Source organism: Salmo salar, chromosome ssa06 (assembly GCF_905237065.1).
Source record: "Salmo salar chromosome ssa06, Ssal_v3.1, whole genome shotgun sequence".
Taxonomy (NCBI): Eukaryota; Metazoa; Chordata; class Actinopteri; order Salmoniformes; family Salmonidae; genus Salmo; species Salmo salar.
Genome location: NC_059447.1, coordinates 40,206,123 through 40,278,211, shown reverse-complemented (window position 1 = coordinate 40,278,211; position 72,089 = coordinate 40,206,123). Strand labels below are relative to the sequence as shown.

General features: G+C 43.9%; 3 protein-coding genes across 5 annotated transcripts; 1 reads left to right on the top strand and 2 right to left on the bottom strand.

The window, feature by feature from the left end:
* Positions 1-2,562: 2,562 nt before the first annotated feature.
* Positions 2,563-9,140, bottom strand: LOC106607312 (receptor activity-modifying protein 1). 2 transcript variants are annotated; one of them, XM_014204151.2, is made up of 6 exons: positions 8,842-9,140; positions 7,925-7,987; positions 7,551-7,601; positions 5,409-5,447; positions 4,950-5,121; positions 2,563-4,687 (listed from the first exon to the last, which is right to left on the bottom strand). In XM_014204151.2, the coding sequence occupies exons 1-6, from the start codon at positions 8,903-8,905 to the stop codon at positions 4,438-4,440; spliced, it is 639 nt and encodes a 212-aa protein (XP_014059626.1). In that variant the 5' UTR covers positions 8,906-9,140; the 3' UTR covers positions 2,563-4,437. The 2 variants fall into 2 exon arrangements, with proteins under 2 accessions (XP_014059626.1, XP_014059627.1); XM_014204152.2 differs by lacking the exons at positions 7,551-7,601; positions 7,925-7,987; positions 8,842-9,140 and adding an exon at positions 5,738-6,818.
* A 4,585-nt stretch (positions 9,141-13,725) lies between these two features.
* LOC106607313 (histone-lysine N-methyltransferase EZH1) lies at positions 13,726-31,144 on the top strand. Of its 2 annotated transcripts, none has more exons than XM_014204153.2 (20): positions 13,726-14,019; positions 15,076-15,265; positions 15,357-15,482; positions 16,772-16,894; positions 18,917-19,034; positions 19,295-19,504; positions 20,250-20,352; positions 21,078-21,241; positions 22,348-22,439; positions 22,589-22,751; positions 25,136-25,317; positions 26,398-26,489; positions 26,701-26,729; positions 26,854-26,979; positions 28,282-28,460; positions 28,688-28,783; positions 28,950-29,031; positions 29,145-29,225; positions 29,323-29,407; positions 29,566-31,144. In XM_014204153.2, exons 2-20 carry the CDS (start codon positions 15,080-15,082, stop codon positions 29,624-29,626), a joined length of 2,298 nt encoding a protein of 765 aa, XP_014059628.1. In that variant the 5' UTR covers positions 13,726-14,019; positions 15,076-15,079; the 3' UTR covers positions 29,627-31,144. The 2 variants fall into 2 exon arrangements, with proteins under 2 accessions (XP_014059628.1, XP_014059629.1); XM_014204154.2 differs by having other exon boundaries at positions 29,323-29,454.
* Positions 31,145-35,739: 4,595 nt separating this feature from the next.
* Positions 35,740-63,187, bottom strand: LOC106607314 (contactin-associated protein 1). Its single transcript, XM_014204155.2, has 24 exons — positions 62,466-63,187; positions 55,900-56,001; positions 55,437-55,630; positions 54,769-54,922; positions 54,257-54,460; positions 53,465-53,649; positions 52,991-53,140; positions 52,561-52,822; positions 52,201-52,350; positions 51,408-51,582; positions 45,080-45,186; positions 44,766-44,888; positions 43,949-44,152; positions 43,646-43,802; positions 43,418-43,545; positions 43,148-43,321; positions 42,555-42,773; positions 42,095-42,334; positions 41,668-41,907; positions 40,571-40,698; positions 40,251-40,344; positions 39,601-39,831; positions 39,422-39,466; positions 35,740-38,448 (listed from the first exon to the last, which is right to left on the bottom strand). Exons 1-24 carry the CDS (start codon positions 62,524-62,526, stop codon positions 38,246-38,248), a joined length of 3,930 nt encoding a protein of 1,309 aa, XP_014059630.1. The 5' UTR covers positions 62,527-63,187; the 3' UTR covers positions 35,740-38,245.
* Positions 63,188-72,089: the final 8,902 nt, after the last annotated feature.

Sequence of the window (72,089 nt, the reverse complement as noted above, 5' to 3'; positions counted from 1 at the left end):
AGCCGGTAAAAATTGTATTTGGGTGCCTGGGCTGCTGGAAGTGCAACGATAGCGGCCATCCAGAAGATCTCACCTATGCTTGAGGCAGAATCCACATTAGGGGCTCTGATGGGGCCAGTTTGGGCAGCTGGGGTGTCTCGTGTTGCAGCAGGAATTGCAGGAAGAAGGTTTGGAGTAGGAGCAGCAGGAGCAACTGGGACAGCAGTATGGGCAGCACTTATTACTTTTCTGTCTGTTGGAGGACAGGTGAGAACGTAGAGGATGTTACTAAAGTTGGTCTGCCGCTGAGATTCCACTCATGACGGCCTATTATGTCAGAGTTAACAGAGTACTTTGTGAAAGAGAAATGTGAGAAATTGCTTACATTATTGGTATCGAATTAGTTTGGGATTCAGATTAATCATGTATGTTTAATGACATAATAGTTAACTATACTAACCAGGAATTTAGATATACCTGGAATATGTATCAAAATGTATCTAATATTTTGTAATAATCTTGAATCGAATGAATGAGGGACTGAACACAGACACAAAGTGTCTTTGCGTTTCAAAGGGTTTCAGTCTTTGATGTTAAATGACATATGTAACTTTGTTTATTTTTTTAAAATGTAAGAAATTTGCACATTTAAACTAAATCAGATTAATTTAACTGTCAATAAGTCTCAATCATTTTGAATGTCTGGATGGAATAGCTTTTAAATGTTATTTGAGAGACTAACCTCTAGAGGGCAATGTTTTGCAAGAAGAAAGAAATCACTTTTTTCAAGTCGTCTAGCCAAGCAAGCCTCTTAAATGACTCCTTACTTACTTTGCTTAATTAAGGTAGTCCATCGCATTTGATGATGACATCCACGACTGCTTGTGGGTTTGCTGATGACTGCATAATCTGATGTGGTATGCCCTGTTTGCCACAGTCAGGGCACACAATGGCCTGTTCAGTCCTTTTTTCCGCAGCCAACTGCACACCTTGATGGCAGAGCCCACGCCATGTGGAATGATCCGTGGCAACAGTCTCGAGGAAGGCAGAGTTTACCCCACACTTCTTTTGTGAGTGTCTTCAAGGGATCCTTTAGAGTGCTTTTTCTGCCCAGTGCGACGGCCCAGTTGTAGCTGTCTGTACTGCATCATTCCAGGAAAACGGTCCTCTAGCGTGGCTGAGTTATCTAAGCTGCTGGTGGGTGATGGACGCCTCAATGATCCTGCTTTTGTTTCTTTGCAGGATCTCAAAACGCGTTGGAGGCATTTTATGTGAAAGGATTCCAGTTGTTTTAAGTGTCGACTGAAGACTGTCCGTGTTTCACATCCATAAAGGACTGTAGATACACACGCTGCCTGGTAGACTGAAACATTGGTGTCTAGGTGCAGGTTGCTCTTGATAAAAACTGCTTCCAAGGTATTTAAAGTGTGGTACAATGGCAAGTGAGGAGTCTGAGAAGAATGTGGGTGGTGCAGGTGGAGGATCACATGACCTGACATAGGACCTCTGTTTTTGGGATGTTAACAGATGGCGCCATTCTGCTGTATTCTCTCACAGCTGCTGTGAGGGTGGCTTGTAGAGCTTCTAGGCTATGAGCGCAATTGTTCTCCAATCATCCGCCTACTGAAGCTCATGTCTCTTTAATGACCCCTACAACCGCTGACACAAACACACACCTCACCAATGGCTTGGTGTTGAAGCAAAAACCTTAGCAAAGGTAAAAGGAGGAGAGGTGGGAAGCCAGCCGCTGATGTAGATCTCTGCATGTATTATGAGATCTCCGCATATTGGGTCCTTGCAGAAACATGGGCAGCTCTAACTGGCTGGTCCTGCATGGTAAGGTGTGCTATGACCATACACATATAGTTCACAGAATGCCCTCTGACCATGGGACACACAGTATGCCCTCTGACCATGGGAATGTCCATTCTAGAAATTCCAATTCTATGATTCTGACCCACTGGGACCTGAAGAGTGACACTGGAAGTGGGTGAGGTCACTAGGAGGGCGGGGGTGAGGATGACCTGACTTCTGGAGAGGAAGTGGGTCATCAAACACACTTTCCCACCCCACCCAGCCAGACAGACACAGAGATCCATCCAACAGTCTTGTCTACGCCAGATAAGGGTGGAGATAACACAGCTGCTGCCGCTTCTTCCTTCGAGAGGAGACCTCACACAGAAACACACAAGCAATGTTCTGTGAGTAAAACAGCTTCAATGGACTCTTGCAGGACTGCAATAAAGAATGGTGGAAATGCCACCCATGCAGTCACAAGACAGGGCAAATACTTTTTTATTTATAATTTTTGTATCTACAAGAGTTCCCTATAGGGTGAAGAGGCAAAGGGTCTATTTGGAATTCACAATAACACCCATCTCTGCACTGGGTCTGAATGAGTAAAAACCTGATGAATCATCCATGGCATTATCAGCTGTGCATTCCACTAAGGCAGGGGGTTTAAACCAATTAGATCCAGTTAGGATACTTCACTTTGGACCTTCTGCGAACTTCACAAAAACACAATACATATTTCTGCAATCCCTTTCCGTAGCGTACAAAACAAAGTCAAGCGACTAGGCATTTGGCTTTAGCATATTTAATTGCAAAATAGAATTATATACAGTACATTGCGTAAGGAAAGAGGCTATGCTTTGACTAAGACCCACACCCCTCTTACAGACAGTACAAAGTCCAGTAAGTGTCATGACCAGAGTAAGAGCAGAAATACAATACATAAGCATACATATTTCTTTGTTTCTGAAACTGAATGCAATTCAGTGCTTTCAGTGTCATTCACGACAGCATAATAAAAGGGGAAAGATAGACATTTGGTTTTTCCTTCTGTCTTCAGTCAGTGCTCATTGTTACACTGAGCCGGGGGGAAGACCAAATGTCTGTAGTCTTGATCTAATGCTTGATTCATCTCTCAGGCAAGCGTCAACTGGCTCATCATGGGCGACAGTGGGGACCGTCATCGTCAAGAAGGAGAGAGAGAGAGAGAGAGAGAGAGAGAGAGAGAGAGAGAGAGAGAGAGAGAGAGAGAGAGAGAGAAAGAGAGAGAGGTTGAGGCGCTGGGCCCTTAATGCTGGGAAATAGACAATTCCTGGAAACAGATTTCATGGACTACATGTTGGGCGTAGGCTACTCACACATTGTGTCTAGTCCCTGACCCTAACCTTCCTCACAGACTAATGCTTGGCCAAACCCCTTCATCATGGGCCCCATACTGCAAACATTCTAAACCCTACACTCGGGGGCAAAGAGGGCTCTCCAGAAGCATCATACAATTCCAATATACACAAAACCCATTTAAGGACAGGAAAGCTACCAGGTGAGAGGGTACATCACATTTTGTTCTGTAGTTACATACAGAAACAAACATAATGGAGATCCTATACGGATAACTACACTCTTAGAAAAAAGGGTTCCAAAACGGTTCTTCGGCTGTCCCCATAGGAGAGCCCTTTTTGGGTTCCATGTAGAGACCTCTGTGGAAAGGGTTCTACTTTGAACCCAAAGGGGTTCTATTAAAAGGTTTCTACCTGGAACCAAAAAGGGTTCTTCAATGGGTTCTACGAGGACAGCCGAAGAACCCTTTTAGGTTCTAGTTAGCACCTTTTTTTCTGAGTGTACAGTAAATGGTGAGTTGGAATTCCTCAAACAGAATGCCTTTGTCATTGGTTATCAACTCAATTGGAATGTCCAGCAATACAAGACTCACGTTTTCCCAGCCAGAGGGTAGGAATTCCACTAACAAAAATCGCTTTTCCGCCATCTTAACAAGCTTGACAGCTTCTGTCATCCTCCCCTAACCACAATAATTCCACAAATGCTGAAGAATATCCTGACTTTTGCCATTCTTTAATCACATATATATATATATAAGTGTATATATATACACACAATTAAAATATTGTAAAACATGCAACCATAGTCGCTGTCAGGGTTCACATCTGGGACAGGATGGAGTTGCTCATGGAATGGATTGTCAAGAATGACATAAGTCCATAAACCCTACTATCTTACATACTTTCCTAAGGTGTGTAGGGAGCCGAAACGTTTACATGGCTGTCGCCACTTTTGGTTAGAGGAGCATCGAGGAATGTGGAGAAGATGAGTTTTCAAGAAGCAACCCAGAGGATGTAGACCTGACACGCTACACAACACAGACGGACCCTTTCTTGAACCCCTGTATCCTTGGACGATGCCGATGTGGTACTACTCATTCTGTACCAGTGCATCCAAAAAGGTCATGTGTCAGGTGTTTGGGCTGTGAGATTGTTTTGATAGGACTCCACAGAGCTAAACCAATCATCAGTGGGTGGAAGACAATAAGCAGTTCTCTGTAAAATAGTTGAGTCAATGGCCCTAGTGTTGAATCCTCGGGGGATGGAGAGAGTGAGTCTGAACATGGAGGTGAGGCAGGGTGGATGAGGACTGATCCAGGACGTCCTATCAGGAGCTGCCATCTCCGTTCTTGGTCTTGAGCACCACCAGGACCACCATGATGGGGATGAGGCAGATGGGGGTCATCACCAAGGCAAACACGATGCTGGGCGGGGGATCGCTCAGCGCCTCGTTGGGACAGTCCCGGAAGAACCTGGAGTGGATGTTTACAAACTCATTCTCCACCATCCTGTTGGGCCAGGGGATCAGCAGACACTCTGCTATCGCCTCCGTGCACATGGTGAAGGTGTTATACTTCCTACAGGGAGGGATAGGAGGGTTACTATTAGTACAAGAGAGGGCAACGTTTTGTGCTCTGAAAGAGATTATTAAGAGTTTCATGGTATGGACGTGCCATTAATGAGTGCGTTAACTCTGATTTCACTAGACTATGTGTTGGGTTTCTCAAAACTACTGTTTGAACTAAGCATGTGATAATGCAAGACCAATGGCATGCTAAATTGGATCAGAAATAAGTTCAACAGAATAATAAGTGGATTAAAATAAGCATTTAGGCCTACCTCTTCACATTGTTCCAGTTGCACCAGTCTGTGTTGTTTACTGACTCCATGGAACCTACAAAAGGCCTGTAGCAGATTTCCTCAAATAAGGCAGCGTAGCACTCGATCCTTGTGGGAATATACGTACAAATGTCACAGTAGTGTTCACAGTCAACATACTTATTCCCACAACCTGTACAGTAAGAGAAAGAGAGAGAGAGAGAGAGAGAGAGAGAGAGAGAGAGAGAAATACTGTAACGTTAGAAAATCAGTTCTTTAAAATTATTCAATCATCTAAAATGAATCCATAAAATGAAGGATTAGAAGAATGTCTAGAAGATTCATGGTTACACATTATTACTAACAAGTCCCAGTCTAATCTTATGTTGATTTAACAGCAAGCAGAAACAGCAGCGTCACCTCTGATTCAACACTATTAACTAGCCTACAGGTAGAGTCATAAAAGTAATAATGGCCCACCTAATCCACTGGAGAATCCGCTCTCTTCGCGGCTAACATCTAAGAAGAGAAAAGGACAATACATTTGTATACATTTGACTGACCAATGGTTGTAATCACAACAGAAATGTCTGAACAGCTGTGTCATTCAACATCTTTTTAAAGAATGAACAAATCTTCTGAAAATGTTTTTTTTTAATGATCAATGTAACATTTAAGATCCCAATCAAAACGAAGCATGCAATAAATGTTATCTTTACTGCCGCACATCGTGCCAGCAACTCAATCTGACTGTCCAGCAACGCGAGACGTGCGTTCGCTGCCGCCCGGGGCTGAGCCCACACACTCACCAGAAAGAACAGAGAGGAGCACCGCAAAGAAAACAAGCGCTCCCTTCATGTCAGAGAAAGTGAACATAGGAGAGTTTCCCTCACTGACTGACGACCATCTAGACTGAGCCTGAACTTCTAACACCGAGCCCTGCAAGGCATAACAGGAAACTAGACATCGGTGGAAGCAGCTAGACGCGGCATTACCCTCGGTTACCAGATGTCAGATCGGTGTTACCCGCGGTTAGGTTACCAGATGTTCCTCGAGGATCTGTCTGCCCTGCGCCTTGGCAGCAAGCTCTTCCCCTCTCCAGTGCATTTCTTTAGGATTGTCTTGCCTTTTAAAGGGGTGGGCTCAAAAGATTGTCCTCTCTCTCTCTCTCTCTCTCTCTCAAATTATAGGGAGCACACCCAAGTTGGGCTGGACTCACATCTGAAAACCTTTTACTCTTTAACTCTCACAAACTTTTTAGTCTCCATTTTTCACAGTCAAAGGCCTGGCTGACTTGCAGCTTGTGATTTATTTGCCTTGAGGGCTGCCTCTGCCAAATCGGAAACATAAGTAAACATTTAGGACTAGGGCGTTTAGGGTGGAAGTAATCATGACTCCGCACGGTGTGCTATGCAGACAGCTGTGGATTCATATCTGGGTTAATGTGATCATATCTGGAAGATGTTATTAGAGTCAGCCAGCTGTTTGCAAAGACCAACTCTCTATCTACCCCACAGCCACAGGCAAGTAATGCAAATCTCCAACTCACTAGGACTTTCAGCGTTCACACAATAGGATAAGCCTGGGAATATGGGTGGACTCCTCCTGGATCTTTATGTAGTACCTTGAGCCATGTGGAGCTGCATGACTGTTACCTCAGCAGACTACTGTCTCCGTTTCATACTGCTTTTCAAAGACAATGCATTAGACCACTTCTTCATCCTCACTAAAACGATTATTCATATCTCAAGCTCCTTACCTAAAAGGTTTTCAAAGTTTTTCAAAATAACAAGTCTTTGTCGATTACTGGGATGAAATAAAAACATTTAAAGTGTCTTTAAAAAGATTTAGAAGATGTATTCTCAGGACAATCTATGCTACACAATGGGGTTGGGCCCCTGAACACATCTGTTTGCTGAGCAACGGTTTTGATTTAGTAATGACATCAGGAAATTTGTCTTTTCAGCAGAGGAGGAGCTCAGAGTTGGAGGGGAGCGGAGAGAGAGAAAAAGGATATCGTAGGGTGAGGAACAGTGAAGGGGAGCTAGCTGCTCCAAAGTTCCAGTTGTTTCACAACTCTAGAGTTCATGTGTTGAACACAGCCGTCACATGGGGCGAATGGTGAACAAATACAGGAAGTGCAGCCCAGTTGGGGGGGGGGGTTGCCTGTAATGAGGTTTCAGTTAACCTTTGGCCCCAGACAATTATGGGCCTTGTGTCAGCTGCTGCTGACCCACCACTGGTGGGGACCTCCCCACAGGTTTGTCTTGGCTTCACGTTATGCTAGAAGCCTAGGACTCTTGGCAGAGAGCTGCATCTCGGTTGTCTTTTTATTTTTTTAAGAGGTTGGCGAGTTTTGTTCTGAACCCATGTGTTTACAGTGCTTGTCCAACAGAGTCCCCAATGGATTCAAATATAATTTCACATCAAAGTGTTGCGCGATAGCGATGACGAAGGACAAACCTCAACGGTAATGTTTGTTTAGAACATTAATGGGGTGTTTCACCTTTACAAACATTTCAAACACAATCCATCTATGATCATTATGTTTTGTAATACCAATATTGTGAAATAGGTATTAAAATGTTGCCTAAAAAGTTTTAAATGAATCTGGTAACTTACCATGGTTTTGGTCGTTTGCATTTTTTGTTGAGTCATGCCGTGAAGTGAAGCCTAATTGATGAGAATAACATACTGTTTAATCAAAGTATTGATATAAATGTAGTTATCATTACATTTACATCTTATCCAGAGCGACTTGCAGTAGTGAGTGCATACATTTTCGTACAGGTCCCCTGTTGGAATCAAACCCACAACCCTGTCGTTGTAAGCGCCATGCTCTACAAACTGAGCCACACGGGACCCCAATGGGACCCCAATCAAAGTGAAGACAGTCTAACAAAAAAACATTTGTTGTTGTTCCTTTGGTCTAGTTGACATTGATGAGTTGTGTTAGTTCATGTAGAGACCATGAGAAGAGGACAACAGTCAGTTACCTGGTGTGGTAGCTTGTGGCGCCTCGTAATGTCCTATCACACCATTTGCTGTAGAGCTCAGTGCTACAGGGACAGACACGAAACAGGGCCAAAGTCACCGGAGAGTTCTTTACAGAAAAGTCTGCATTCACATTCTCACACGTGCACAGTCAGAGAAATAGACAAAGACAAACACAAGCAAGTAGAAATACAGAAATGAGTTGACAGATGTGTATTTTTGTACATATAGAAGACTGATGAACAAATAGGACAGACAGAAAGAGAGGAGTGTGGGAAAGAGAAACAAATGAAGAGAGAGAGCTGGTCAGTGGCAGGGAGTGTATCCTCCCTTTGTTCTCTGAATAAAGTCTGAAACAGTTCAGCCATTTCCTCAAACACAAACTATTTCATGTAGTCTTTGGATAACTTGATTTGTTTTTTGTTTTTTGAAGGAGAGTGATCTAGTCTGGGAAATTGAGTCTAAAGTTGAGGTGTTCCTTATTAAACGGTTATTGTGACATTGTGTTCTGTGAAGACTGTGATTATCTCAACTACATTATCTTATGTATTTGTTGGTAGAAACAGATCCTCTAGATTAGAACAACAATCTGCTTAAAATCTTCAAGAAAGACACCAGATCCATAACATCATCATACCTATATTTAACCTCTGTTTCTTCACCATTGGAGCAAGAAAATGTTTTTAACAAATCAAAATCACTAAGTTTAGGCTACTTAAAAAAATAATCTAATATTAGATCTGCCAAGCTCTTACTACAATCCCTTACTTCACTGTGCGCTTCTAAGCATTCCACTTTCTGTACGAGGTGAAATCTAGGGCAATATTGTACATACTTTTTCTCTCAGTAATTCAACATACTTCTCCATACCCCTGGCCCTTTTTATATACATATAGTACTCTGTAAATCATCTACTTACCCCAGAGAAGAAGAGGTAGAAAGCAGCAAGAAGAAAACACGGGAGACGGATTAGGGGCTTTCATTTCTGCCTGACACTGCTCTGTTCCTCTTCCCTGGTGGACCCAGATTACATATCTCAACCTTTCTGCAGGAAAGCTCTATAAAACAACAGGAAGCTCTCGTTTCCTAGGATGGGCGGCTTGGGCGGGTTCCCACAATAGGGCAGACAGCCCCAGATAAGGAGAGAGCTACTGTAGCCCACTACCACTTACAATACAATTCATCTCTCTCCTACTCTCTCTCTCTCCTCACTCGACTGCTCTCTCTCTTTCTTGTGCTCCCTCTCTCCCTCACACTCTTTTTACTAGTTTCTCTCTCTGTCTCTCTCTCTCTCTTCTATTCTTTCTCACACTCTATCAGACATTCAGTTTGGAAGGAACAGACATCTATCTGTACAGTGGTCACTAAAGGTCTTCGTTTTGAAAATTGACTGCTGACAAGCTGATGACTCTGTACCTTTCTCACTTGCTCAAATCCTGTGAGTAAACTGATTTGCAGACCAATATGTGTTCCAATACACTGTAAAACCATTTTTTCTCTAAATGTGTTGATTCAACTTAAAATACTCACAGCAACCAGCTGCAATGCGATTTCCAATTTGCTCAACATTTGGGCATGTTATCGACGACGTTGAAATGTCAGTTGGCGCATAACTAGAGTATGTGACTTTCTTTATGTTTACATATTAGCTAAACCAACATAAATTCTCAGTTGAATTGTATGTTCGCTCAACTTTACATTTTAGGTTGAGGGGACATACAATTCAACTTGAGAATTCATTTTGGTTCAGCTACAATAATATGTCCAAATGTTGAGCAAACTAGAAATCACATTGCAGCTGAACTATTTATGCTGAACCAGTGTAGCGAATTCAGGCATAGCACCAACCAGGACACAAACCCTGGTCCAACGACTGTCAACCCAATACCTTAGAAGTTACGCCAAGAGATCCGAAGTTGGGGGAACTATAATATAGATGATTGTTCAACTATGGAAATGTTTTGTTATAGACAGATGGCAGTTATATTTCTTATTATGGTTGAGTAACGTATGTTAATGACATAGAGTCCCCTTTGACTCCTTTCCAGTTTCAGTCATGTTTCAATTAATGGACCAGACAGTGGATTATTTTAAATCACCGCAAACCAGATAAACAGGTAAAACAATCTCAGTAATGGTTTGAGAAAACAGACTAACTTGTTTTGCTATATGTGGTTTAATGCATCATATTTCAGCCTCTGAAGTAAATGGTTTAGTTGTAAACTGGTCCCTCAAATTCAACTGACATTGACCTAAAATCATTGGGTTAGAGTAGTATCATGCCAGCTCAACAATTTACCAATTCCAAGTCCAGTCAGAATGGATATGTACGCTCCGGGGACATTTTTCTGAGTTGCATTCTTTACACAGGTATCTTTCTCTGAAACACAAAAATACAGCATTCTAGACTTCAGCTGTCAAAAAGGTGTGGGTGTCTATTCATATTGACTGGATATACACTGAGTGTACGAAACATTAGGAACACCTACTCTTTCTATGACAGACTGATCAGGTGAATCCAGGTGAAAGCTATGATCTCTTATTGATGTCACTTGTTAAATCCACTTCAATCAGTGTAGATGAACGGGGTATGAGCGGGGTATGGTAGTAGATGCCAGGTGCACCGGTTTGAGTGGGTCAAGAACTGCAACGCTGCTGGGTTTTTCACGCTCAACAGTTTCCTGTGTGCATCAAGAATGGTCCACCAGAAGAAGAACATCCAGCCAACTTGAGACAACTGTAGGAAGCATTGGAGTCAACGTGGGCCAGCATCCTTGTGGAACACTTTCAACAACTTACAGAGTCCATGTCTCAATAAATTGAGGCTGTAGGGCAAAAGGGGGTGCAACTCATTATTAGGAAGGTGTTCCTAATGTTTTAGCTTGCTTTAAGTGGAAGACTATTTTTAAGGTGTATCCTCAGTGTTGATTCACAGTAATTGAGATCACAAAGGCTGAAATGAATAGCTTCAACATGCTCTTTGACAGCACAAACTGTCAATAAAACAATGTGTTGCTATTTTGTTATGTCTCAAGGCTAGAGCTCCTCGTGAGAAACAGACGGAGCTGAATCAAGTTTGTAAGGAACTTAGGGAAACGTTTATTAACTTAACACTAACAGTGAAGTGTACATCAGTCAAATACGATTTGGGTTTTCTGTCACTGTCAGCACAAGGAGTGTCGGGGAGGTCCCAGCTGGTGACGAAGGGAAATATGTTTTTGTGTTTCTGTATTTATTGTGTGAGGTAATGGCTGATGACAAATCTCTCCCCCCAGCAGTAGTTCCGTGGAATGTCTCACCCCCTGCAAGGCTGTCTTTGGCATATCCACTGTGCCAATGTAGTACATTGAGACACTGCTGGGCCCTCCAGTACACACAAAGAATGACGCATTCATGATGCATTCATCCACGTCACTGATGTACTGTCTGCCTCAGCTGGGACTGAGCTTGCTAGGACTCTGGGACAAAATTACTTCCACATTTCAACACAGAACAATGATTTGTTTTTTCTTTATACAACTGATTGAATAAACCTCCAACGTTTAAGGACTTGAGTACATTAGCTCATCTGAAGCTGCGCAGAGCCATCAAGGGATAATGCAACACATGTCATCTGTACGATTGGTGCCATCGTAGAATTTTCCCCATAAACTCAGCTGCACTTCTTCTCTCTCTAGCGCATCAGCTTCTACCAAACGATTCCATTGGGAGGCTCAAATAAATGTTCAATGGGCTACAAGACACAAGCATATTTTGAGCAATGACGAAAAAAACGCTTAGCTCAGCACCTCAGTGAGAGAGTTATTTGAGATGATTAATAACTGTAATGTATTTCACCAGCTGCACGGATAGGCCTCTGAACTGATCCATCTCCGCTCTCACGTCTGACGATATCAAACCCCCTTTTCAGGTGCCAAGAGTTACACACGCCGTTTACATAGAGCACAATTAAAACCTTTCCGCTGATAAGGGTTCCCTCTCAGGCATATCTTCCTGCTTTCTCATGTTTGCTATTGTTTAACAGTCTAGTATAAACTCGCCACGGCCCAGATCAAGCACCAATGTGGATGTGCCAGGAAAGAGAGAGAGCGGGCAAAGAAAAACGCACCGTAGAAGAGCACTGTAGGTGACACACTGAAACAGCCTTACTGTCTGCAGTGTCAGAATTACAGATCAGGGGCTGTATGTATCAAGCATCTCAGAGTAGGAGTGTTGATCTAGGATCTAAAAGGGAAGTTAGCAAGTCAGCGCTCCTACTCTGAGATGCGTAATGGCCCCAGGAATACACAGCCAGTAACTATGAGTGAGAATCAGAACTAATTGTACACAAAAATGATTCCATTGTAGGTGGACCGGCCATACTGTGCTAAATGTGAATCAATGATCAATAAATTATCAATAAGGCCCGATGATACACAGTAAAGACTGAGCATATGGTTTATGTCAAAAGACAGCAACTAGACACGTTTTGAAGATTATTTCATTACTTAATCACAATTTTATTCTGGTTGGGCCTGGTGTTCTGAAGTGGATTATGTTGTCCTTTTCCATCCTGTTGCTTATCATTCGGCCCACCCCTGCTCTATCATTTACACTATCACCCAATGGCCCGATCATAAACCAGCCGTAGACTTGTCATTCTACACCCTGGAAGAAATATAGGCCTAATATAGTGATATTGGTACAACTGTAATATAATGGAGAACTTTAATAAAAGTAGCCCTACAGTGCCATCTTCTGTATGAAAAAAAAGACAGCAGGGTTCACTTTCACCAGCAGTTCTGTTCGTTTTCACTCCTACCTGCACAGAGCTTCATTTATAAACCATTTACATTGCCATCATGATGTAATATGTCTCTATTAACTATTTCTAAGGTATTTATGAACACGCTATAATAGATGATGCTTTGCATAGAGTATTTTCTTTCTATCTTCCAGACAGTTATTCGCCATTTAATTTAAACAGACATAGTGTATCATAAAAAGCAGTACGTCTCTAATGCTAGGCCAGGCTACTGTTTAATGAGCGCTGACTGTTGAACACAGCTAACGTGGGCCTGGCTGGTCCGCTGGGTTGTCTGCGTTACTGGACCAGGCGAGTTCTCCTTCCTCCGAGAACCACGTGACTATGAGTAGCGTGCCACAGCCCCAGCTCGCGCTGCGCACCCGCCCCTTGAGAGGAGGAAAACAACATGCGCTAGACTAGAGGCTGGAGGCTTCCTCTTCCATGATCAGCATGATCTTCATCTACCGTGAATGACGGAGGAACAATACTCATTGATAATATATGTTTATTATTACCCCTGTAGAAATCTGAATGACATTTATACATGAATGATGGAGAAATACAACAGGGTACCTTACCAATAGACAGTATGAGAGCAAAGGTTGTTGGTGATGAACTAATGATACTATAACCTTCCCAAATACCATCACCTGACCCTCATATTAAAATGCATTACATCCATAGAGGATATAGGAAATCCATATAGGCATTTGTTATATTTTCCTTGTTTTAATGATATCTCATTATATGAACAAATAATAAACATATTAAACATCATTATTATGACTACCTATCAACTGTAGCATTTTGATCAATTAGTATTATCCACTAGTTATTAGTAGCCTATAGTAGCTTAGTCGCCTATGTAATAGTTGACTAATAGTAGTAGTATTCTGTTAGTAGTAATAACGTTAGTAATAGCCTTATACTAGGCGTATAGCCCTTGTGAGTAGAATCATTCATAAGCTACATGTGGGCTATCCAAATGTCCATATACTTTCAAGTCGCACGCTTTTTTACCCCAGTCCAGCTACCAAGCACGGTGTGATCACTATAAAGACGTCACTCGTTTAACTGAGCCAGTTAAGTGCGCAGCTTTTAACTGTACAACTTCAATTTCAGCATGCTTGCGGACGACATAGGAATCTTCGGATCCCATCGGCGTGTGAACACAAATACACGGACCCTATTATTTACTTCGCGTCCGTAGCGAAGAAATCCGTATTTTATGGTGGATTTCATACGGGGAGTTCAACGCTTTAGTGGCGAGCACAAGTCGCTACAAATAAGAGGACACGAGGATCCTTAAAGGTATTTCTAACTGCGACACTGTATCAAAACTGGACATGTGTGCGCGCATCCCAGAGAAGCGCATTAGAAATATCACATTATAATGTTATTGGTTGGGCGTGAAAGCTGTCCATTGCGTAAAACGAACACAATTGAAACGGATAGGCGATGCACCAGCGTATGTGACTTCTGTTATCGACTGTTGGTGTAGGATTCTCAGGGTGTAGGATTCGAAGGAAGGCTAATGCCTGGTACGGTTAATACGACTCATTTGCCCTGAAAACGAAAAGCCTTTACGCAGCGCGACATTTATTTTGTGGGATTGGTTATAGAATTCTGCGGAAGATGTTATGAAATCCTGGAAAAGTGTACTACGCACTTAGCTGCTCTGTTTTCATATTGGCTTTCAGAAGAGAAACGCCCACTTTTACTAATGTATGTGCAGGCGAGAACGTGTTTTTCAGACTGCCATTTCGTCTGGGTATATGACAAGTTTGACGTGCTTGCGGTTTCACTTTATTATAGGCCCGTTATTTTATGATTCCGTTGTTCTAGTCCCACACGATACGATTACGAATGGCACATTATAGCGCTGACCAGGATGCACTGGAAGGTGTTTTTTTAAAAGCCTTTTTAATGCAGTCCTTGGTGCTTTTGCTAACAGAAGGGGGCGGTGGTTCGCTCACGCACACGCATGCAGAAGTTTGAGTCATGCGTTTCGTTTGGCTGCGAGTGTGTGTGTGGTGGGGGGTGGGGTGGGGTGGGGGGGGGGTGGGGGGGCTGAATCACTTCTCTTACGGGAAGCTCTTGGAAAATTACTTTTCCAATTGCCATTGATGTTATCACATCCCAGATCCAAGTAAAACGTGTTTTTGGAGTTAGGCACAACCAATTCACACACCACATTCACACGAACAGTGATATCCTCCTTTAATACTACTTCTAACAACACAAAAATGGACCCTTAGGAATTGGTGAAATAGAAAAGTGTTCTTTAGCATGATTGACCAGGGCACTTCCATGTGTTTCGTCTTTGTGTCAGTGCCAGTAACGCCAGTCATTTCTATCATTGTGCAGGACCATGGAGGAGGCCCCAGAGGTCCCTGTCTCAGACCCAGTCCCGGACCCGGCCCTAATCCTGACCCCAACACCTTGTCCTGCCTCCAACATACCCTCCCGAAGCCTGTTGGAGTGGAGGAAGAGGGTGAAGTCTGAGTACATGCGCCTCCGTCAGCTGAAACGCTTTAAAAACGCAGAGGAGGTCAAGGTAAGGATAATGAGAGAGAGAGAGAGAGAGGGAGAGAGAGATTGTGTGTATAGGTATTACAAACTCTTCTTACATTTCCTGTCTTTTCCAGGCCTTGTTCATGTCCAACCGGCAGAAGATAGAGGAACGTACCAACCTTCTGAACGAGGAGTGGTCCAAGCTGAGGATCCAGTCAGTTCCCCTGTCTACCCCAGGTGGAGCGCTACCCGGCAAAAAGGTGAGAGAGACAAAAGGATCGAGAGACATACAGTAGGAGGCGACGCATCACATTTTCTGGCCTATCCAGACAAAGCAAAGATTTCCTGTGCCAGTGAACCTCGTAGCTGCGCTTGCAATAGCTCTTACGAAACGGGAGAGTCTAGCAGATGCAACAATAGCAGTTTCATCTCCCATTGATGTTCTCAGATGGATTTATAGCTCTCAACAGGAAAAAATCCAAAATAATTTTGTAGAATTGAAACAAGACCACTTTCTCTTGGTCACAGATGGACAAAATCACTTCGTGCTTAAAAATGAGGTTGTAACGAGTCTGCACCAAATACTTAAATATGTGTAATTTTGTCTTTGAAACATTTAATTGAAATACTTTAGAATTCCTTTCATTCCTATGGAGGACTGCTCCGACTGTGGAATGCCAATATGGCCGACCGGTTGCTTCAAAGCCTCTCAATGGCCAATACATAGCATCAGCAATCCAGGGTTTGTAGACATTGTTGGTCTGCACACATTTGAATGGTGTCTCTGGATTGCCCAGAGAACGTTTGTGTGATCACGTTTATTTTACAGTTATAAGAAAGGTGAAATCTTACAGTAAGTCGTTTATAATTTGATTGTTACTATATTTAGAAAGCATTTCAGTCACTTCAAGCCCTGTTGTGCCACTTTTGTTGAACAGGAAAAAAATAATATCAGATTTTTCATAACATTTGTACTATGTACTTGAGTTTGTGTCCTCAAAGGGAGTACACCTCAGCAATTTATAAGAAAGATACGTTCTAGACCTTTCCAAAATGTTGCAGCACTAGTTATTCTCTATGGCCATCTCATGAAGAATATTTACTTTTGTGTATGTGTATTTAAGGGGAAGTCTACATTTTGGCCATGAACTATCCCATTCTGGCTCCTGCCTCCTCATTAACCAGGCCAGGGTCTGCTCTCCCATCAGGCTGACGGGACTGTGATCTTTCATCCCTTTTCAGGGAGATGCTAAGCTGCCAAAAAGGGTTCATGAGGCTGCCTTACTGAGATCAATAACTCAACTCTCTCAGAACCTATGATGAAAACAGCCTGGAGGCAGACAGAGCAGCATCTTGTATTCCTGAAACTCTCACTATGTTCTTCTCTAGTGTCTTGGTATTTGTTTCCTAGTTCATTTCAGAGTAGTGTGAGTGGGTATAGCATTGTCTTTATTCATTTGGGTAATAGTAGCCTACCTGTTGGTTATAATCCAGTGCTGGTCTATCCTCCTTTGTCATACTCACCCATCTGTCTCTGGTCCAATCACAGTTGTGCATGGTGGAGTTTGGCTTCCCAGCGTTTAAAGCTCAGGCGGTTGCCATGCGGCCCCTGACAACCGTGGCAGGAATCCCCTTCATGTACTCCTGGTCCCCTTTGCAGCAGAACTTCATGGTATGGGGCTTTCCCGACAACACACACACACAGAGAAACACACACACACACACACATTCAGTATACACTACCGGTCAAAAGTTTGAGAATACCGACTCATTCATGGGTTTTTCTTTATTTTTACTATTTTCTACATTGTAGAATAATAGTGAAGGCATCAAAACTATGAAATAACACATATGGAATCGTATAGTAACAAAAAAAGTGTTAAAAGAATCAAAATATATTTTAGATTTGAGAATCTTCAAATACCCACCCATTTGCCTTGATGACAGCTTTGCACACTCTTGGCATTCTCTCAAACACCTTCATGAGGTAGTCACCTGGAATGCATTTCAATTAACAGCTGTGCCTTGTTAAAAGTATATTTTTTTAGTTTCTTTCCTTAATGTGTTTGAGCCAATCAGTTGTTTTGTGACAAGGTAGGGGGGTATACAGAAGATAGCCCTATTTGGTAAAAGACCAAGTCCATATTATGGCAAGAACAGCTCAAATAAGCAAAGAGAAACGACAGTCCATCATTACTTTAAGACATGAAGGTCACTCAATATGGAACATTTTCAAGAACTTTGAAAGATCCTTCAAGTGCAGTTGCAAAAACCATCAAGCGCTATGATGAAAATGGCTCTCATGAGGACCGCCACAGGAAAGGAAGACCCAGAGTTACCTCTGCTGCAGAGGATAAGTTTGAGTTACCAGTCTCAGAAATTGCAGCCTAAATAAATGTTTCACAGAGTTCGAGTAACAGACACATCTCAACACCAACTGTTCAGAGGAGACTGTGTGAATCAGGCCTTCATGGTCAAATTGCTGCAAAGAAACCACTACTAAAGGACACCAATAATAAGAAGAGACTTGCTTGGGCCATGAAACACGAGCAAAGGACATTAGACCGGTGGAAATTTGTCCTTTGGTCTTGAGTCCAAATTGGAGATTTTTGGTTCCAACCGCCTTGTCTTTGTGAGACGCGGTGTGGGTGAACGGATGATTTTCACATGTGTATTTCCCACGGTAAAGCATCGAGGAGGAGGTGTTTTGGTGTAGGGGTGCTTTGCTGGTGACACTGTCTGTGATTTATTTAGAATTCAAGGCACACTCAACCAGCATGGCTACCACAGCATTCTGCAGCGTTACGCTGTCCCATCTGGTTTGGGCTTAGTTGGACTATCATTTGTTTTTCAACAGGACAATGACCCAACACACCTCCAGGCTGTGTAAGGGCTATTTTACCAAGAAGGAGAGTGATGGAGTGCTGCATCAGATGACCTGGCCTCCACAATCACCCAACCTCAACCAAATTGAAATGGTTTTGGATGAGTCAGCCTGCAGAGTAAAAGAAAAGCAGCCAACAAGTGCTCAGCATATGTGGGAACTCCTTCAAGGCTGTTGGAAAAGCATTCCAGGTGAAGCTGGTTGAGAGAATGCCAAGAGTGTGCATAGCTGTCATCAAGGCAACGGGGGGCTATTTGAAGAATCTCAAATACAAAAAATATATTTGTTTAACACTTTTTTGGATACTATATGACTCCATATGTGTTATTTCATAGTTTTGATGCCTTCACTATTATACTACAATGTAGAAAATAGTCAAAATATAGAAAAACCTGTGAATGTGTAGGTGTTTTAATACTTTTGAACGGTAGTGTACATACACATCAGGAAAAACACACGTCCTTATTCCACTTGTGTAATAACAATAAATGCTCAACCCCATCTCTATGCAATAACAAAGTAATTTCTCAATTACTGTGCAACAACATGATAGGTCGCTTCTAACTTTACTACGTTGTTATTACACAGGTATCAAAACCCTAATATGAACATATGCACACAGATTTTATTCATGTGCCACATTAACACACACACAGCCAGATGTGACAATGTGTTTGTTGAATTGGAGTCTCATAGGGCGGGGAACAATTGGCCCAGCGTCATCCGGGTTTGGCCGGGGTAAATAAGAATTTGTTCTTAACTGACTTGCCTAGTTACATAAAAAAAAATACAATAAAAATGGTTTCCTAGGTGGAGGATGAGACGTTCCTCCATAACATCCCCTACATGGGAGACGAGGTGTTGGAGCAGGACGAGGCCTTCCTGGAGGAGCTCATCGACAACTATGACGGTGTCCATGGAGACAGAGGTGACCTGCCTACCTACCTAGACTAGGGCTATCATCCTTTCTGTCCTGTTTCGATTATGCACACTGTCAGCCTGATCTATCACAGAGTTATATTATTGGAGATGTGGGGGTTAGACGTGCTCCAGGATGTCATCGGTACAGTACGTGCGTTGCTGTGTGCTGCTGGGGCAATCTAAATTGTTTAGGGGATATGTGCTGACGTATATTGCATGATGTCATCAGTAGGCGCTGACATGTTGACTGGGTGGTTTGTCTCCCAGAGGGAGGGTTCATCAACGATGAGATCTTTAAAGAGTTGGTGGAGGCCTTGAGCCAGTACTCAGACCAGGAAGAGGAGGAGGCGGCGGAGGAGAAAGGGGGGAAAGAGGAGGAGGAGAACGGGGTGAGGAAGAGCGCTGAGGAAGGGACTGAAGAGGCCAAGGTGGGGCCCACAGCCTTCTTCAGGAGGAAGAGGAGGAGTGTCATAGAGGGTAAGTGTCCTCCAGAGTCTTGACTGGAAGATGTAACCACAATTAACATACAGTAGTTCATGTCTCCTAGATGTGATTGGATGCTTATCTAACAAAAGGCAATACGTGCTGTTTTCTATATGAGAGTCACTGGTTTTACTATGCTGGACTATCTGAAGGGAAATGTGCATGCTTATTTGTATTTGCTATAGACTTGTCCTCCTACTCTTATCAGTGACATGAGAGAACAGAGGGTACAGGTCAGGTTGATCACTGTGACTCTACTGTACCCCATGTTGTACAGGAGCCAGCAGGTCGCTCTGTCCCAGCACGGTGGCACTGCCTGGCATTGTTTACCTAGAGACTGTCCCAGTCCCAGGGACAGACTGGGTGGATGGGGAACATGTTTGGTCATAACACCAATACAATACGACCAGGTTCTGGTTACAAGGCCCTTTGACCTCTGGCACATAGAGAGCACCAGGGATTATGGGGAGGGGGTGTGACACTCACATAGAGAGATATTGTGTCATCAGACACTGAACACATCAGTATGACACACCCATTGGCACTCTCTCAATACACAGAGCACATGGACAAACAGTCCTTCTCAATCGGATCGGGACTTTGCTATCGTTCCAATAGATTGCTTACATGGCAAAAAGTGCAAATACAATTACATCTCAATGGGAAATTGGAACTAGAAAAGGGGTGGTTGAGTTGCTAATTATCTGCTCTTTGCTTTTCTTTTCACTACCTTTCTTAGTGAGGGATTTGCCTGCCAATAAGAAGATCCCGCATGATAACATATTCACGGCCATCGCCTCGATGTTCCCCTACAAGGGTACAACGGAGGAGCTGAAGGAAAAGTAAGAAAAGTACCCAACAACTGTGCTGTGCTTAGTCGAGCGTTGCTTAGTGTTCACCATGGAGATGGGAGCTCGCAGGGACATGCTAATAATGCTCTCTTCCCTCTCTTCTCGCGCTCAATAGAAAAGTCGTTGCATCCCCATCTTTTTCTTCGAAAATACCGCAAACTTAACACTCCAAATCCACCTGCAAATGAGCATAGGCCAGGGGTCGGCAACTGGGCCCCGCAAAGTTTTTAGTAAAACAAAGAATAATGATGTTTTGTTTTTCGTAAAAAAGAAAAGGACTGTAAAATCACCAGGAATTCAGCAAAATATTTGTTTCATTTAGGAAATCTGTTCCCAAGTATTCCCACAAATACATTTTTTTTTACTTGATCGTGTCTCAATGTAATCAAGGTATGAAATTATTGTTATTTCCAAATGCAGGTTCTTTTTGGGCTTAGTTGTGGTCTATTTGCAATGTATAAATTATTATAATTATCTTCCGGCCACCCAACCATCCGCTCCGACAAAAATCGTCCTGCGGCCTGATCTAGTTGCCTACCCCTGGCACAGACCTACTTGAGTCAGAATACAGCTACTTACTGTAGTTTCCCACTTCTACTGTATATAATGCCATATACCATGCTCATACAAAATACAATCCTAATACAAAGTTATATTATGCATGGTAAGGCTATGTTTTGTTTTATCCACTTCTTCCCCAAATGACACCTCCCTAGGTACAAGGACCTCCTGGAGCCCCCCAGCCCGGTAAAGCTGCCCCCCCTCTGCACCCCTAACATAGACGGGCCGTTCGCCAAGTCTGTCCAGCGGGAGCAGTCCCTACACTCCTTCCATACGCTGTTCTGCAGGCGCTGCTTCAAATACGACTGCTTCCTCCACCGTAATGTGTCCTATGGGTTTACTCTTTTCTTTCAGTTTCTGTATCTCTCTCTCTCTAACTCTCTCTCTCTAACTAACTCTCTCTGTGTTTTTAACCTATTGACATCTGTCAACATGTGGCTTTTCCTCTAGATTAATATTTTTCTTTTTTCTCTCTTTCTTTCTCGGACTCTCTTGGAATCTCTAGTGTTATAATAAATGCATTATTACTAGCCAGGACAAACATATTTTCACGATTTCACTAATATCATCAAAATCAATGAATCGTAGCACGTTTTTGGGCTCATTCAGTAGTTTTTACCTGATAAAGTAGAATTCAGTTTAAAAATCATTTTTAAAGTACCGTTTGTATTCCTTAAAAAACATTGAAAATGTTTTAAATGTCCAAATTCATAATCAATATGATGAAATACTTGTGATATTTTGAAGACCAATACATAAAAGTTACACGTGTTACACATGTTCAGAATACTTGTATTTACTAAATGGTTAGTGCGTCGGGCCAGTAACCAAAAGGTTGCTGGATCGAATCCCCGAGCTGACAAGGTAAAAATCTGTCATTCTGCCCCGTTCTATTTTTGCATACCCAAAGTGCCTACTATTTAGGACGCAAGTATGGGTATTTGGACACGGCCACTGGTACTAAACCAAAGATCTGTTTTATGCGATTGATTTTGTGAGATCATGCTGACTATAAACGGTAATACTAACATCACCAATCTGAGGTAAAAAGTATGTGTATTTCCTGCAATTCTTGTGTGGTGAAAACATTAGTATGTGTAATGTAGTAACACGTTCTGTCCACCATTGGGGAATTAGCATAATGTAACCTAATTAAATATGTCAAAGTAATTCAATATTTTTTATATATGATAATAGTAAATGTAGCAGACTCACACATTTTTACAACAATGACATATATTTCTTCCTACTTTAACCATGGAGAGAATTTATATGCTCCTAAGCACAGTTTAACCAGGCGCTCTAGACTAGAGTGTCCATAGGGTCTGTGCAGCAGGCTAAATGTTTTACGTCCCTAGTATTACTGTTCTACTAACATACAGTATATTGTTACTATCAGTATACTAATAGTATTTGTCTTTCCAGCTTTTCACGCTACGCCCAATGTTTACAAGAGGAAGAGCAAGGAGATTCGCATGGAGACAGAGCCCTGTGGTCTGGACTGCTTTCTGCTACAGGTGAGCTCAGATCCTCTACATGTCCTCTGTGTTTAACTGCCCGACAACAGACAGACAAGCCAATGATGACGCTCTGATCCATTCATCCCTTCTTTAACACTTCTATCTCTTCATTTCTGTCCCTTTCTTCCTCTTTCCCTCCTCTAAAGAAAGGGGCCAAAGAGTTTGCGGATCAGGAGATGCTGCGCTCCCAGAAGTCCCGGCGGCGGCGGCGACAGCCACGCCCTCCCAGCTCCAGCTGCCCTGGCCCGTCAGGCACCACTGAGGAGGCCAAGGAGGTGGATAGTGACCACGAGACCACCAGCTCCTCAGGTAGCTTGGGGAAACACTAGCATTATAAGGGACAAGACAGACCAACACGAACGTCAGCGGTGCACAGTACAGCACCTGCTGGGTGTCGGCAAACAGTGGCGATTCAACATGTAGAATCGTTGGGAAATGAACAGAAAATGACGACCGATGTTCTGTGGTCAGAGGCAATAGGACAGCCACCCACTGCACACGGCCGATGTTCATGTTAGTCTGTCTGGTCCGTAAGTACTTTAAGAGACAATTATGGGAAAGACTAGCTTCTAAGGTACTATTCATAGGTTGCACCTCCGTCACTCGGTTGTGTCATGCCATTGTTATGAACGTTCTCAAGGCGCTCTCTACCGGGCGGTGCCATAGTGGTGCCCTAAAGTGGTGATAAGCCCAGTCATTCTGGACGGAGGCTAACGACTGTTCAGTCTAAATTACACTATTGGGCCTGGAAATACAACAAATTGACTTTAGACAGATGGCAATGTTGTCATTAGCTGGCAAAGTTTTTTAAACATAGCTATCAATGCTAACGTAGCTAGCTAAAATCCGCTGTCCTCCCCTCAATCTTAGCTAAATAGCTAACGTTATACTGCATCTAAAGTCAATCTGGCGACATCAAAATGATGACAAAAGGTTTTTATTTATTTGCCTTCTTTTTTAATTGCGTTGTATTTCTAAGCCACTGTAATTCCTCAGTTAGCGATGAGGAATCGGCCCAGAAGCAGTCCTCTTCCGGGCGGCCGGAACTGATTAAATTGGCCCGGAATCAAAATGAATGACTGCCCAGAATCGGCCCAAGTACATCGGGCCATTTCCGTCTACCAGAATTCAGCCGACTTTGCCGGCATCTTACCAGAATCCACCCAGAAGCAGCCCGATGCAAGTGTAAATAAATGTGTACAAAATTACCTGATTTAGTCATTTTAAATATTACTATTTTACATTATATACATACAAATTATACCCATCCACAAAAAAACATTTTGTGTCAGAAGAAACACCATACACCTGGTGACCGTGTATGCGCCTGGCCCGCCACGGGAGTCGCTACAGAGCGATGGGACAAGGACATCCCGGCCGGCCAAACCCTCCCCTAACTTGGACGACGCTGGGCCAATTCTGCGTCACCTCATGGGTCTCCCGGTCGCGCCCGGCACCGGTCTCGAACCAGCATCTGTAGCAACGCAGTTTGCGCTGCGATGCAGTGTCTTAGACCGCTGCGCCACTCGGGAAGCGCCATCCACAAAGTTTGTAATGCTTATCAATTGCCTTGCACAAAGTATCAAAATACTACACAGGACTCTTAAAGAATTTTAATTTAAATGTTAATTGTATTTTTGATCACAGAAACAATGAGAAAATCTGGAAAAATAAATAATGAAATGTTCATTATATAAAGCAGCCCGTGTAATCATCTGCCAGAGAGTAGCCTCAATCGGCCCGAGGCCCAAGTAATACATTTGGGCCAGATAACTCACACCGGAATCGGTCCAGATCCACTGTGCTAGCTGGGGCACTTTTGATTACATTTTCATCGGCGCTCATTGACACTACATTGAGTAGGATGCTCAGTTGGGCATCAGTCCAAAACTAATGTTCAAAACAATATTGTGATGGAAGATGCAACCCATGAATAGGAGACTACCAGCTTCCTATCTTCTCAGGTAGGAGAACACTAATGCCTCAGCTGCTACGGTACTACAGTATATCTGTCATACCTCAGTGTATTAATGACAAAATGGATCGACTAAGTTCCCCATAATGCTCATCTGCCAGAATGGTTCATCTGTGCTGAATACAGTTCATCAGAAAAGAGAACCTTGGCTGAAGATGGTTATTATTATTTTTAAACTATTCACTCTCACTCGCTCTCCAAACACAAGAATCCAATCATGGGTTTCAGCCCCAAAACCAATAGATCCTTCACTCAGCCTCTCTCCCTGCTTTTCCTCTTTCTGTTGACAGACTCATGTGGAGAACAGTGGGAGGGGAGAAAGAGCACTCTCCTCAGGCTCTCGTTTCCTCTGTCTTAATCATTCACTCACTCTCTCTGCTGTCGCTCTCTTGCATTCAGTTTGGAAGGAACTAATATCTGTACTGTGATGTCACTGCAGCTCTTCATGTTGAAGACAGACTACTGGTTAAGCTGGTGGCCCAGAGGCCTTCCCCACTAGCTCAAATCATGTGTAAAAACAGATTGGTGAGAGCGGACTAATAAGCATTCCCCAGTCATAGCATGTGGTCACAGTAACACAGCCTTGAACCTGTTGCCAAGCAACATGTCGCTCTCTGCCTTTAGCAGTGGGTGTATGTACGTGAGTCTCAAATGCCCCCCTCTCTCTGTTCCGTGTGTCTGTGTGCGTGCGCATGTGTGTGTTTTTGCGTCCGGTCAGAGAGCAACTCTCGCTGTCAGACCCCCACCAAGCTGTGTCCGGGGGAGGAGCACAGGGAGCAGGTGGAACCTCCTGTCCAGTGGAGTGGGGCTGAGGAGTCTCTGTTCAGAGTGCTGCACGGAACCTACTACAACAACTTCTGCTCCATCGCTCGCCTCATCAGCACCAAGACCTGCAAACAGGTGAACCACCAAGATCCTACACCCACCAGATGTTCATATACTCTATTGATACGCCAGTTAAAGCTAGTCTCCTGGCCAACACACTAATGACCAAAGCAGATTACAGACTAGTACAAAACCGACAAGATAACAACGAAGTGGTGCTGTGACTGTGTTGCAGTGTGTTGGCATTGATACAAGTGTCGTAACTCATAATACTGTGTGGAAAATTGGGATGATTACAAATGGAATGTAAACAACACGCGGAGTCATAAATTAGGACTTTTACGACATGACATCTTTGTTATTCTCCGAGACTCCGTCACGGTCTCCGGGCTCAGACGGCTTATAGCAAACGGATCCCTTCCTATCTGAGGTATTGTGGGGGTGTTATGCGTCTCTACTATGGGGGAGTTATGGGAGTATTGTATGGGGAACATATTAGGCCTTCTGATCAGATTTACAAAGCTATTGAGAGACACGTTCCAATCCTCCAAAACAAAACAGAGAGACAAAGACCGAGAAACAAAGAGGGGGAAGCGCGACGACAGAGATCCGCCACAAACATCGTAAAGTAGCTTTGCCCCCTGCAGCAGCATCCCGGCCCCCAACACAACGCCAGTGTGACTCTATAGCATGGCCCTGTTACCCCTCAGAGAGCCTGTGGTTTGGCTGGATGGAAACGCCGCTGCTACGAGCTTCCCAGTCCCTCCTTCTGCGTAATGTGTCTATGTCTGTTTTAGGGAGGAAGCCAAATCTGTTTTCTTTGGCAGGCAGAAGTGGTTTGGGGCTTTGCGGGTGTGTGTGGGGAGTGGGATGGCGGGGAGGTGTGTGTGTGCGTGTGCGCGTGTGCATGCATTACGCTGAGATGGTGGTGGGTTCTGATAAGGGAGGAGAGGGCGGGGTGTTTTATGGAGTACTCACATGCAGCGATGCGCTTCCCAGCTTAATTTGAGAGACACTCAACGACACAATGGGACCAAGTCCAGAATCGCACAAGATTCTGCATAGTTGTGTATAGTTGCGTCATATCTGTGTGTATGCGTGGACAAATGTGCCTGCATGTGTGTGTTTAATGTGTGTGTTCCCTCTCTTCTTAAGGTGTATGAGTTTGCTGTGAAAGAGGTCCTGATCCATCGTGTTCCGTTGGAGGATGGTGGCAACTCCCCTCAGAAGAAGAAGAGGAAGCACAGGCAAGATGGCCGCCAACTTTTACACTCGCTCACTCCCTGTCCCTGTTGCAGCATGACCTCATAGGAATGTAGTGAGAATGGACACTGACACACACAGATCAGTGGGAGAAATAGATGAAACCTTGCAGAACATGAAAGTAACTGCTCTTTTCAAATACCTTTGTACAGAAATAGTCATGATTATTGAAAGTGTTTTTCATTTTTTCTGTAGGTTATGGGCAAAGATACAGCTCAAGAAAGGTGAGTTCTTCACTTGACTGAAGTATTGAAATAGTCAAATTAACATTGTCAAATGCATTTCTTATACACTAATTCAAAATGATGTATCTGCTCATTGTATAATTAAAGCCTTTGTCCTCTCTAGATAACTTGTCCAATCAGGTGTACAACTACCAGCCATGTGACCACCCGGACCACCCATGTGACAGCTCCTGTCCCTGTGTGATGACCCAGAATTTCTGTGAGAAGTTCTGCCAGTGTGAGCACGAGTGTGAGTGTCACCTTACCCAAACACACATCCACTGCCTCCACCACGTCCTAACACACACACACACCGCTTCCCAACTCAGACAGACCCTTTGCAGAAGTCCAAGACATATCAGTATAAAAAAAGACATATTTCAACACATACTGAACATTCCTTCCACTAAACTGGCTGTGGTAAATGTTTACTACAATTACCTGTACTGACAGCGAGAGGTTTCACAGCTCAACTCTGTAATGGGAATAGGAATGTGTTCACAGGACAATTCTGCTGAAGCCTAGCTCTCTTTCACTCGGTGGATAAAAAGGCCCTTTTGACAGGCCATAATAGACAGTGGAACAGTGTGTAAGGCGATCCTCCTCGCTGTGTGTTCGCAGGATAAGCTGTCCTCTGGCAGGCAGGGTTTGGTTAGCTGCATGGGCATCTGTTCAGCATGGGGCTGTGTTCACAATGCTCTGACACATTCATCCCAGGAGAAATGAGCCAGAACCGCTGGGCCCACGCACTTCCACAAATGGCCACAGGGCGGAAGGAAGGAATGTTGAGAGAGAGACAGAGAGAGAGACAGAGAGAGAGAGAGCTTGGCTCTGAATTCACAGGTTTGGCTCATTTTGTGTTCTAATAGAAATACAGTTCTCCCTCCCCCCTCCTTGGTTCTGACAGGAAGCAGCGTATGGAGGGTTTTATGTGTGAGCTCCACAGCCCTGGAGAGGAATCAAAGAGATGTGACAGGCACGGTGCCTGAGCTACAACATCCATCCCTACATTTATACGAGACAGACCGCTACGACTGAACACTGTTCGGTGATGCACACCCACAGCCACACAAACTGTAGGGAGGAAGACTTAGGAAGGAGGAGAGACAAGACTAATGTTACTGCTCTGGTTATGGAGTATTGTCCTACAGCTAAACCTGTTGGAGAGGAGAGGGACGTTTTAAGTTGTCTGCTGCTCATTTTCCTTCTTCCTCTGCCCGGAAGGCTTTCCATTACTCTCAGCACAGCTGTATTTCAGCATAGCTGCCAGCAGAGGTCAGTGATTGATGAGTTACATTACAGAGCAGCAGCTTTTTTTTTTTACCGTTGAGGCAGCGTTCATTAATGAAAATGCGGTTGCCGTTCGCCACACAGCCACAGAGAATTCTGTTACAAAATAGTTTTCTAGTCCACTGAGGCATATAACTCATATGGCCTCTCTGTTACAGCAGTATGTTTCTATGCTGTTTCTAAAAGCGACTATAAACCTCTCCGCTGAACGTTCCCCTGTCTGACTCTGAACACTACCCTGGGGTGTTATGTTGTTCTCCAGGCCAGAACCGTTTCCCGGGCTGCCGCTGTAAGACCCAGTGCAACACCAAGCAGTGTCCCTGCTACCTGGCGGTGAGGGAATGTGACCCAGATCTGTGTATGACCTGTGGAGCCGCGGACCACTGGGACAGCAAGGTAGTCTCCTGCAAGAACTGCAGCATCCAAAGGGGGCTCAAGAAGGTAGGCCAGCGGGTCATGTTCCAGTCCAAAGGAATAGAAAATAGAAGCTGGTTTTACAGGTAGCTTGATAGCTGATGATGTGCTGTGTCTGAATTCAGGTCAGAGTCAGAACCCATATTAACATGCTTATGACTTGCTGAGGAATTAAAGGCACAGTTGTATTATTCCAGTGTTGTCTTGTCATTTTCTGTAAATGTCAGCCAACTTTAACCTCTGACCTCTCCCAGCACCTCCTGCTGGCCCCCTCAAACGTGGCAGGGTGGGGCACCTTCATCAAAGAGTCAGTTCAGAAGAATGAGTTCATCTCAGAGTACTGTGGAGAGGTGAGGCTACGTAAAACTGTTGAACGTAGCTTTCTTTATCATGTAATGGGGTATAGTTGGGTGTGGGGTTTATACGGTATCAGTATGCGTTTGTATGAACGTCTTTGTATTAATGTATAAAACATTTAGTCTGACCATCACACTCTGAAACTGTCTGTGTCTGCAGCTCATCTCGCAGGATGAGGCGGACCGACGGGGGAGGATCTACGACAAATACATGTCCAGCTTCCTCTTCAACCTGAACAATGGTAATAATGACTCCTCAACACTCTGATGACGCACAGTTAACCCTTTAAAGGGCATCACAGTCGCTGTGTTCTGTGATCGCTGAGCCGACACTGTTCCTGTTATGTCTCAACAGACTTTGTCGTGGACGCCACAAGGAAAGGGAATAAAATCCGATTCGCGAATCACTCGGTGAACCCAAACTGCTACGCTAAGGGTAGGATCACGTAGAAAATTACAAAGCCTTGTGTTGTGGGATGATTTGGTTTGGTGACGTGTACAAATCAGTGATGTGATGGCTGTTGTTGTTGCAGTGGTCATGGTGAATGGAGACCATCGCATCGGGATCTTTGCCAAACGGGCTATCCTACAGGGGGAGGAGCTCTTCTTCGACTATAGGTAGAGCCTTGTGGCCATGGGAACACTGGAGCCTTCGATACAATACGGTATCGCAGTCCTTCTTTGGTTGTCTCTGATATTTGTGGGATGACTTACGTGTTTTTTTTTTACACTGACGCTTCACACTGTCCTGACTCTCTGTCTCCTGCCCCTTACAGGTACAGCCAGGATGATGCCCTGAAGTATGTGGGCATAGAGAGAGAGGTCGACGTGGCCTAGCATTAACCTGCTGCATTTCAACCACCCGCACTGACCCTTTGCTGACTGACCCCCCCCCTCCCTCCGCCACCTGGTAACGCTTCTGCTCCTCCCCACAACGCCACAACAAACAAGCTCTATTGGCCTCTGTGAAACATTCACCATAATGGAGATGAATTAAAATGGCTGATCTATGTTACTGACAATGGGGGCATTGACAACAGTGCTGTGACTAAATGGTTTTCTTCTCCCTTGGTGACAATTTCCTCCTGCTACCACATCAGTGAAATCACTTCTTCTCTGTATGACACACTTCCCCACTGCTTTATCACTCACCTATCGAAACTGTGTACGGGAAGCTTCTGGAACGAAACAAGCAATTAGAATGGCAACAAAACCTACTATCTACAGTATATATTCAATGTATCTCTTATACTGTACCATCAGCCTCACGGCATTGTTGTTATTTCTAACATGAAAACATGCTGTGTGTTATTCTCTCTGTATTTTTGTTACTGTACTCACATCTATTAACTATTGCTTGTCCTCTCAATGAGCAACGCTAGCTTTTAGCCTACAGTGTATCTATTAACAGTGCAAGACAGCGCACGTGTTGTCTTTTGGTTTAAAATGAACTGTAAGCACATTAGCAAGAAAATTAGCTTTTATTTTCAAATGCAGCTCTATGGAGGAGCTCAATATCCTGTCATGTTATCTTTCCTGTTACTCAGAAATAGCCTCTTCCTGGTAGCTTTTGGAGGCAATGCTAAACTCATGATAATGCTTAAGCTCTGTATCTGATCTGTCTCTGTGGCTATAGCATCAACACCACCCCTTCATACATAATGAAATAACTTGTGCATTTATATCAATGTTCTTCAAAAAAATATGCCCTACCGTACGAGAAACCGACTAACTGAATGTGAACTCTGAAGTGGTGGTTGATGGGAGATCTCATTCCTCCTTTAGTTTGACAACTCTAGTCACCGGTGCCATTGGTACTCAGTGATATGTATACTTTATGAAGCATTTGCCATTCAGTTTACATGAGCGTCAGCTCTTCTAACTCCAAAAAGACTATATTCGTATATAAGAACCATGAACACTATAGTCTTCCCTGAACTAGCTGTGAGTGCCAAATGAATCTAAACTGAAAGAGAAGGGTTGTCATTATGGTGTTTGTATTGTATATAATGGACAGGACTGTGTTACAGGTAACCATTTTACGGTTATACTCGTCACGGGAAAATGAAATAGGAAAAATAAAGGGTTTTTTTGACAATTCCAATTTTCAAGTGCCCCACCTGGATGTTGTGTACGTACAACCATCCATCTGATCAGGTTGTCACACTATATAAAAGTGAATTGTGGAACTGACATCCAGGTCTGATATTCACCCAGGATTTTATCCTTAAGTCCAAAACATTTACACCCACGACAAGATGAGATCTTTCTGCACAGAGATGACTGAAACAATATGGAATTTAGCGTTATGTACAACTTATGCCTATGAAAATAAAACTTTAACTTTATACATTATTACTATATGCATCTTGTCGTTGAGTACCATTGTCAGTCAAAGTGAGGGAGCGGGGAGCGCTATTTCGGGGGGGGTGGGGGGCTAGGATGAGTCAGGGTTGAACATACCCTAGTCTCAACCACCACCCTAAATGTAGCCTCAACCACAGCCCTAACCCGAGTTTTATGTCCACATCCCGGTTCAACAATAACCCTCAACCACAGCCCTAACCCTAGTTTTATGTCCACATCCCGGTTCAACACTAACCCTCAACTACAACCCTAGCCCTAGTTTCATGTCCACATCCCGGTTCAACACTAACCCTCAACCACAACCCTAGCCCTAGTTTCATGTCCACATCCCTGTTCAACACTAACCCTCAACCACAACCCTAGCCCTAGTTTCATGTCCACATCCTGGTTCAACACTAACCCTCAACCCTAACCCAGCTTCTTGTCCATATCCTGGTTCAACACTAACCCACAACCCTAGCCCTAACCCTAATTTCATGTCCACATCCCGGTTCAACACTAACCCTCAACCACAACCCTAGCCCTAGTTTCATGTCCACATCCCGGTTCAACACTAACCCTCAACCACAACCCTAGCCCTAACCCTAGTTTCATGTCCACATCCCGGTTCAACACTAACCCTAGCTTCTTGTCCATATCCTGGTTCAACACTAACCCACAACCCTAGCCCTAACCCTAATTTCATGTCCACATCCTGGTTCAACACTAACCCTCAACCACAACCCTAGCATAACCCTAATTTCATGTCCACATCCTGGTTCAACACTAACCCTCAACCACAACACTAGCCCTAACCCTAGTTTCATGTCCACATCTCGGTTCAACACTAACCCTCAACCACAACCCTAGCCCTAACCCTAGTTTCATGTCCACATCCTGGTTATACACTAACCCACAACCCTAGCCCTAACCCTAGTTTCATGTCCACATCCCGGTTCAACACTAACCCTCAACCACAACCCTAGCCCTAACCCTAGTTTCATGTCCACATCTCGGTTCAACACTAACCCTCAACCACAACCCTAGCCCTAACCCTAGTTTCATGTCCACATCCTGGTTCAACACTAACCCACAACCCTAGCCCTAACCCTAGTTTCATGTCCACATCCCGGTTCAACACTAACCCTCAACCACAACCCTAGCCCTAGTTTCATGTCAACATCCCGGTTCAACACTAACCCTCAACCACAACCCTATCCCTAACCCTAGCTTCTTGTCCACATCCTGGTTCAACACTACAGTCGTGGCCAAAAGTTTTGAGAATGACACAAATATTAATTTTCACAGTCTGCTGCCTCAGTTTATATGATAGCAATTGGCATATACTCCAGAATGTTATGAAGAGTGATCAGATGAATTGCAATTAATTGCAAAGTCCCTCTTTGCCATGCAAATTAACTGAAACCCAACAAAAACATTTCCACTGCATTTCAGCCCTGCCACAAAAGGACCAGCTGACATCATGTCAGTGATTCTCTCGTTAACACAGGTGTGAGTGTTGACGAGGACAAGGCTGGAGATCACTCTGTCATGCTGATTGAGTTCGAATAACAGACTGGAAGCTTCAAAAGGAGGGTGGTGCTTGGAATCATTGTTCTTCCTCTGTCAACCATGGTTACCTGCAAGGAAACACGTGCAGTCATCATTGCTTTGCACAAAAAGGGCTTCACAGGCAAGGATATTGTTGCCAGTAAGATTGCACCTAAATCAACTATTTATCGGATCATCAAGAACTTCAAGGAGAGCGGTTCAATTGTTGTGAAGAAGGCTTCAGGGCGCCCAAGAAAGTCCAGCAAGCGCCAGGACCATCTCCTAAAGCTGATTCAGCTGCGGGATTGAAGCACCACCAGTACAGAGTGCATCTGCACGTACAGTGAGGCGAAGACTTTTGGAGGATGGCCTGGTGTCAAGAAGGGCAGCAAAGAAGCCTCTTCTCTCCAGGAAAAACATCAGGGACAGACTGATATTCTGCAAAGGTACAGGGATTGGACTGCTGAAGACTGGGGTAAAGTCATTTTCTCTGATGAATCCCCTTTCCGATTGTTGGGAGCATCCGGAAAAAAGCTTGTCCGGAGAAGACAAGGTGAGCGCTACCATCAGTCCTGTGTCATGCCAACAGTAAAGCATCCTGAGACCATTCATGTGTGGGGTTGCTTCTCAGCCAATTTTGCCTAAGAACACAGCCATGAATAAAGAATGGTACCAACACATCCTCCGAGAGCAACTTCTCCCAACCATCCAGGAACAGTTTGGTGACGAACAATGTCTTTTCCAGAATGATGGAGCCCCTTGCCATAAGGCAAAAGTGATAACTAAGTGGCTCGGGGAACAAAACATCGATATTTTGGGTCCATGGCCAGGAAACTCCCCAGACCTTAATCCCATTGAGAACTTGTGGTCAATCCTCAAGAGGCGGGTGGACAAACAAAAACCCACAAATTCTGACAAACTCCAAGCATTGATTATGCAACAATGGGCTGCCATCAGTCAGGACGTGGCCCAGTAGTTAATTGACAGCATGCCAGGGCGGTTTGCAGAAGTCTTGAAAAAGAAAGGTCAACACTGAAAATATTGACTCTTTGCATCAACTTCATGTAATTATCAATAAAAGCCTTTGACACTTATGAAATGCTTGTAATTATACTTCAGTATTCCATAGTAACAACTGCCAAAAATATCTAGACACTGAAGCAGCAAACTTTGTGGAAATTAATATTTGTGTAATTCTCAAAACTTTTGGCAACGACTGTACCCCTAGCCTCAGCCACAACCCTAACACTAACCATGGAGTATTGTACTATATCCTACTTTACTCTTTGAATACCATGAGGTGCTGGAGCTTGGCTTCAGGTAACACCAACTTAATTTCCCCACTGGTTTCATCTGCGGTGTTCCAATTTTCCCTATACCAACATGGATTTATTATGACTGTACACTAGACAGACACATTGTGCCTTTGTTAACAGGTAAAGGGAAAATACACCATTTGAATTTCCTTCAAGATTCTTTATTGAAGTGTCAGTTTGGTTTTGCTTTGATTAACATAGTTATGGTCATTTACAGTGAAATTTTTGCAAAACAAAACCAACATAACAGAAAAGGAGAGAAAAAATACCTCCACGATTTCAGTGTGGTCACAAACACAAAGTCCTGCAGTCGGTCACCACCTTCAGCAGGGTTTTAAGAAACCTGAAACATCCGGTTTTCATGGATACAGTATCTTCAACCTAGCTTCTTTTCCCCCTGAAAACCAGATGTGGGGACCCCGCTCAGGCATTTATTTTACACCTGCTACATTAGGTCATACAGTCACTAACTGTCTGGTGCCTCCTCTTGCAAGATTCTATCGGGTAGCGACCCACAGAGGGGTCTGGCCCTCTTAGACTCCCCTGCCTGCTCCTCCCTCTAGCCTGGCCCTAGCTCTATCTGTAGGCCACTCCTCTGCTGTAGGGAACAACACTAGTCTGTCATATGATGACACCCTGCTTGTAGGACGGAGAGAATCCTCGTCTCCTTCACCCTTGTGCTCACTCCCTCAACCCCTTATTACATTTGAGTCTCCTTTACACAGAGAACCTTAGCTGCTCACCCTGGCGGTCACCCTATAGGGATGGCCAAGTTTAAGTTGATATTCCACTCTTAGAAAACAAAGGTGCTATATAGAACCATAAAGGGTTATTTGGCTGTCCCCATAGGAGAACACTTTGAATAACCCTTTTGGGTTCCAGGTAGAACCCTTTTTGGGTTCTACATGGAACCCAAAAAGGTTCTCATATGGGGACAGCTGAAGAACCCTTTTTTCTAAGAGTGTAAGGTAGGGAACTTGCTATAGACCGCCAATCAGCACAGATCTAAGAGCTGATGGTGTCATACAGTGTAGTAAAGGTTGTGGTCATATGCAAATCCTTAAAAATACTGATATTTTGACCTGATGAAGATCCGGTTCAGATCAAAACGTTGTCAATAAAGCGGTGAATTGGGAGCATAAACAATGTTCTGGTCTTCCTGTTCTTTTCAGTGTAGTCACTGATTACCAAAAGCTGTAGAGCAACATCCGAGGAGGGAGGAGCCTGTCCGGACTGCACCCAATCACTATCTGCTCACTGTTCTGCTATTGGTGGACAACAACAAGTGAGTTGGATCATTCACATCATCAGTGCAGAGACTATCCTCATCATCAGTAGGGAGGGTTAGGTGACAAACAGAACTGTGAACACACAAACCAACACGTCTACTGTACATTCAAGCACACACACTCCAGGGACCACGCATGGATGGACTAGCTAAGGTGTGGCATCGCAGTGATGCTAGGCAGGATGTGCATGTACTGTAGTCCATTTCAAATAAACGCATCGCAGCGTAGACATTTACATAATATATCAATAAGTCGACTATTTCCCTAAAAGGCTTCAAAGCACATTTGACCCAGGTTGTTGACTGGTTTAATATGAACTCTGTAACAGGTGATTGTACATCTCTGTACAAAAACAAACAAAAAAATCCTATTTCTCCAGAGGTGGAACATGTTACTACTCTAATTGCCCAATGCTAACATTTATACTATTGAAAATGGTACATTCTTACAAATATGGCTTGGGAAAAAGCCAGGCATTGCCAATTCTATCTTATAATTGATTGTAATTGTAATGCCTTTTACCATCTAGTCTTAACGGGTTGTCCTCTTTAACAGGCTAAACCAAAGATGTTGAAATATGTTCTATGATGTTTCTACTGAAACATCGGGAGGGTACTGTATTGTCCACATCCTGAACATGTGAGAAAGCTATGCTGAATAGTTTTCTGTTTAATGAGTGTACATACCATACAGAGCACACACACACAGAGGAGCAGAGCAGGTCTTGCTGCAGAGCCTGTCCATATTACAGGGTCATGATTAGGATTTACATTCAAACCTCTCAGCCTCATTTTCAACTGTTTCATACAAACCATAGGAATGAAAAAGTCGATAAACACCTTATTAATATATTCACATATACATATTATGTCTAGGATCCTAACTGCTGCAAGTTGCTGCGAACGGAACAGACACAAAAAAAATATCTTTAGGTGATCTGCGCTGGAAGCGGCTGATTTTATTGCATTTCATTGCAAGGTGCGATCATCATGCTCTATATATGCATAGCTTATGATTTTCTCTCTTTTTTTTCAATGATGTATTACTGCTTTAGCTTCAAAGGGCGCTGGGTGATGATGTCAGAGACCTAAGCTTTGGTTACCACGCCACACATTACATGGGTCCAATGGCATTTCACCTACTGGGAACATCTTCCCTGACCGTAACCTCACCCACCGTCTAACCTGAAATCGTGACTTTCCAGACAGGGAAATATCATTGGACCTAAAGGAAGAGAAGCACCATAAGAAGCACCTACCCACTGGGCACAGACGTCAATTCAACGTCTATTCCACGTTGGTTCAACGTAATTTCATTGAAATAATGTGGAAACAACGTTGATTCAACCAGTGCCCAGTGGGTAAGAAGCAACAGCAGCGGGGGCGGCACAGCACAGTACTGTCCTACAGAGCAGTCAGATGCAAAAATAGTCTAGTGTGGTGAGAAGAAGTACAAGACTGGCATTGACATTGTTGTGGTCCTCTATACAATATGCCAGTGTGTGTGTGTGTGTGTGTGTGTGTGTGTTTGCATGTCCGGATGTTCATGCGGAGCAGCTCTTTTCCTGAAAGACATTTGTAATGATTCCTGACCAGGCTGGTCGACAGGGCTGCTGTTGGTAGAGGCCCCTCCACGCCGGGGCCTCTGAATCTGAAATAGCACCCAGATTTTGGCTGCATTTAAGAAATCTATTTAAAAAAAAAAAAATGGCTGCATGTTCACTAGCTACTGGAAGTCAAACAGAAAGTGAAGCTTGGAATGAGGATTAATAGCAATAAGGAGTCCTGTCCCTGGTTCGGTTCAACATCTCCATTCCATTTTCTGCAGTGCACCAACGGTCAGTCTCACAATAACACGACAGCACTACCGTTGGGGAAACGTCAAACTACCACGGCTTCTGAGCGCTACCCGCCCATTTCATATGTTACTCTGAGGATTCTGAACAAGAATATGGCGATCGTCTTATATTTCAAGCCAAATGTCACATGTATTCAGTATGTTTTGTTGATCGTACATGACTGCTTAATTGATTGGTTGGGAATCGGTTAGGAGTCGCAGAGCATACTGTAATTGGCAAAGCTGCTATCTAATGAAACTAACCATTAATACATATTCCTCTTTTGTATAGGTATGCAATTTCATAGGCTGCAATACAACAAATATATGTTTATATACCTTCCATTATTCTTTAGATATGTCATCTCAAAGCTTAGAGCTCCATGCTTTTTATAGTTTCTTCAATTGGTGTTAAGCAGGAAAGACTGTTTGCAGATGCCAGATTGTGCTTGTTGTTGTTGTTGCTGTGGTTGTTGTTGCGGCACCGTTGCAGCATCTCTCTGTGGTGAATCCTGGCTCACTAATCAAAGGATGGGACGAGTGGGATAGTTTGGATGTCTTTATCAAAATGGCTGCAAGAGTGGATTGTCGGAAAGAGTTACACAGTAGATGGCATTGATCTATCAAGTGATCTCAATAACAGACCTAAAAAACAGAAGAGGCTGCTGAATACGTGTTACTGCATGTGAGGATATTAGTAAGATGTAAAAATGTCACAATTCAACGTGACCTGAAATCTAATTCCCTCAGTTTATGTCTCAAATCCTGAATGAACTCATGGGGTTATTTCTGATCTCGTTTTGCTCAGTCGAGGCACTTCAGTTGGTCAACCCTTCAATACAGTGTGAGCTTGGTCGGTCGTCACTCACGCAATACGGGCTTGATTTGATCTCCGAAGCCTGCAAAACTATGAACCCATCAGAAAAACAACACTATGTCGAGCACCAGGCTTAAGATAACACATGCCTGGGGAAAGGAAAACAAAACCGAAAAGTAAATCAAAAAAGTTAAAGGAATTATAAAACATAAACAGGTATTGTGGTTGTTGTAAGCCCCAAAACCTCCCCACTTCAATCCCTCCCACCCCCTCCTCCCTCCCACCATTCCCCAGCCTGAGGCTAGTCACTCCGAAAGTCTTCCTCTATCTCTGGAAATCGCTTCTTCTCCAGGGTCCCTGTCAGGGGCCTGGAGCTGCTGCCTCCAGGGGACTCCAGGAAGTTCTTGGGCTCGTTGGTGTGGTAGCTGCCCTTGTACCGGTACAGATAGATGTAGATGCTGTACAGACCTATGAACAGCAATATCACGGCCGCGATGACGACAACTAGAGGGAGAAACACACACAGTCAAGGTGTGGTTAAAAAAGCAAACAGCTGAAAATCCATTGTTCGTCACAGTAGGGTTCTATGACTCACGTTGGAATTGTCACTGTGAAAAAAATATACCTGTATCTCGATGGAGGACACAAATATCCCTTTCAATAAATATCATTATGACTCAGTTGGTTCTCTGCCAAACTCACTTAACTTCACTTTAGAGACAAGAGGTATCATTTCTTATACAGCCACATATTGTTACGAGGGAGCCATCCATCTCAAATGATGTCCAATAACTGGAGGAGGTCGGCAAGGGGACAGCAGGACCGGCCCAGACATCAGAAATCAAACTCAGATGTTCTGCGTTACCATAACACCCCTGTACAGATTTATCCAGTACATTAAGCTGAAGCATATATCTGTGATGAATAGTGGAGGGAGGAGCAGCTCTAAATATAGTTGATCCAGTGAGGATCTCAGACAGGGATAGAGTACAGACTACAGACTCTCTGAGCTGCTGTCTGGTCCTGGGCTTCCTTCGCCTCTCATATTCAGCAGAGACGAGAAAATATCCTTCTACATTCCAGCATTTGTTCTGGTACACGTCACATGTTTTGCTTTTAGCGTGAGGACGTAAAGCCTATTCTGGAATCTGATAGTCTCAGATTTTAGGATTAGGGGATTTTAGGAAAATAAAAATTAGAATTTCAACTACCGCCGATCTGTGTCAGTAGGGGAGAGAGAGAGTGAGCAAAAGAAAAAGAGAGCGAGAGAGAGAGAGAGAGAGAGAGGTAGCAAGAGGAAGAGAGAGAGGGAGAGAGTGAGAGAAGGCTTAATCTGAATCTAGAGGTAAACTAAGGTCAGGACTCACAGATGGCAGACGATAGATGAACACAGTAATAGATTTCACAAAAATCATCAAAGTATAGTTTCATGAGAAATGATTCACATTATTGTGAATCGTAAGCAGTAAAGACTTACCCGTCAACCAAAACAGGCCTAGGTCATCGTGGATATAGATGTATTCTGAAATGAAAAAATACATAAATTATGTTATTATGGGGAACGTATACTATCATCACTAGGTCATGATTGCTGATGGGATATGTAGTCCCGTGTAAAGTAGATCTACTGAAGGCTTCTGGGATATGTCGTCTCACCTATAGAAGTGAACCAGTGGTCCGCCTCCCAGGGGACATATCCATGGACAGGAGGGAAGGCCCCACAGTTAGACTCGGAGACGAAGCCCTGCACGGTGACCGGCGGTTCCGTCTCGTTCGGCCGGAAGAGGGTCTTAAGAGGGGCGTAGATGTTGTACCTCACCCCAGATATACAGCCCACCAGACCAGGACTGTTATGCCTCTGGATCTCATAGTCAATGTCACCCACCTCTGAGGGGGTTAGAGAGAGGTACAGAGGAGTTACAATGTGCACATCCACCTCAGCTAATTCCCAAACTTACAGTGGGGACAACTTATACCTTACTTCCATGGGTAACAGTTTATTTGGATAGTCCATCTGTAGATGCTCTACAGACTATCAGTAACATTTCAACTATCTACTAACCCTAGATCTAACCCTTATCCTAACCCTAAACTTAACTCTTACCCTAACCATTATTCTAACCCTAACTGTTACAATAACCTTAGCAAGCAGTTGTTTATCAACAGATAGTTTGTTGAGAGTATGACCATCTGTAGAGCACCTACAGATGGACTATCCGGACGATCCAAATAAAGTGTGACCAAATCAATTCTCAAGAGGGAAGCAGAAATGTTTCAGCTGGGGGGGGGGTGAAATGTAATCTTACCCATCACTCTCCCCAGGAAGATGTTCTTGGGTGAGTCAAACCTGCCGTCCTCCACTAGGGTGATCTTCTCCACTATCGGCTCCATGTAGTCCACCTAGGAGTTACACACATCAACACAAACACATTGATATTCACACACAACCATAAACCTGTCAACATGAACAAATAAGTCAAAGACTGAAAATACACAAATGCACACAACTTAAAAATCAAGCAATGTGGTACCAGACAATCCTGATTTGTGATTGACTTTGAAACGGTGGTGAAGGAGGTAGGTAGTGTTAACAGGTGTAGACATTTGGGGTGGAGCATCAGCGCACCTGTGTCTTGATGGTCCTGTTGTGTCTGGTTATGTTGACGTAGTGGGGGTATCCATCTGCCAGGTTCCTGAAGGACAACTGGTACTTGTGGGTAATCAACCCCAACCTATACCTCATGTCTAAGGTTCCTGTGGAGGGATGGTGCAACAATACACTCCACAGTTCATAATGTAAGGCATTGTAGTATGGCTTGTGGCTGCTTTGCGTGATGCATCGTCGTCTCTACCTTCTTGCCCTTTGTGCTGTTGTCTGTGCCCAATAATGTTTGTACCATGTTTTGTGCTGCTACCATGTTGTGCTGCTGCCATGTTGCGTTGCTACCATGTTGTTGTCATGTTGTGGTGCTACCATGCTGTGTTGTCATGTTGCTGCCATATTGTTGTCATGTTGTGTTGCTACCATGCTGTGTTGTCATGTGTTGCTGCCATATTGTTGTCATGTTGTGTTCCTACCATGCTGTGTTGTCATGTTGCTGCCATATTGTTGTCATGTTGTGTTGCTACCATGCTGTGTTGTCATGTGTTGCTGCCTTGCTATGTTGTTGTATTATAGGTCTCTCTTTATGTAGTGGTGTGTTGTCTCTTGTGTGATGTGTGTTTTGTCCCAAAACAAAATGTTTTTTAAAATCCCAGCCCCTGTCCCCGCAGGAGGACTTTTGCCTTTTGGTAGGCCATCATAGAAATAAGAATTTGTTCTTAACTGACTTGCCTAGTTAAAGAAAAAAAATATTTAAAAGATTGTAAAGTACAGTGATATATTTTTGTCCAAGTCCTATCTTGCTTTGTGTTTCCACTCAAATAAATGGGATGACTAAAGAACATACCAAAGGAGGTTGGTGGCACCTTAATTGGGGAGGACAGGCTCGTGATAATGGCTGGAGCGGAATCAGTGGAATGCCATGCCATTTGCAACCTTCCAGCCATTATTATGAGCCGTCCTCCCCTCAGCAGCCTCCTGTGGAACATACAGTAATCCAACTTCAATCAGTGACAGTAAAATCTTCATTCAAAAGCCAGTTCAACCAAACACACTCTGCCTTGAATCTTAACCATAATAACCATAATGTTAAAGCACTCCTTCCTGCCGAGCGTTCCTACCATCTTTCTTCAGGATGACAGCCATGTAGTCCTGGACGAAAGAGCTGATGTAGAGCAGTACAGCCGGCGTCTGGAAGGTACTGAAGCTGAACTCTATCTCATCACTGGTGTCGTTGTAGCCCAGGCTGAAGTTGTGGTAGTGGGGGTCCAGCCAGTTAGCCCACCACTCCTCATTGGTCGTAGGCTTCTTTCTGATGTTGTAGCGCAACCACGAGCCTATCTCAAAGTAGGCCCCAATGTCTAAGGGGGTACAAACAGGATCAGGTTGAGCTAAATGCATATTTCTATTATATATCTTTGTGGTTATCGCCAACACTGTCAAAATAAATCAAGGTTTTTGTTACTGTTACCCAGTATGCTTAAGGCAGTCTTAGTGATTCTGGGGCTCCATGAATAACCGAGGTAACCCAACCTGTGTAGAGCTCACCTTTGTGGCAGTAGAATCCGTCGAAGGCAGTGTTGCCGCAGTCACAGGTGTAGGCTGCGTAGCCCTCGATACACTGGGCGGCGTTTCGACACGGTATGGTCGCGTTCAGACACTGGCCCGTACAGTTCCGCCGTATACCCTGTTCCTCATTCGCTTTGCCTTCCAAGTCAAGGGTTACACCGTTCATTCGTAACCCTCGGAGACAGCCCAGGAATGGCCACAGCGTGCGATTGGCTGCGCCTGGATATATTGGGACACCATCAGTTAATCATCACATTGCAAAGTTTAGCATTTTGGATTAAGAAGAATAAATAAGTGTTCGTTATAAGAACAACAACAAAAAATGTCTGTTTCCCGTGCTGTAGTGCTCCCATTGGACCACATCCACCAATGGGAGAAGTCCAAAATCCTTGTGGACCACCACCCTGCCCTCCCCAGCCCCAGCAGCCAGGTGACGTACCCACGAGGAGAGGGTGGGTGAACTCCATGGTGACAAAGGTTTGGCCAGGGAAGCGTCTCACAGCCCATGGCTGGTAGTCCACCTTGATCCTGGCCAACTTGACGTTGAGCTCTGCCTGGACAAAATGCCACTCGTTGTCATTCAGAGGCACCGGCGAGCGTAGCGTCACGTTGAGGATGCCGTCTCCCACCATGAATATGAAGACCAGGTTCTGGGTGGCTGGGAGAAGAATGAAGAAGAGACAAAACAGAATGAGGGATGAAATATATTATAGAAATAAATACCGGAAAATATTGATAATATCATTTGTAAACATTTTCATTCATTCATTCAAGTTATAAGTTTCATTGCAAAAAAAACATTTCGGAAATTGTAATTCAGAAATTATGTTTCTTGCCTTTGTCCTATGTGGCTCAGTCGGTAGAGCATGGTACTTACCGTGCCAAAGGTTGTGGGTTTGATTCCCGCTGGGGCAACCCTTATGTAAATTGTATACTCGCTTTGGAGAAAAGCGTCTTTTAAATAGTGTATATTATATACCTATATATGAGTAATTTCCTATGATTCACACTAGGTAATCTGTGGTAATTTACTGTTGAGCTCAATGCGTATGAAGTTACGGAGCCAGTCGTCTGAGTTCTCCAGGAAGACTCCGTGGGGGCGGTAGGTTTTAAAGTGGAAGGAGATGTCGACGGTGCTGCCTGGCCTGAAGGTGGGGAACTCGATGTAGGTGGGCTTGGTGAACGATATGGTATTCCAGATGCTCCCTGTGAGGACAAAGAGGCCATGAGATCCAAACCAGAACCAGGATCAACAATCATTTGACAAATGATATACCGCAGAATGGTTTTACTACAACTCACTGTCGCCGTGGCAACGTAGGGGCCCGAGGCTGATGTGGGCCTTTGACCCGGTCCTGTTGGTGTCCCCTACCACCACCTTCCTCACTGGAAGGTGGTCCTTCCACATCAGATAGCCCTTGTCTGAGTACCTGCACAACAGGTTCCATTTGTACAGTAATGTATATCAATCTATGGAAACACTTTTCTAAAAGTTATAGAAAAGAGTTTTTCAAATCCTTTCTCTCTCACCATTGGCGATAGTCAGCGTCACAGTTACAGTGAAACCTGGCGTCAGTGCAGGTCTGGTTTATAGCACAGCCACACTTCCCACTCTCAGGGAAAGCCCCGCCCCAGTACTCATGACTCTCGTTATTTCGACCAATCCAGAAACTGTACGGTCTCCCATCTGAATGACATGACAATAGAGCAAAGGAATGTGATTATTATGATTTAATCATTGAAATGTTCTATGATATATATTTACAAATAGGTACAGATTCAGGTGCTTTCAATAGCTACCATTGCCCATAGGCCCTAACCACTCCTACTCACTGGATGTGTTGATGATGCGTGACTTGTAGCAGGAGTAGTCGATCCACTGTTCACAGTACATGGAGGTGTTGGCCAGTGCTGTGACATCGTCCCAGGAGGCATTCCAGTAGTTGACGTCTCCTATGTAAGGACGGTCCACCGTGCTACCGGTCACCTTGATGCCGTCGATACGGTCATGCATCACTATCGTCCATGCCTTGTCGGCTTTGTCAACAGACAAGGAAGGGGTTGACATGAAAGGGTAAAAATGTATGATTGCGTAAGTGAGAGAGAGACAACGTGAGAGAAAGCACATCTACTACTGAGGAATCTGTTTTTGTGCCATGCTGTGTCCAGAGATCTGATATTAATCACAGACAGCTCTAACGCAGTAGACCCTGACTAATCTAAGGGATTTACATGGAACCTACAGTAACAGGTTTTGGTTAATTGGATAGGGTTGGATGGAGAATACTCTGTCCCCACAACCAATTACTGATCTGGCCCCAAACTGGTTCTCCACTGTCCTTGTTGGAGTTCATTATTACATGATCAACATCCAACAGATGGACCTGCTGTCTCCTCTGCTGCTGCTGTTGCCTTTTCATTCCTCATGGAACATAGAGTCAACATTCACCTCAACCTGAACACAGTTTAGTATCAGGGTCTCTGCCTCAATATGTTCAAGAAGAGTCCATTTCTAAAAGGTACTGTAAGCGCTGACTACCGTTATGTTCCATATGCACCATGGAGTCATGTTGGTCAGATGGTATAATATCACTGTATGCTAGTACATTGTATGAATGTAGAAAATACATTTGAAAAGCCAGTTACTCACATTTCATCGTGCAGTACACCTCGAATGGTTTCAAGGGTCCGCTCAGGTCCGGGTCTATGGTATAATTCCCTGACCAGGATTTGCCAGTAAGTCTGTAGGCCTCACACGACTCTTTGTAGACCGCTGTTGGGGGAGAGAGAAGCAGAAGTAGTGTTTTAACTTACACCAGCAAGGTTTTAATGATGACATGGGTCCGTCTCACACTACCGCAGGATATAGGCCTCAACAAACTGGTTGTTACACTGGTGAGGTTACGACAATATGCTGTCATTAGTACTCGCAAACAACATTAGGCTCTCTCAGGAAATACTCACACATATGGCACACCTCCCCTTTGTAGCCTGTGTTCTCACACAGACATATGAAGTCATCCCAGGACTGGATGCATCTGCCCTCGTGTTCACAGGGGTTTGGAGTACATCTAGAGAGCATACCATGCAGGAGTGTGGGTAAAAGTGAAATGGGGCATGTACAGTGCATTGGGAAAGTATTCAGACCCCTTGACTTTTTCCACATTTTGGTACGTTACAGTCTTATTCTAAAATGGATTAAATGATTGTTTCCCTCAATAATCTACACACAATACCCCATAATGACAAAGCAAAAATATTTTTGGGGACATTTTTGCAAATGTATTTCAAATAAAAAACAGAAATACCTTATTTACATAAGTATTCAGACCCTTTGCTATGAGACTCAAAATTAAGCTCTGGTGCATCCTGTTTCCATTGATCATCCTTAAGATGTTTCTACAACTTGATTGGAGTCCACCTGTGGTAAATTCAATTGATTGGACATGATTTGGAAAGGCACACACCTGTCTATATAAGGTCCCACAGCTGACAGTGCATGTCAGAGCAAAAACCAAGCCATGAGGTCAAAGGAATTGTCCGTAGAGCTCCGAGCCAGGATTGTGTTGAAGTACAGATCTGGGGAAGGGTACCAAAACATTTCTGCAGCATTGAAGGTCCCCAAGAACACAGTGGCCGCCATCATTCTTAAATGGAAGAAGCTTGGATCCACCAAGACTCTTCATAGAGCTAGCCGCCCGGCCAAACTGAGCAATCGGGGGAGAAGGGCCTTGGTCAGGGAGATGACCAAGAATCTGATGGTCACTCTGACAGAGCTCCAGAGTTCCTCTGTGGAGATGGGAGGACCTTCCAGAAGAACAACCATCTCTTCAACACACCAACAATCAGGCCTTTATGATAGAGTTGCCAGACGGAAGCCACTCCTCAGTAAAAGGCACATGACAGCCCTCTAGGAGTTTGCCAAAAGGCACCTAAAGGACTGTCAGACCATTAGAAACAAAATTCTCTGGTCTGATGAAACCAAGATTGAACTCTTTGGCCTGAATGCCAAGTGTCACGTCTGGAGAAAACCTGGCACCATCCCTACGGTGAAGCATGGTGGTGGCAGCATCATGCTGTGGGGATGTGCAGCGACGCTCCCATTCCAACATGACAGAGCTTGAGAGGATCTGCAGAGAAGAATGGGAGAAACTCCCCAAATACAGGTGTGCCAAGCTTGTAACGTCATACCCAAGAAGACTCAAGGCTGTAATCGCTGCCAAAGGTGCTTCAACAAAGTTGGGTCTGAATACCTATGGAAATGTGATATTTCATTTTATTTATTTTTTGCAAAATATTCCAAAAACCTGTTTTTGCTTCGTCATTATGGGGTATTGTGTGTAGGTTGATGAGGAGGAAAAATGATTTAATAAATGTTTTGAATAAGTCTGTAATACAACAAAATGTGGAAAAAGTCAAGGGGTCTGAATACTTTATGAATGCTCTCTCTGTACACTAAGTACACAAAACATCTCTTTCCATGACATAGACTGACCAGGTGAATCCATGTGAAAGCTATGATCCCTTATTGATGTCACTTGTTAAATACACTTCAATCAGTGTATATGAAGGGGAGGAGACAGGTTATCAAAGGATTTTTAAGTCTTGAGACAATTGAGATATATGGCTTGTGTGTGCCATTCAGAGGTTGAATGGGAAAGACAAAATATTGAATTGCCTTTGAACAGGGTATGGTAGTAGGTGCCAGGCACACCGGTATGTATCAAGAACTGAAAAGCTGTTGGGTTTTTCACATTTTCCCGTCTCCCCTAATCTGCATCGGATGCACTCATAAATGCATTGCTACCGACAGAATGTTTTAGAAATACTGTATCAAGTTATGATGCTGTGTGCATTTCAGCAAATGTTCGCAGTCAAACAACCAATAATACTGCACAACTCCTAAGTTGAACTCTGGTGTGTTTACCACCTTAGTTCGGATAGTTTGGACTTGTGTGAATACTCTATCCGCACTAGGGCGCACACTAAACAATGCACAGTGGTTCGCTCAAAAAGGCTGGTCTCGGTCCAATTAAATGTGTACCATGGTGCGGTTCTTGCAGGTGAGAACGCAGTACAGACCATACAGGAAAAGTCGGGCAGTATTATTGGTTGTTTGACTGCGAGCATTTGATGAAAAGCACACAGCATCATAACTTGAGATATTTGAAACATTCTGTGAATACCAGCGTATTTAAGAGCGCAATCGATGCAGATTAGGGGAGACGGGGGCTATAACGGAGATAGACAGTGGGATACTGAATATAGGCTATTCACGTTGTAGTTAGAGCGGTTATTGCGTTGTTTCCGCCCGCATGTTGTTGGAAGATCTAAGCAAAAATAATATGAAGATCGGAGCACACAAGTGATGCTTGATGATAATCATAGAGGGATTTAACGTGAGCATTTTTGTCCAATAAATAAATGGCTTACATGGACACGTGGTTTTGGTTAGGAATTTTTGTTTGTTTGATATTTGGCAATGTGAAACCAACTGAACCAAATGAAAAAAAATACAATGTAACAAATAATCGAACTTTGATTCGAACTATAGCTCAAAAACGATGTGTGAAAAGACTCTGAAACACCAGGGTTGACTGCTCAACATACATAGTCATGCTGATACCCTCGTGAAACAGAGAAGGCACCAGAAAGTATCATAAATCATAAAGTAGATGAATATGTAACATACTGATGTAAGCATGTGATAAGAATACATACTAGTACACAAAGGTTTTGAACACAATGGTCTTTGCACATTGTTTTGAAGAGAAAATGGCGCTCCTCCCAAATCTTTTTCATATAAAAGGAGGGGAGAAGTGGGGGAGGAGAAAGGAGTGATTGTAGAAAGCTGTGGACTGAAGTTTAGTTCTACATGACATTACATTGACGTTTTTCTAAAATGTTGATCTCGCAAACGTTTTGCAGTGAGAGAGGTTACATGTGGCGCGGCCGTCAAAAAAACGTTATATCATATACCTAGGATACCATAACAAGGATCCTACTCTGATGTAAATAATCCTCCCTGTCCAGGCAGGTGCATTCAACTGAGCATAGCCCCTGTCATCTCCTGGAGGTGTCTGAGTGTTAGAAGTCCCACGTATGCCATGGGGGATGAGATGAGAGGCGTTCTCAGAATGATTCATCCCTATAGCAATGAGCCTTGCCTCTCTGTCACATTGGTCCATCAGGAATCAGGATGGAACATTCCAACACTATCTCTGCACTCCACTGATATTACAAGGCTGAGTATAGCGTTTAGAATGCATCCAATCAGTTTACCCATGGATTCATCATGGATACTGTATGTAACCTTTGCCCTTGTGCTACTACTACTGTCTAGCCCAGGCCTGGGCAAAGGCCGGCCCGGGGGCCGTATGCAGCCTACGACCTGATTCAATACGGCCCGCGGAAACATGCTCAGATAACATAAAGAATTTGCGATAGTAAAGTTTTGAAAAACGTATTTGTTATTCAAATTAAAAGCCCAATGAATACTCGCCTTTGTGTAATGATTTAACTCCCACCGCTTGTGGGACATTTATTTATAAGGCACGTATAAATAACGACTGCAAGAGGACAGACAGTGACTGACAGGCTGACACACACGTCACAGTTACAAATAGTAGCTAGCTAGAAATTGCGCAAAAAATGAGTTTTTCAAAGATTTCAAAGAAAAGGAAAGTAGACAATGAATGTAGTGTGTTCCAGCAAGAGTGAACATCGAAATATTTATTTATTGAGGTATCGGGGAAAGCTGTGTGCTTAGTGTGCAAAGACAGCATCACAGTCTTGAAAGACTACAACTTGACCCGACACTTCCAGACGAAGCATGCACAGAAATATAGGAATATGTCTTGTGAGCAGAGGGCAAGTGCATCGAAAGAGTTGCTTTCTTAGTTGCAAAAGCATCAAGGACTTTTCACAAAACTGCATTCAGCAAACGACAGAATTGCGAGAGCTAGCTATGTACTGTCCCACAAAATTGCTAAACATAGCAAGCCATTCGCTGAGGGTGAATTCATTAAAGAATGTTTCATTGACTCTGCAGCAATACTTTGGCCCAACAATAAAGAGCTGTTTGAAAATGTTTCCCTGTCAAGACGAATAGTTACATGTCTTGTTGAGAACATCGCAGAGAATATGAAAAACAGTTGAAAGACAAAGTAAAGGATTTCACCTATTTCTCCTTGGCCCTGGATGAGAGCAGTGATGCATGTGACACGACGCTGTTGTTGAAATTCTTACAAGGCATAAGCCTAGACTTTGAAATTACAGTGGAGCTTGCTTCAGTGCAGTCAATGAAGAGCACAAGGAAAGATTTATTGGAGGAGGTTAATAAGTGTGTGGCAAAGCTGGGACTGAGATTTGAAAAGTTATCCAGTGTGACCACTGATGGGTGCCCAAACTTGACAGGAAAAAAACATTGGCCTTTTGAAAAGGATACAAAATCATGTAGCTGAGCTGAACCCAGATCATTATTGCATTGTTCATCAGGAAATGCTCTGTAAATGTGTTCTGAAAATGAGACATGTTGTGGATACAGTCACTAAAGTGGTACACTTCATAAGAGCAAAATCTTTAAACCACAGGCAGTTTGTCGCACTGTTGGAAGAGACAGAGTCTGGTCATGCAGATCTCCCCTACCACACAAACGTGAAATGGCTGAGTTTGGGGAAGGTGTTTAAAAGGGTGTGGAACCTGAAGTCAGAGATTGCTGAGTTTTTGCAAATGAAAGGGTAATATGTGGATTTCCCTTAACTGCAAGATAAAGAATGATTGGCTGATTTTGTCTTCACCGTGGACATCATGGCCCTCATGAATGAACTGAATTCCAAACTACAAGGGAAGGGCCTTTTTTCACATCAGATGTACAGCCTATAAGGGCACAAGGCGAGAACCAGATGCAGACACGGGAGGCAGATGGTTTGAGTCTTTGATATTTATTACATCCAAAAGAGGTAGGCAAGAGAATGGTCGTAGACAGGCAAAAGGTCAAAACCAGTTCAGAGTCCAGGAGGTACAGTGTGGCAGGCAGGCTCAAGGTCAGGGCAGGCGGGTACAGAGTCCAGAAAACAGGCAAGGGTCAAAACCAGGAGGACTAGTAAAAGAGAATAGAAAAGGCAGGAGCATGGGAAAACCACACTGGTTGACTTGAACATACAAGATGAACTGGCACAGAGAGACAGGAAACACAGGGATATATACACCAGGGATAACAAGCGACACCTGGAGGGGGTGGAGACAATAACAAAGACAGGTGAAACTGATCAGGGTGTGACACAGCCTTGTCAAAGCCTTGAAGGGAAAATTACTCCTCCTGACCAGCCAAGTAGAAGCCAACAATCTCACCCACCTTCCGACACTACTAGTCTGTTCCCTATCAGATGACCAGTGGGAGAAGTATACATCGCTGCTACATGCTTTGAACGGTGAGTTTTCTCGTCGTTTTGAGGATTTCAAAGTGTTGGACAATGACATGCTGTTGGTTTCCTCTCCTTTCACCTTCGATGTGGATAACGCTCCCACTGACCTGCAACTTGAGCTTATCGATCTTCAGTCTGATGCAGTGACTGGAGAACTATTCAAAACAATGTCACTGACGAGGTTCTATGCATCTCTCGCTGAACAAAACTTTCCAAAGATTCGGAGTCATGCTCAGAAGATGTTTGCGTCAACCTATGCATGCGAACAGACATTTTCAGTGATGAAATATAACAAGTCACAGATCATCTCTTACTGACTCTCGCCTCTCAGCAATCATGCGCATAGCGACGACAGAACCTATACCTGATTTCACAGCTCTAGTCGATGCCCATCAGAGACTCCACTCCTCACACTGATTGAGTAGTTTAAATGTAATGTTGAGCTCTCTCTCTGTCTTGTGTTTTTGTGCATAACCGTTAACAAGAGTTCTGTCCGTGGTGCTGAATGCAGTGTACTTTCCCTCCGTGTAGTTCATTGCCTGTTTAATAAAGAAAATACCTACCAAAAGGAGAACATGGATGTGGTTTATTTCTGTGCGTGTTAAAGTAAAATAAGTAGCATATCTGGATGTGATTTACAGTAGATATATCTGTCAATACAGTCATACACATGATGTATGATTCTGGCCCGCGATGGCAAAAATATATTCTAATGTGGCCCTCCATGGAAAAGAATTGCCCAGGCCATGGTCTAGCCTGTTGCAAACAAACATTTCACCATAATATCTTAGTCTGTGCCTCTGCCCTCTTCTGTATATATGTCTCTGATGCCCCCCTCCCTCTGCTCTGTTACTGATGCCCCCTACCTGTCAGTGATACCACAGGTGCCCAACAACAGTTCAGCGTAGCGTCCCCAGCGTCGCTGCAGGATGATGTCGATGTCCACCGGCTCGTTGTCGATAAAGATCTGCTGCATGCAGCCGTGGAAGTGGTTCAGCTTGGTCTCACACTTCCTGATCGTGTTGTTAGTCTTCGGACACCCTGAGGACCAAAGCACAGAGGGAGGTGTGAAGATATGTTCCTATTGGGTTGTTATTTTGATAGTGAGAACATCAAAATGGTGGCTAGCGCTTAAGAGCGTTGGGCCAGTAACGGAATGGTCACTGGTTCAACTCCCCAAGCTGACTAGGTTATACATCTGCTGATGTGCCCTTGAGCAAGCACTTAACCCTAATTGCTCCTGTAAGTCGCTCTGGAGAAGAATGTCTGCTAAATGACAAAAGTAAAAAATAATAATTATAAAACAAATTATGTAGATGAACAGTGTTCTGGTATATAAGAGCAAACGTAGTGCACTAATAAAGGGAATTGGGTGCCATTCGGGATGTACCCCAGGTGTGGTGAACAGCTCACCTCCAGTGGTTGCTATGGTAATGTATGTTGATGTTGGGAACAGTAAAGTGAAGAGCCAGAACAGGTGTGGTGAACAGCTCACCTCCAGTGGTTGCTATGGTAATGTATGTTGATGTTGGGAACAGTAAAGTGAAGAGCCAGAACAGGTGTGGTGAACAGCTCACCTCCAGTGGTTGCTATGGTAATGTATGTTGATGTTGGGAACAGTAAAGTGAAGAGCCAGAACAGGTGTGGTGAACAGCTCACCTCCAAAGAAGTAGCGGTCCCCTGTGCGGACAGTGAAAGGGTTGGTGATTTTCAGCGGAGAGCCCTCCTCCTCATCTATGGTGATGGACAGTAGGTTGTCCCTGGCTGCTACGTCTACCGTGTGCCAGAAACCATCATTCAAACGGTAACCTGATGAGGAGAACACACAGAAACACTATTAGAACAGCTTTAGATGTAATGAATGAGCAATCAGTATGAATGCAACATAATACAGTATTCATTTGCCAAAGCTGCCTCTTCTACCCTCTCAACAAATGTTCTGCACATTACTTATAATTTGTAGAAGGGTAAGAATTTATTAACAAGGCAGGGTGAGTTCAGTTCCATATTTTGGCTCACCTGCTGCGAACTGTAGTTTCTTCTTGCCTGGCTGAAAGAGTGTGACATTGACCTGTCCCTCACTCAGGCCCAGCTCCAAGGCTCCCAGGTCATCAGCGAAGCGTGTGAACATCAGCATGCCTGTGTAGTCCCAGGAACGGAACTTAAACTTGACAAACATCCGAGGCTTCCTGAAGAACCCAGGCACTTGCAGGTAGTTGTTGGGCCCGGCGAAGGTCATGGGTTTCCACAGGATGTCACGGCACGCGTAGTGCATCTTTTTCTGGGGAAAAAAGAACACGAGGTACGAGGAAGAAATAATTGCATTTACAACTAACTACGAAAAAAGATTAGCGACATCACTGTAGGTCACAGGTAAATCGTGTGTGTGTGTGTGTGTGTGAGTAAACGAGTAGGTGATGCAGAGGTGAAGTCTGATGAGAAGCTACACCTGCCGAGGGATGCGTATCTCAGGCTCCTGGTCCTGGGCCATGTTGATGACGTTGATCCCGTTGATGAAGACGTTCTCCAGGCAGCCACGGAAGTTAGGAACCTCTGGGAGGTGGGGCACATTGGGCTCAATCACTCCGCCCACATACATCTAGGAGAGTACCAGCAGAGGAATGAATGAAATTCATGTACCCTTATGATCAATGGAATATTATACTCAAAGTCACACATTTATTTGTAGGTTTAGATCATGTTTTATATCAACAAAGTACACCCTGAATGACTAGCAGGCGCCAGGTAAATAGTAGGCTGATCCCTGTCTACGACCATGGACCCCTTCAATGACCACTTCATTCCTGTCATTATGGACCACTGTCACAAGCCTGACTCCAAACTCTCCAGGCCCACTACCTTCTAATGTTCAACAACAAAAAACATGTCCAGACACACCTTAGCGTCTAGTTCTACGACCAACCTGAGTGTCCAGGTCAATGTAGTTGAAATCTCCTTTGCTAATGGCCGTCTCAGTGTGGGCGTCGACTGTGAAGTTGACCTGTCGACCGTAGCGCTTGATGGTGACGTAGTGCCAGTGCTGGTCATCTAGTATGTTGCCAACGGTCATTGTGGTCCGACCGTCCACCTGGTTGACTGTACTGCTTCCTTTGATAGGAGAACAGAAATGAATGACGTAAGAATCTGATAGGATGATGGGAGTACTAATGGGTAAAACTCACTCAATAATCAAGTTCGCTATAGTTCAAGCTATACTGTATGCCGTTTAGCAGATGCTTTCATCCAAAGCGACTTCAGTTACGCATGTATACATTTTTCTATAAATGTTTCCTTTGGAGAAGGTGGAGCTGAAGTAATGGCTATACCAACCTGAGTTCTCCTCACAGATACAGAAGCCTAATGTCTACTTCAGCAGTAATGGAGGATTGCCAGCGATATTCACGCCTTGTTTTTCATCCAGTAAAGATAATTAAATCTAATCTAGGAAACTGAACCCCTAAACCACATCCCAGTCTATCAGATTGCATAATCACCCCACAACGTGAATATTTATGTTCCATTAAGCATTTCTTTGTATCCTGTATCTTGTGTTTATGACAATAAACAGATTGAATTTCCTTTGACTTCCATTTATTCGATTTGATCCTTCACAGACCTGAGTTCTTCTTATCTGTCCTCCATCCATGGCATACAGCACTCTGGCCTGTTTAGAGTCTCTGCCCAGCCGTACCCCACGCATTCCAGCTGATCCTACCTAGGCCGATGGTGAGGACGAGGCGTCCTTTCCTCAGCTCCAGGGTCAAGATGTCTCCCTGGACTCCCTCACTGTGTAGCAGCAGCCCGTCCTGCTCCAGGGTCTTAAAGTTCACGGCAAAATGGTCCTGCAGGGTCCGGAACCTCTTCCCTGGGAACATGTAGGCCACCGAGTCGTCCCCGTTCATCTGCATCACGTAGGAGTCTGGCCGAGAGAGAAGGGGAAAGTGGTTAGATGTTAGAGGTTGAATGGCACATTTGTGATCCAATGAAGATTCAAATGGTTGAGAGGGCCTCAAAAGCATTCCTGTGATATGGTGTAGATAGATGTTTGATAGATACTGTTTGACGTTGGTGTCATTGAGTTGTGAGGGTTGACTCAATTGACTGTTGAGGTGAGTTACTGACTGTCAACTGTGTTAGTTGCATGACTGTTGAGTGTGCTATCTTGAGATTTCGAAGAAGACTCCTACAGCAAATTATAGTTCCAATGATTCTGAACGATGTCCTTACCGTAAGCACAGCCAAACACCTCCAGCCTGACGCCGATCTTGCCTCCATTCTCTGTGTTCCACCCCAGGGGCAGGAGGCGGATGTGTTTGGCTGTGAAGGCGTAGTGGAACACATTCCTCTTCACCTGGTGGTAGTTCCAGTTCCCAGGCATCGTCTGTGCACAGCAGAGAGAGAGAGAGAAAAAAAAAATATATATATATATATATATGAGAGAGAATAAGCGTTATTATTCACTAATAAACAGACGAAAACAGATTAGTGTTGTCAGACTCTCTCACTGAGGGATAATGTGGTAATGTTGTCTCTAACTGTTACTCCGTGGTGAACATTTCTAAAATGAACATGAAATCAAACGACCCACTGGGAACACACTGGTTGAAACAACGTTGTTTCCACGTTACTTCAATGAATTTCAATGAAATTTCGTTGAAACAACGTGGAGTAGACATTGATTTGAAGTCTGTGCCCAGTGTGAACAGACTGCCAAGGATTACATTTGAATGACTGTTTTTTTTTACCTGAAAGACCCCAACCTAAATGGATAGTTCGCTCAAATGTCATAGTTTAATCATCTTCCTACCAGTCACTCCTAGCCTGTAGACAACTTTCAAGCAGAGAACAAATAATAAATCATTTGAGTTAAACCCCTCCCACTCTCCCCTCCCTACCGAGTTCCCTCCTTTCATAACGTAGGGCGTCCAGGAGTCGGGGCGGTCACCATAGAGAAGGGTGTACTTGGTGACCCAGTCATAGGAATTGAAGGTGCCCTGAGTGGCGATGGCCTGGATGCGGTACTTCCTCTTCAGATCAATCTGCAGCCAGGGCTGTCTGTCCCGGGGGGAGGGGGACCAGCCACTGCTTCCTGGAGGAGGAACGCAACACACACACACGTCATCAACCAGAATTCAAACTCTGACTTCATTACACACAAAACACACACAAAGATATAGGCAATATTCACACACTGGCCATATACACACACACACACACAGTTCTCATCACACAGAACACACACATACTATAGATAATAGGCAATATACACAACATAAATCATCCAATCACATACACAACACCAAATAGTCTACATAAAGACATAAAACAACAAATGAATCAATGAAGTAGAAAACTAACCATACAATTTGGCAAAGTTGGCCGAGTACAAAAAGTTATATCTGGAAGAGGCCAAGAAGGAGTTGGCATAGAGCGAAGATACCAAGGGATCAACACACTCATCTAGAACAAAAGATGAGCGAGAAGAGGTGGTTAAAGACAGAGATTACAGTAATACTCAGACTACATAATACATCATTCTCCAAAACCGTACAAATCACATGATAACATGTGATTACAAAAATGGATTCAAAATACACGTCCATCTTCCCTGAACTGAACAGAACCCAACTGTCACGACTTCCGCTGAAGTTGGTGCCTCTCCTTGTTCGTTCGGCGGTCGACGTCACCGGCTTTCTGGCCTCCACCGATCTACATTTCTTTTTCCATTTGTTTTGTCTGTATCGTACACACCAGGTTCCCATTTCGTCTGAGTTATTTCCCTATTTAACCCTCTGGAGCCATCATGGTTTTGTGCGTGTTTATTGTTGTCAGTTGTCTCGTTTATGTGATTCTGGATTTCCCTTCTCCTTGTTGGAGGATTATTTTTGAGTAAAGTGACTATTATTACTCATCTCTGTGTCCTGCGCCTGACTCCGCCTTACCCACATCACCTCGACTCTGACACCGACACGTCTAGTGGTGCCTCTCCTCACACAGATAAGGGACAGACGTTGGATTGCAACTAATAAGGCACTGCATAATCTGTCCTGTAGCTGGGCACAAGCTATGAACATTCATAAAAGTCTGATTTACATTCAGAGGCAGGAAAATAAAAGCACAGAATAATTAGGCCTCTCTGTGGTGTGCAGTAATAACCCTTCCACAATATGACCTCCCATCTGCACAGTGCATGGTGCAGTCATCTGTACTGCTACAGTATAAAATGGCTCCTTAAGAACAGGTGGAGCTATACTGATGAATCTAACCATCAATCCTCCCAGATAAAGATGCAGAGACCTAACTAATGTCTTTATTTAAGCAGTAATGGATGGTGGATTGAGTCAGGCATGGAACCAGAAGCCAGTAAGCATTTTTCCACTGTGCCTGTGAGATGAATGATCGTTATCAAGAAGAGAACCTCCACCCGTCCCCTTTTTATTGAGCTAAAGAAATAAATGGAATATGCAGAGGGTTTTCAGCTTTGCAAACACATTTGGAAATGGACGGTGTGTGTGTGTGTGTGTGTGTGTGTGTGTGTGTGTGTGTGTGTGTGTGTGATCATCTGTTTTGCATGAAATAGTATGCAGTTAATGATACTGACTGTCTCTCAGGGAGATAGCTGGTGTTATTCTACGGGTGCCTAGTGGACAGATAGCAGCAAAATAAATCATAGGCGTTCCCTCATCGTCTCATCAACCGTCTGTCTCATCCGCCGTCCCCCCCTCCTCGATAAATACCCTCAGCAATTAGGAATCACTATAATTCTGCCTAATCTTGTCACTGGCACAGATAAACCCACTATGTCCTCGCCACGGCCACTAGAAAACACTGCCTTATCTTCTGCAATGTCGTGACGTGTCTGTTACTCCTCCGCCCAGCTCAGAGTCATGTAGATGGGTAGAAGAGGAAGAGATAGAGGGACAGATGGACAAACAGGCTGAGAAGATGGAGGGAGAAAAAAAGACAAGGGGGGGAAAAAAAAGAGAGCCCCAAATCTCACAGTATAAAACCTGGGGAGGCTAAAACAATGCCCCCACCCCCACCCGCATGTCTTGAGTAACCCTCTCTGTGACACGGTTGTTGTTTAAAACTAGTTTCACCATTGTAGCTTCTATTAATACAGCCTTCTCTGAGGTCAAACCGATGAGGGAGGGAGACAGGGAGCGACAGAGGGAGGTCGAAAAAAAAGGGGAGACGTTTGCAGAATTAGTATTCAGCCTGCGGAGGGAGGGAGGGAGGGAGGGAGGGAGGGAGGGAGGGAGGGAGGGAGGGAGGGAGGGAGGGAGTAGACTCATCTATTGGAACACCTCTTGAAGAGGGAGAAAATAAATGGAGACAGGAGCGTCGGAGCGGAGGAGCTCAAACAGGAACAACTATCAGGGGATAACCTCAGCTGAAGAATTAAACCTTATCTCTGTACTCTCCATACTACCCCACAGTATGTGAGACAGCATCATTGAACTGGTCAGGCAGAGAGGTCCTTGTCACAACAGTTAGTAGTACACTATGCCACTCACTCTGAGCCTAAACACCTTCCATTTCATTTCCCACCGTCAAAACAGCTCAATCTGTCACGGGACCTTCAATGCTGTCATCCAAGGACAAGTCCATTCAGGTGGAAAGAAATCAGCTGAGCCAGAGACATGTGCTGCCTTTGACCTTGAGTGTTATAGTATACGGTCTCTGTCTGGGTATCTGAGTCTGGACTGGGTGACCTTTCTGGCCATGTCCCCTGATCCTCTCCTGCAGACATTACAGACTGAGAACTCGCTGTTAATGAAGTACGTCATGAAGTACAAAACTCTGCTGCCTATAGTTTGTTAGTCGGTAGGGTAGCCTAGTGGTTAGTGCATTGGGCTAGTAACCGAAAGGTTGCAAGTTCAAATCCCCTAGCTGACAAGGTACAAATCTGTTGTTCTGTCCTTGAGCAAGGCAGTTAACCCACTGTTCCTAGGCTGTCATTGAAAAGAAGAATTTGTTCTTAACTGACTTGCCTAGTTAAATAAAGGTAAAAAAGTCAAGTCAATGATTCTTCAGCTGACTCCAACAACAAAGCCTATAACTACCCCTACACTCGTTGAAGTTTACTTCCAGTTTAAGGTACACATTTCCGTGTAGAGGGTTGTAGAGGGTGGAGAAGAACTACAGGTATTAAAGGCATACAGAAAGCAGAGAGCCAATACGACTGCTGGAGGTTAACCCAGGCCTTGCCACTCAATGCCCACCCCCTACTGAAAGGATGCTCTTCTCTCTTCCTCTCCCCCCTCCATCTGACTCCAAACCTCCCTCCACCCTCTTCTTTCTCCTCACATCACCTATCCCTCCATCTCACTCAGCACGCCTCTTCTTTTCAATATCTCTCTCTCTCTCTCTCTCTCTCTCTCTCTCTCCTGAGCCAAAATCATGAGGGAGCGCCTTACCTAACACCTTCCCTCTCTCTTCCTCTCATTTTATCTCTTATCTCAAATACCTCTCGAGTGAGTGTCGCTGTGTCGCAGTTACTAAAAGATGTACCCAGAGCTTATCCAGAACATTCCACCCCCCGCTCTCTCTTCCTCTTCTTCTCTCTCCCTCTCACTTTTTTTTCTCTCTCTCTCCTCTCTCTCTCTCTCTCTCTCTCCATCTTTCTCTCTCACCCCCTCTCTCGATCATGCTACTTCTCTCTCACCCTCTCCCTCTCTCTCTCTCCCCCTCCCTCTTTCTCTCTCTCTCTATCTCTCTCTCTTTCTCTCTCATAAATAGTATTTAAGGTATTTATTGCATGGGAAACATATGTTAAAATTGCCAAAGCAAGTGAAGTAGATAATAAACAAAAGTGAAATAAATGATACAAATTAACAGTAAACATTACACTCACCAAAGTTCCAAAATAATAAAGACATTTCAAATGTCATATTATGTGCAAATAGTTCAAGTACAAAAGGGAAAATAAATAAATGTAAATATGGGTTGTATTTACAATGGTGTTTGTTCTTCACTTGTTGCCCTTTTCTTGTGGCAACAAGTCACAAATCTTGCTGCTGTGATGGCACACTGTGGTATTTCACCCAATAGATGTAGGAGTTTATCAAAATTGGGTTTGTTTTTTAGAATTCTTTGAGGGTCTGTGTAATCTGAGGGAAATACGTGTCACTAATATGGTCATACATTTAGCAGGAGGTTAGGAAGTGCATCTCAGTTTCCACCTCATTTTGTGGGCAATGTGCACAGCCTGTCAAGCCTGGCAAGGTCTGCCTACAGCGGCCTTTCTCAATAGCAAGGCTATGCTCACTGAGTCTGTACATAGTCTCTCTCTCTCTCTCTCTCTCTCTACACCACCACCAGGGGTTCTCTCAATCCATCTATCATTAAGGGCTTGGCTCAGTTGACTATAAGTGTGAAGAGCTGCTGCCGGCTTATCAGAGATGCTGACGCATCAGTCTAGTGTTACTGTGGGATGGAGAGGCTGCAAGGGGCTGTCTGGGCTGACACATCACAATTGCTGTGCATATTGAAACAGCCTCCTTCGGTCACATCATGCAATGGCCCATGATAAATGATGTACAGTGTGATGAATACTCTGCTTTTTCATGTGTGGTTAGGAGTCAAGAATCCTAATGTTAAATGCCATGTTTTTGTATTGGGGTTGTGTGGCACACAGAGTGGAAGGCAGGTTGGTGCGTGTTAGAGTGCAGACTGAATTATTCATAGCCAACGTCAGGCCTCACAGTGGGGAGTGTCTGCCTGGCGACACAGAGGACAGAGGGAAAGTTTTTTTAAAAATTGCTAAATATGAAAGACATCAAAGCCCCAAAACATCTCATATACAGGACGAATCGTCCCACAGCATCGTATATCTGTCTAAGAATAGAACCGAACAAAGTTTCCACACTGGTGGACCTCTATACTCCATATCAATTCCACTCACTCACTCACTCACTCACTCACTCACTCACTCACTCACTCACTCACTCACTCACTCACTCACTCACTCACTCACTCACTCACTCACGTGCTCCAGCAATGCTGTGTGTTAGCCCCACCCCAGATGTGCATGTCCCAGGAATGGAGTCTCCATTTTAATCTGGCTCAGTTCCACTGTGTACCTCACATCCCATCCACAGCAGATGTAGAGTATATGCCTGGCTGCCTGCCTGCCTGCCTGACTCACAGCCTGAGTCGTGGGCACTGCCTCATATGCCTGCCAGCACCCAGATTCACAGGCCGGCAGGCCAAACTACAGGGGGTAAATCACCACAACACCATCACAGTAAACCAGTCAGCTTCCAAACACCGTAGTGTGATTCTACACCCCTAATAGCCAGTACTTACAACCAACTTCCCTCAATACTGAAGGCATACAGTAGTAACGCAATAGACCACAGAGCAAAATGCCAAATACTCTACTGGTGTAAACACATCTAGGAAAACTGACCAGTGTGGTTACCCCAACACACACATGGATTCTATAACACCACCTAGTTACCCAAAATGGAATCCATGTGAGACCACACCAAAAAATACAGGTCGCACCACATGACCATAACAAGTGTTCACAACATATTTATACAACCAAATGTACCATACATGGACATACAGTACAACTCACCACAATATCACACCCAAATGCCCCAGATATTTAAATCCCACCTTAATCACTCTATCTGATAGTCCAGCAGCGCAGGATAGCCTGCCCGTGTGATCCTCTTACAGTAGGCTAACACCGCCACAGCACCAAGAGGGCACTGGGGCACTAAGTATTCACTAGTAATCACTAATACAGCCTAGAGAAAGAAAAACAAACTACCTGCCCTGTTTACTGTACTATATGCAGTGATATGAAGTGAAGTAACAATGTTTTTCAGAAGTTTAGACCTTTACATGGTACATCCAAATATCATGGTGTCAGGTGGTCCTAGCCCACCGTCCCCCCTCTCTCCCTCCACCCTACCTCCCTTTCCCTCCCCCTCCACCCCACCCTATCTTTTTTTTTTTTTAACTGCTTGGTGAATCACGCTGCAGCCTTTAATTCATTCATGATCAATGCAGTTCAGATATTCTGAGGTAATTTCGACATTGATGTATGGAAAAAGACACCTCCAAGTTTTTCCCCACATGCATCTCAAATCCATCTCCATATGACCTTGCATGTTGTACCCTGCTGTGCAACCACGTCAAAAAGCGACTATTAAAAAACGATATACGTCATTGATCACGGAATTCCTATTAGGAATTTTTGCCGCGTCATGCGTGTTCCTACATGAAGGGGACGTTTTGCTCGCGGACAGGTGATGAGCACACACTCTGCGAAAGTACTGCAGTGGGGTGGTCCCGCACGCGGCAGGCAGTTTAGGACACGGCTCTAATCCTTCCTTTTGCTTTTACAGATAATAAAGCACATTTTCAGAGCCATCATTATCACACAGTTTGGGATATTTTCTATGTCACAGTGGTAATTTGGCATGACCGTTACAAGAGTGCTAGAGAGGTGGGCGGGAAATGAACCATGCGATGCAGAAACTTGCACGCTGGCGCGAGAAAGCACTGCAATGCAGAAAGCCCAGTACGAGACTGTAACCGCCGCGCGCCCTCAGCCCGCAGGAAACATGCCACTTGACTTTCCTCAGAATTCAAAGCAAAAATATATAGAATATGCAACTGTGTAAAACATAACAGCCATCATTAACCCTTATACAATGTTTTGATGATTATTGGTCATTTTAAATCAGATGTTCTGCCCTTCAAAGACTAGATGCACCTATTGCCCAGAGATTTAAGCCACTTCTTTCTTGATTCACATTTGTACAATGAATCCCTTTTTATGTCAATATTGTTATCGATATGCTGCATATACATGCTTAGGCTATTTCATTCATCTGAAAGCAATAGGCTAACGAAGGACAAGACACTGACATAAATGACCATTACTGTTTCACAAGACTTACGTGATGAGCATTCTTGAAAACCCCAAAATAAAAGGCTTATGCTCAATATTTTGCAAAACATCCTTTACAGAGGACACGCGTCTCCGCACATGCTATGTTAATTAGATCGTAGATTGTGTTCTCCTATCCACAGGGCACGGTAGCATCCTTTCACCCCCCTTTTCCAACTTTAACTCGCGCAGCTCCAACTCCTCTTCCCGGGATCTCGGGTAGCCTCTGCCGGGGCGGGGACGCGCATCAGTTAGTGGTGCTGATGCTGCGCTTCACCGAGAGCGCGCACTGCTAGGCTATATTTTATGTAAATTGTTTTTAATAAAGGTCACATATAGGGGACACATTTCCAAGTGATCATTGTGATCTCTTTGTGGATGTGAAATACTGGCAACGCGTGCTTTGACACTGTGACTTCTGTGGATCCTCCAGAATTCAGCGTAGTTTTTGGTCCAGAGGAAGGAAGGTAGGAAGGAAGGGGTGGGAGAGAAAAAAAACTTTTTTTTGTCCAGCAAGCTACTTCTGTTTCCCAGTAGGTAATTTTAACGCTATACGTTTGACTTTGTTGTCAATAGTTCCGCAAATACACTTAGTCAGAAGCTTAGTAACCCAGGATTTATGCGATTCGTTTTACAGTCGTAGAATAAGGTTGTTCATTTCCCGCATCGTTACACTCGTATACCGCTTTGGCATCTCCCATATTCCATCAGTGGGCTTGGCATGCTGTACTTCTCGCGGCCTCGCACTGGTCACAGGCGCACTGAGCCTATCAGAGAGCATCATCAATTTGGTCAAAAGCCTCTTACTCCCCTGAGCCCAAAAGGCTGACGACAATTCTGACGTTTATAATGTCTGCCGTTGCTCCCTAATTATGTGGTCGAGAATAATACTGTGCTGTACAAGAGAGAGTAGTCTACAGTAGGCTACACCGCAACCAGTTATGTGGAGGACTGCCCTTGACCTACAATAGGGCCCTGAATAGGTACCAACAGAATGACAAGAGACTGATAATGTGTGGCCCAGGTTAGTGACTGCCAGTTTGTGGTTGATGCTGAGACAGGCAGAGGCAGAGAGGATAGGGTGGGGGCGGGCTGGTCAGATTGACTGGGGGATTTATCTATGACATGGGTGGCATACTGGCTATAAACTAAAAAGGCTTTGGGATTAAGAAGTGGGTTTATGGGACAGCGGGCAGCGGCAGTGTCAGTGCCGGGGTGGGGTGAGATTGGACGTCGAGGCCAGTGTGGGATTTGCATTTTCAATCAAATCAGATTGGCATTTTGTAATCTCTCTGCCTCCATCTCCCCCAGCAATACCAAAACATACTATATACCTCTGGAAATGGAATATATGAAGCCTATACTCTCTAAGAAGATGAGGAGGAGGAAGAGGAGGAGGAGTAATAGTCTAGAGTTGTTTTTCTTCACACTAATTGCTTGAATAAAGCATAATAATCTTTGGTTTTAAAATGCATGTCACATTGATTGGATTGGTTCTCTCATCAAAACAGTGGTTGGTCAACAACAGGGATAAAAATAGAGTTATGGGCCGTACGGCCAAGGAAGATTAGATAAAACCTAAAAGTCATAAATAAAAAAAATTGCAGACAGACAAACACACACGCGCACACACACACACACACACACACACACACACACACACTAGAAAATGTTAATCTCTCTCATTCACACACGCGTATACATTCAGGTTGGGGTCAGCCGTCGAACTGAATGCAACATCCATCTTGATTACCATCTGTTTACAGGGTGACCTTGACCTGTCTCTTCTTACAGTTTGTGGTGAATTTTCAAAACAGAACTCCAAACTGTTAGCATTTGTAACACAGCCAGTATTACATGAAAAAAAACTTTCGTTGTGCATTCATTTTGTTTGGAGACGTCTTTCACCACACAACCATTGATCCAAAATAGAAGTTTACTGTGAAATATAATGAGTACATTAGTTTAATCACCTGAACACAACATAATGATATCTTCTCAATGTAGTTATTTTAACTACCAGTTAATCCAATAGAAAAAATGTAAGATAAATGTTTCAAAATCAAAAAATGGGTAGGGGCGTGGATCAGACAACCAATCAGTATCTGGTGTGACCACCATTTGCCTTATGCAGCGCGACACATCTCCTACGCATAGAGTTGATCAGGCTGTTGATTGTGGCCTGTGGGATGTTGTCCCACTCCTCTTCAATGGCTGTGCAAAGTTGCTGGACATTGGCGGGAACTGGAACACGCTGTCATACACGTCGATCCAGAGCATCCCAAACATGCTCAATGAGTGACATGTCTGGTGAGTATGCAGGTCATGGAAGAACTGGGACATTTTCAGCTTCCAGGAATTGTGGACAGATCCTTACGACATGAGGCCGTGCATTATCATGCTGAAACATGAGGTGATGGTGGTGGATGAATGGTATTACAATGGGCCTCAGGATCTCGTCACGGTATCTCTGTGCATTCAAACTACCATCGATAAAATGCAATTGTGTTCATTGTCCGTAGCTTATGCCTGCCCATAGCATAACCCCACCGCCACCATGGGGCACTCTGTTCACAACGTTGATATCAGTAAACCGCTCGCCCAAACGACGCCATACACATTGTCTGTGGTTGTGAGGCCAGTTGTACGTACTGCCAAATTCTCCAAAACGACGTTGGAGGCGGCTTATGGTAGAGAAATTAACATTCAATTATCTGGCAACAGCTCTGGTGGACATTCCTGCATTCAGCATGCCAATTGCACGCTCCCTCAAAACTTGAGGCATTGTGTTGTGTGATATAACTGCACATTTTAGAGTGGTATTTTATTGTCCCCTGCACAAGGTGCACCTGTGCAATGATCATGCTGTTTAATCAGCTTCTTGATATGCCACACCTGTCAGGTGGAGGGATTATCTTGGCAAAGGAGAAATGCTCTCTAACAGGGATGTAAACACATTTTTGGTAACATTTGAGACAAATAAGCTTTTTGAACATATGTATCTTTTATTTCAGCTCATGAGGCATAGGACCAACACTTTATATGTTGTGTTTATATTTTTGTTCAGTGTAGTATACTGGTCTATGACTGGCCCAGTGGATATTAATTAAACCCTAGGGACTTTACACTCTAGTCTATGTTACATGACAGGCTATAATAGTTAATGAAAGTAATGGATCAACTGCTTAACAAACCGTTTCATAGAGCCTCGTCGCACCAAAATGTCCCAGACATCATACTTAAATGTCCCACAGACATCATAACTAAATGTCCCAGACATTATACCTAAATGTCCCACAGACATCATACCTAAATGTCCCACAGACATCATAACTAAATGTTGCTCCAAGGACGTCATATGAATCATATGACAATCAACATTCCAAAATATGTTTTGAAGGCAATGATTCTGCTCACTGAAATTGACTACTATTTACTTGATCAATGTATTCTTTTTTTGATTCATTTGTATGTATAGCATTAATGAGTTGAAAATATGTGTTGAAAATGTCTGTCTAGGATTCGTTGCATTCTTGTGTTATACATCAACTGACCACTAGATGTCACCTGAGGCTCAATGTTAAAGCTCAGTCCCTGAAGGATGCAGGCTGTGACTGCTGCTGTCCACATCTCACCTTGACTATTCATCACTAGACTTTATTCTCCCCCTCAAAAATGTGCCTTTTTACTGACACTAGGAAATGTATAAAAACTGAACACACTGGATTAATAATGTGCAAATAGCTACTGGGTCAATATGCTACTTCAAAATTGTTACATATTCCTAAAATGATCATTTTTATAGTTTAGCACTTTTCTCACTCATTCTCTCTCTCTCTCTCTCTCTCTCACACACACACACACACACACACACACACACACACACACACACACACACACACACACACACACACACACACACACACACACACATGGTCCGGTGCTGCAAAGTAGGACCTAGAAAAACTGTAGCTGGCCCAATACTATGCATGCCAGTCTCTCTCGTAAGTATCGATACTTGTTTTTATAGGAAACATTAATGTGTTGACACACACACTTACCAAACCATACATTTATTTTCACAGCCCCCAAATCAAGTGAACAGAAATCCTGGCTTTAAAAAACAGATAAACACCTCACAGCACACCACCTCTCGCCTGTTTTACCTAAATATTTGGTGTGTATGTACTGATATTTATGTACCAGTGGAGGCTGTTGAGGGGAGGACGGCTCATAATAATGGCTGGAACAGAACGAATGGGATGGCATCAAGCACATGGAAACCATGTGTTTGATGTGGTTGATACCTTTCCACTGATTCCACTCCAGCCATTACTCCGTGCCTGTCCTCCCCAATTAAGGTGCCACCAACCTCCTGTGGTATGTACTGATATGTATTGTACTGGTATGTATGTATGTATGTATGTATGTATGTATGTATGTATGTATGTATGTATGTATGTATGTATGTATGTATGTATGTATGTATGTATGTATGTATGTATGTATGTATGTATGTATGTATGTATGTATGTATGTACTGGTATGTATTGTACTGATATGTACTGTACTGATATGTGTTGTACTGATGTATATGTACTGGTATGTGCTGTACTGATATGTACTGTACTGGTATGTAGGTTGTATGTACTGATCCTGTAGGTTCATGCTCTACAACATTCGCAGAGTACGACCCTGCCTCACACAGGAAGCGGCGCAGGTCCTAATCCAGGCACTTGTCATCTCCCGTCTGGATTACTGCAACTCGCTGTTGGCTGGGCTCCCTGCCTGTGCCATTAAACCCCTACAACTCATCCAGAACGCCGCAGCCCGTCTGGTGTTCAACCTTCCCAAGTTCTCTCACGTCACCCCGCTCCTCCGCTCTCTCCACTGGCTTCCAGTTGAAGCTCGCATCCGCTACAAGACCATGGTGATTGCCTACGGAGCTGTGAAGGGAACGGCACCTCCATACCTTCAGGCTCTGATCAGGCCCTACACCCAAACAAGGGCACTGCGTTCATCCACCACTGGCCTGCTGGCCCCCCTACCTCTGAGGAAGCACAGTTCCCGCTCAGCCCAGTCAAAACTGTTCGCTGCTCTGGCACGCCAATGGTGGAACAAGCTCCCTCATGACGCCAGGACAGCGGAGTCAATCACCACCTTCCGGAGACACCTGAAACCCCACCTCTTTAAGGAATACCTAGGATAAAGTAATCCTTCTACCCCCCCCCCCCCCTTAAAATATTTAGATGCACTATTGTAAAGTGGTTGTTCCACTGGATATCATAAGGTGAATGCACCATTTTGTAAGTCGCTCTGGATAAGAGCGTCTGCTAAATGACTTAAATGTAATGTAATGTAAATGTATGTGCTGTACTGATATGTATTGTACTGATATGTACTGTACTGATATGTACTGTACTGTATGTGTAACTGATAGGCTACAGTAGATGCTACTGAATGCAAATGTCATATATCGAAATGTAAATCATAAATGTTTGATTATTAATGTTCTGTATTATGTAAATCATAAATGTAGGCCTCGAATATTAATGTTCTGTATTATGTAAATCATAAATGTAGGCCTCATGTGGACCCCAGGAATAGTAGCTGCTGCTATCGCAACAGCTAATGGGGATCCTAATAAAATACCAAAAATACTGAATACACACACAAAAACATACACAATACACAACCGGGGATGCAGACAAGTCCTGACGCACACCCACATGTTCCCCAGAGATAGTTTCACTGATCATGGATGAGTGCTAGATGTCATGAAGACGGATGGAAGGAAAAACGGGGTATGATGAGCACGTTCTTCATGTATATGTGTATACTGTGTGACAAACAAACAATGAAGTTACAGTAAATTGAAGAGGACCTCTGTGTGTGTGTGTGTGTGTGTGTGCATGCGTGCGTGCATGCGTGTGTGTGAGCAAGTGTGTTTCCATCAGAGAGAACTGAATGTCTCTCTTTATGATGTTGAAGTGTACTACACATGATAGCTGGGTGCTTTTTGTAGACAGGCATTTCTCCGGCCCCCACCCATGGGAGCCACGAGGACCCCACACACTGGTGGCCTGTTGTCCACCTGTGTGACCTCCACCAGTATGACTAAGTCCCAGCTGAGAGCATGCCCAGCAGGGGGCATCCAGACTGGGATCCCACCTGGTGTCAGTCCCCCTCCTGGTCCAGCCACACTGTTAGCTCTACTGGTGCCTCCTGGACAGCTGCTACAACAAGCAGAGCCCGCTCCAACACTCAGGACTTAGAGCGGACATAGACAAACAAAATAAGCAAGCAAACACGCTTAAAAGAGTGATTTCCCAGCTATCCTAAAAAAAAAATTGAATAGTTTACTTTACAATTCAGGAAGAGTGTACAGTGCAACAGATATCTCACAAGTGCATCTCCAGCAACTTCCTAAAAATGCTTTGTGAATTTCTTCTTACGTGAAATAACTTCCCCCTAAGTAAAGTTTCCCCGATGGCACTGAGAGGAACTAATCCTTTTTCGTCTTTTCAGCCAGAGCAGTAGAGGTAGGGTTATAATAAGCCTTGGCCAGTATTCACTGCTCTATCATCACATTCCACTTTACTATGTTGAAGTGCCATGACAGCAGCATGGTGGGGTTCACTCAGGTCACGTGACTGGGGAGTGTGAACACTGTCTGGGTGTCACTGGGCCTCCACCAACACGCTGCTAATGAAGGACCACTTCATCATCTTTCTCTTACACATTCGCACGTGCACACACACACACACACACACACACACACACACACACACACACACACACACACACACACACACACACACACACTCGCTCTGTTCATCTCCAAATTGTTTTTGCAAAGCTGAAAGTCTTCTGCATATTCCATGTATTTCTTTAGCTCAATATTAACTGTTCACACACACATCTCCAACAAACACTCAAACACAAGGAGACGATGGAGACGCACTGGTAGCTTCACAAAGACGGCCGCACCTGCACTGAGTTTAAATACCAACAGCTGTGGCCTACTGGAGCAAGAGCTGAGGCTCTTTTGTTCCCACTGTTTGCTGCCAATCCCACACACAGGCAGACACACAGGCACGTTTGCCCGCACACACACACACACACACACACACACACACACACACACACACACACACACACACACACACACACACACACACACACACACACACACACAGACTCATGCACACTTCCCCCTGCCTGGTCCTATATTTCCCCACACGCCAGACAAACCATTCGTGTTTAGACTGTCTGCCAGTTTGTTTTCCCACTGTCTTCTCTTGTTGTTGCCCTGTCTTCTCTTTTTGTTTGATGTTGATTGCTGACTGTAGCACTTGACAATTGCAGCTGGGACGAGAGGGTAAAGGAAAACAGATGGGATCAGGTGACCGAATGTGAGAAAGGACTGGTTTGAGTGATGGGAATTCAACTTAGCACAACACAAACAATGAGTCTGAGTATACAGTACGAGACTGTTTCCAATGGAGTTTGTCAACAAAGGACACCTTGTGCCTGTGGAACAAGATCTTAGATAACGGACACAATGAGGTGGGAAACCCTGTGATTTACTTGGTTTGGTCTCACTAACACTGTGTGTTCATCCTCAATGTTACTACAGTTTTTTACAATCACTTTGGCACTAATTTCAGAACCTTGTAGTCATTTTCAAAACTCTAGACACAAAACTCAAACCGGTCATCACTTGTAACACAGGCTGTCCAACGTTCAAAACATTGCATTGTGCATTCATATCTTTAAAGAAACCTTGCACTTGCAGAATCATTGGTTCAAATAACTCACTTATCATGAAATACCATAGGAACATTCATTTCGATCACCCACACACCATATACCGATAGTTTCACTGTGTAGATGTTCGTACAATCATTAAATATTGTAGTACAAAATATGTGATGCATGTTTCATTATGGTACTACACGTAAATACATCACTGTAAAAGGACTAGTAGAGAGAATACTACAGACACAGTGGAATCATTGAACAAAATCTGAAATGTATTGATGAAATACAATATAATCACAACATAGGTTTCTTTGAGTCAAGCAAAAATAATTAGCTACAAAAAAGAAAAAACTACAGTAAAATGTGAACTGCAGTGTTCCTCACCTGGCTTACTGTAAAAAGCAAAACAAAGAATTGATTACTGTACTTCTATATTTCCATCAACCCTGTCTTGTGGATTTGGCCACAGGTTCTCATCCACATCACAATGGATGTTTTCATTAGCCAAACATCTTGGGAAGAATCTTCGGGCATGGTGAATCCAGGCCTGACACTGGTCTGACGTGATGTCATTGCATGCGTCATTCATGGCCTGGAGAAGGGTGGCTTGTTCGTGAGGGCGCCTATCATATACCTTCCACCTCCATGTGGAGAAAAATTCCTCAATCAGGTTAAGGAAAGGAGAGTATGGGGGTAAGTACAGGGTGGTCAATTGTGGATGGGCCTGAAACCATGCTTGCACCATTTGTGCATGGTGGAACCTGGCATTACCCCACACAATGACATAAGGGGTGGCATGTAGCCTAGTGGTTAGAGTGTTGGACTAGTAACCGGAAGGTTGCAAGATCAAATCCCCTGAGCTGACAAGGTAAAAATCTGTCGTTCTGCCCCTGAACAAGGCAGTTAACCCACTAGGCCGTCATTGAAAATAAGAATTTGTTCTTAACTGACTTGCCTAGTTAAATGTAAAACAAATGACATAGCTCATGCCATTAGCTCTACAGACCTGATTTAGCTCATCAAGGAGAGCTGCATTATATGATCCAATACAAGGTCTGTGTCCCACCACACCATCTTCCAAAACACACATGGTGATGTTGGATCCAGGTACTTGGATGGTTGCCTGCTGGCCAATTTAAATTTGGACCTCTCCTCCTTGACTTGGCCAGGTTGAAGCCTGCCTCATCCAAAAATAGGAATTTGTGATGGTTTTCATCAGCATCCAGCTCCATCACCCCTCTAAAAATACATTTTGGAAAGAGAATTACTGATTACAATGATGTGGAATTTTGGGGGAATTTCTCACAACAGGCATCTTGAAACTGAACATACCTGAACATACTCAGTCCTCAGTTGCTTCACTCTGTCTGCATTTCTTTCAGAAGGCCCACGGTACAGCTGTTTTAGAGACACCTGGTGCCTTTTCAGCATGCGTGCAATAGTCGGCAAACTTATGGCTTCCACATTGTTGAACATGTCATCTTTGTCCAAGATGTGCAGCCAAATTTCTGTATGGCGAATATCATTTCTGTCCCGAGCCAAACTGACCACTTGTTGATCAGTCAGAATTTTTACTCTGCCTCCCCTCTTTGGCCTAGTCTCGATTCTGCAGGGAAAATGACAGTAAGAACACATTTAGTCACATCACCTACTCTGTGGTACACACTGGCATGCAGTATACAGTCATTTGACAGTTGAGAGTAGCCTAATGTTTAGTGCATGCTGAAGACCACTGTAGCTGCCTCAGTCATTGTCGTGCCATGATTTACCACATGGTCTACAACTATTGCTCGGATTTCATTGGACACTCTTTGATGCCTTGTCCTCTACCACGTTCCCAACACACCTCTCAAACGAGGCCCATGACCAC

Coding starts and splice junctions, on each gene's coding strand:
- LOC106607312 (XM_014204151.2), bottom strand. CDS start 8,905: ATGAAAGCCCCTAATCCGTCTCCCGTGTTTTCTTCTTGCTGCTTTCTA. Junction 7,988..8,841: donor TCTACCTCTTCTTCTCTGGG/GTAAGTAGATGA, acceptor CTGTCCCTGTAG/CACTGAGCTCTACAGCAAAT. Junction 4,688..4,949: donor AACTGGAACAATGTGAAGAG/GTAGGCCTAAAT, acceptor CCCTCCCTGTAG/GAAGTATAACACCTTCACCA.
- LOC106607313 (XM_014204153.2), top strand. CDS start 15,080: ATGGAGGAGGCCCCAGAGGTCCCTGTCTCAGACCCAGTCCCGGACCCG. Junction 20,353..21,077: donor ACGGAGGAGCTGAAGGAAAA/GTAAGAAAAGTA, acceptor ACACCTCCCTAG/GTACAAGGACCTCCTGGAGC. Junction 21,242..22,347: donor ATACGACTGCTTCCTCCACC/GTAATGTGTCCT, acceptor TTGTCTTTCCAG/CTTTTCACGCTACGCCCAAT.
- LOC106607314 (XM_014204155.2), bottom strand. CDS start 62,526: ATGTTTTGCAAAATATTGAGCATAAGCCTTTTATTTTGGGGTTTTCAA. Junction 41,908..42,094: donor CGGATTCTACTGCCACAAAG/GTGAGCTCTACA, acceptor GTACCCCCTTAG/ACATTGGGGCCTACTTTGAG. Junction 39,467..39,600: donor CCACTGGTTCACTTCTATAG/GTGAGACGACAT, acceptor TTTTCATTTCAG/AATACATCTATATCCACGAT.